Source organism: Amblyomma mixtum, chromosome 5, assembly GCF_055824585.1.
Source record: "Amblyomma mixtum isolate Tamu chromosome 5, ASM5582458v1, whole genome shotgun sequence".
NCBI lineage: Eukaryota > Metazoa > Arthropoda > Arachnida > Ixodida > Ixodidae > Amblyomma > Amblyomma mixtum.
Genome location: NC_143016.1, coordinates 132,043,511 through 132,104,458, shown reverse-complemented (window position 1 = coordinate 132,104,458; position 60,948 = coordinate 132,043,511). Strand labels below are relative to the sequence as shown.

General features: G+C 44.7%; 1 protein-coding gene across 1 annotated transcript; it reads right to left on the bottom strand.

Annotated features, from left to right (window-relative positions):
* Positions 1–1,330: 1,330 nt before the first annotated feature.
* On the bottom strand, positions 1,331–27,582 carry LOC149343727 (uncharacterized). Its single transcript, XM_089546041.1, has 11 exons — positions 27,382–27,582; positions 23,493–23,546; positions 23,378–23,396; positions 21,639–21,661; positions 19,553–19,709; positions 17,942–17,964; positions 13,654–13,813; positions 12,356–12,375; positions 11,103–11,262; positions 9,676–9,698; positions 1,331–1,686 (listed from the first exon to the last, which is right to left on the bottom strand). Exons 2-11 carry the CDS (start codon positions 23,539–23,541, stop codon positions 1,541–1,543), a joined length of 780 nt encoding a protein of 259 aa, XP_089402167.1. The 5' UTR covers positions 23,542–23,546; positions 27,382–27,582; the 3' UTR covers positions 1,331–1,540.
* Positions 27,583–60,948: the final 33,366 nt, after the last annotated feature.

The window sequence follows — 60,948 nt, the reverse complement described above, 5'->3', positions numbered from 1 at the left end:
CTTCACTCAACACCCTAGTAAATTTCTCTTGATTCCTTAACATAATCTTAGCCTCATTAAGAAGCAGATTGCATGCTTTTTTAACCGACACTTTCGAGCACTATTGTCACTAAGATTACAGTCTCTGTAATGTAGGGCCAAATTGGGCGACGAAGCACATTTAAAAGACGTTTTATGTTAGTGCAAGCGCGTGTTTATGCACTTCCCCGTTTTTCCTATATAATTCTAGCCGCATGTAAAAGGAATATAATAGCGTGGCACAAAAGTCAACTCTTCTTTCACTTCACACCCTTTCTTGGTATTTTGCTTCTGTTTTCTCGCTATACTATCACCTATAGCCCAATTTGCTAGCTTATTTGGAGTGCACGAATACTATTAGGTTCAGCCGCCGCGGTGGCTCAGCGGTTATGGCACTCGGCTGCTGACCCGAAAGACGCGGGTTCGATCCCGGCCGCGGCGGTCGAATTTCTTTGGAGGCGAAATTCTAGAGACCCGTGTGTTGTGCGATGTCAGTGCACGTTAAAGAACCCCGGGTGGTCGAAATTTCCGGAGTCCTTCACTACGGCGTCTCTCATAGCCTGAGTCGCTTTGGGACGTTAAAACCCATAAACCAACCAGTATTAGGTTCAGTCTCCTTCGTACGATGCCCGCTGATGTAATCAAAATGTTGTGTGGCGCATATTAAACAATCCCCATTTATCCGTCAAGCTCATTGACAGCTACCGCTTTTAGTTCAGCTGAAACAGCTGCCGACCAGCATGAGTATGTACACTTAAACTCATTCGCCTATACAAGGAATGTTTCGTGTTGCTTGACGCGGTTTTTCTATCCTGAACCCTCCGGGTCAGAGCAGTTCCATATGTTCCGTGCGCGCCTTGCGTCATGGCGTCGCAGCACACACTGTAAACCTTACCACCGTCTAGCCATGCCCGATGCTGCTTTCGATACACTTCTCTCACAAATAGCGTACCACAGCTTCTCCTGTGCATTCCAGTGCTTGGAGTTTACAACCAGGAAACATGTAATTCCATTCAATTTGCCTGGTTAGCTGCTTTGCAATTTAAAAATGTCACATCGTTTCGTTTAGTCTTGAGCCAATATCAAAACACCCGTCGTTTCTTTTCAAAGCATTTTTACGCACTGCCTCTACGCACATCATCACTGCAGCATAATGGCATGGGTAATGTGGTTTCGTGGAGAATAACACTGGTCGGAAGAACGCGGCTCACCGCAAACAACTCTTGGCGAAACAGAGATACTCCACTCTTTGATTACGCACAGTTAATGGATGGGAAAAATTGGTATGCTAGTGTGATGAATCAGACTGACGCAAGATTCACATGTTTTATTTGCCAGCCAGTAATTGTCGTGATGGTAAATTAATGTTATGCATCGCTTGATATTAAAACGAAGGTGACAGCTTCCAGTGCGCAGTGCTCAATTGTAGACAATTTGTTTGCTTTGGTAAAATAATTTTCTGCCTGGTTACGTCCTGAGGCGTCTCTTTGTAGCGGAGTTGATGGCAGCCGACCAGGGCGCGTTAAGCATCTCCAGGATAGGGATCTGGCAGGAAAGGGGGAGGGTTCCATGGTTTCTCCCAGGGCTTGGAATTCCGGAGTGACCGGGCGACCCTGGTGGGCTTGCTGTCCTTAAACGCAGCCAGAATCTCCTCGGCTATGCTCCCATCTAGTAGACAAAAAAGCACGAGAATGCTTAAATCTGCGAAAAGCTACAAAATTGGGCGTGTTTTATGCTGCTTAGGCTGTATGCTTTTTTTTATTCGCATGAAGTCTCAAAGAGCATATCATGCCTTTTTTGAGCAGTTGATACACCCATATTCGCCAAACTTCCTTTTTATTCTTTTCCCCCACTTTTATATTTATTGGTTGATGTATATGTGGCAACTTTGCGCAAGGTACCCACTAAAGGCTATCGTTTATTAAAGCGGTTCTGTCGAATATACTAATGATTTATCTATCGACCATTCCAACTTCATACCATCTTACAAGCAAAAAAAGGAGCATAAAAGTGACAAATAAGTAGCAAAGACGTAAAGCAGTATATTAGTATGATAAAACTGAAGACCTCCGAGAACAGACTTCAGTGACAACTTTCCAGAAATGCGATAAATTTGGCTTTAAAGTAGAAACCGGTTTTCTTGGAACCACTATATCAGCAAATGAGGACGGTCTACAACATGCGCTCGGAAATCATTTGTCAGGTGATTTACTAAAATTAGTTAAAAAGCAATTAGTTCATTAAAGCGCTTAATCTACGAAATTTAGGGAAACACTACCAGCCCCAACGAGGCAGCTATATTTGCGAAATCACTGAATTCATTCTTAGTTAACATGAGGAAAATACTTCGGTTGTCCAGACAACAAATGCCGCTCTGAAGTGTTATATCTTCGTTCCCTGGTACAAAGCAGTACTCCATGGCTAATTACTTTTTGGGTGATATTCCTCCACCACTAATTTTGTAAGCCTTATTCCATCCACGCTTAGTTGCCATGACTGCGAGACACCAGCTTAGTCATTGCTAGTAGACCGTTTAAGTCGCCTGCTTCAAAAGTGAAGGAACGACAGTCTAACAACGAGAAAGAAAATGAATAACACAACCAAATAACCATCCCTATACACGTTCTTTTGCCGCATCCGCGAAAACTCGCTATCTCAAAACTGCAGCCTCCTGAACCTTCGAAACGATGGCAGCTGTGAAGGTGATCATTTTGATATACCGCGGAAATGACTGCGCCATCCGAATTCATCATTGTTCTACAGTAAAAACGGTTCTAGCCGCGCATCCCCAGAAACATGCCAATCTAGCTCGCCTGTCTTTGAGTGCCTAGTATTCTGCCTCTAAAATACTGGGACCGTCTTTATGCTCTTTCCAAAGCGCCGCAAGGCAAATAAGATCGCGTCGAGATTGTTTTAGCCATAATACAAGACTTATCCTAAATGATGAGACCACTGCTGCTAGTACAGAATCTGCTTCGCGCAATTGCACAAAGCTGCGTTGCAATGCGCTGAATTTCCTATCGGTATTGCTGAACAGCACCGCAATAAAGTGTTATTAAAACAGATAAAATTAAACCAAAATTTTGTTTTAATTCCCTCAGTACGGAAAAGGGAGCAGGTAGAAAGAGGTGCTCGTTATGAAGTGCATCACGCAATTAAACAGTCACCGAAACCAAGGAGCTCAGCGGTTATTTTTTTCTTAATTTGTAGTTTTTCATATATGGGAGATTAATAAAAACAGAAAAAAAAATCAACATGCAGCCGGTGAGATCCCATCTCACGACCTGCGAATTTCGCCTTCGATTCTCTACCACCGGAGCTACGGCGACGGTAGAGCAGCGGACTGGAAATTCTGAGATCATATGTTCGAACCCCACCGAAATCATGTGGCTGTTAATTTTTCAGCTTTTATTATTTTCCCAATGATGAAAACTACAGCTTAAAAAAATATCAAGGTTCGGTTCCAGTGGAGATAAATACCCCGAAAGCAGAACAATAGACAGCCGTCGCCGTACCTCAGGTGGCAGAGAACGGCACGTGAGATCGGAGGTCGTGAGATCTGATGCCACGGACGGCATGTGGTTTTCTTCTGCTTTTACTAATCTGCCATTGATGCAAAACTAAAATTTAAAAAAAAAATGATATCCCCTATGCACCTTGGTTTCAGTGACTGTTGGCTTCCGTCATGTTCCCTCAGTACGGGCAAACAAGCAATAAAAGGCACAGTTTCAGATCATGACAAAAGTGAACACGGCGTTTCACTTCCTACAGGTCATCTTCATCATCATCAGACTCTTGACTACGTTCCCTGTTGCACAAAGATCCCTCCCATATCCTTCAAATTAACATTCTCCTCTATCAGCTACGGCTGTCTTGTCTTCGCAAACTTCCTAATCTCCTCCACCCACCGCCGCCGCAGCGGGTGGATGGTGCTCGGCTGCTGACCCGAAAGACGCGGGTTGGATCCCGGGCGCGGTGTTCGAACTTCGATTAAGGGGAAATTCTAGAGGTCCGTATACTGTGCGATGTCAGTGCAAGTTGAAGAACCCCAGGTGGTCGAAATTTGCGGAGCCCTTCACTACTGCGTCCCTCAAAGCCTGAGTTGCTTTTGGGGCGTTCAACCCCCATAAACCAAACCAAACCACTCATCCGCTCACCCTCCGTGCTACGCTTGCCGTCTTGGAATCTCATTCGTAACCTTAAGGCTCCATATCTTATCTCGCCTTCGCAATACATGCCCAGCCTAAGCCCATTTCTTCTCGATTTTGAATAGAGTCCTAGAGTACTTCCCGTTTATTCCCTTAACCACCCTGCTCTCTTCTTATCTCTGAACGTTGCACTTATTATTTTCCTTTCCATAGCTCAGTGCACTGCTCTCGAATGAAGTTCAACCCTTTTCTTTACTCTCAGCGTTTCTGCTATATAGGTTAGCACCAGTCACATACGGCTGTTATACAAGGCATTTTAACTAAGACTTCACACATCTTTTTTTTAAAATAGGCTTTTTAGTAAGAAGAGCGCTTTTTTCGGCATAGAACTGTTAGCAGTGTAGTACACTCTAGTACAGCTAAGCGGTACTACCTAGCGCGCTGATTATTGATTTGAATTGACTGTTTATTTCAGGTGAACAAGAAACAAACGTACATGTCTGTCTAAGAGGCTGACAAAAAGGAACAGATGCCTGACCAGTGTCAGCATCTAAATACACACAGCACCTCAGCATACGGTGGGGGAAAAAATGAATAGGTTACATGCACTGGAAAGGGCATAAAAATGCTAAACCTAATACAGGCATTGCCACTGAGTGGGATAGAAGGGTTAAACCAGTAAATGTAATGCCGGAATTCAAAGCAACCGGACATGATTTAAATGTCAAGTTTCTACTTAAGCGACTAAAAGTATGCATTCAACTTTTTTTTTTTGAAGAGTGTTAACGGAGATGGTTGCTTTAATAAGGTCAGGAAGGCAGGGTGGTGATTTAACAAACCTGCTATAGCAAATTATATCTGTTGCATGCAGTAGTTTGTTCGTATTTTACCCCTGTTGTAAGTTGTGTACGTTGTGTTGTATTCGTGTTCTTTCGAGAGGTATTTTCAAAAAATTTCACTTTAATTAAGCTTGAATGCATGGAGTGTGGTAATTGCTGTTTTCCTGTAAATGAGGTTTCCGATTGTAAATACATTGTTCTTCTTGAAGAGCGTAAAAGAATGACTCGTACAGGGTGCGTTCTGAATACTGTGTAATATGCGTTTCTTAACTTTATTATCGATAGGAATTTTGCCCACGGAAGTAATATTCACATCATTTTTCAGAATTTCGAAAAACGTGGTTACCCTCGCCGCTGTGGCACAATAAATTTTGGCTGTTTCGACGAGTTACGAGCACTGGAGAGGGTGCTTTGCCTGCAAGCTTCTCGAAAGCGCATGCATTTTGGCGCCACCAAAATTTGCTAGGCCACAGCGCCGAGGGTACCCATGTTTCCGAAGTTCTAAAAACTGATTATATATATATATATATATATATATATATATATATATATATATATATATATATATATATATATATATATATATATATATATATATATATATATATAAGCAAACAAGGGAAGGGGAAAGAGGGCCTCGTTATAAATATGAGAGAAGCCAACAGCCACACACAGCAAGGGATACAGGGGATTTTTAATTTATTTGTTTATTTTGTGCTGTTGTTCTATTTAGAAAATTACTGAATATTTTATCGCTTAAAGCTAATTAGAAAATCGATAGGAATAGCTCAGCGGTAGAGCACCGGACGCGTAATTCGGAGGTCGTGGGTTCGGATCCCACCGGCGGCATGTGGTTGTTTTTTCTTCTGCTTTTCTAATTAGCTTTTAGCGATAAAATATTCAGTAATTTTCTAAATCGAACAGCACAAAATAAATGAATTACTTAAAAATCCCCTGTATCCCTTGGTGTGTGTGCCTGTTGGCTTTTCTCTGTCTCTCTCTCACACACACACACACACAATATATATATATATATATATATATATATATATATATATATATATATATATATATATATATATATATATATATATATATATATATATATATATATATATATATATATATATACACACACACACACACACCAGTTTTGTACCCAACCTATGTACCCAAATGTCTGCTTTGATTGTCAAGGTCCTCGGCGATGTTTTGCCCTTCGTGCTCTGCATTACTTGTAGTTGGGCAATCTTATCGTCAAAGTGTAAATAACTCAGATGTTCGCCAATAAATTTTATCCCCAACTTCTCATAAACCAATTCTCTAGATACCTCCTGCAAGATCGTGTCTCCTTGCCTGACACCCTTCCTCATTTAGAGTTTATAAATTTTCTCTGGACGATTATGATCGCTGTGCCACAGCCATAGACAGTTACTTGTACTTTTACATACATCTCTTCTGTGCAGTAGTGAAACAGTACATGCCTGGCCGCTCATATTTCGACTGAGTCAAATGCTCTCTCGCAATCTCTGAACATTTCCAAAAATATTCACTTCTCTTTTCGCCTTTCCCTTTAAAACCTTTCGTCAAAGATGAGTAGCATGTGAGCGCTGTTTCGATGTCAGCTAAATTCTCTTCTTTTCATTAAAGTGCTTCCGCCTTTCATCGCAATCTAGGGAGGCTATCTAGAGAGGTTGCCTATAATCTAAGCATTTTTCTATCACCTGCTTGATGGTGTGAACATGGTTCCTTTTCGAGTTGACTTTCTGAAAGCCAGCCTGGTCCTATGACTGAATAAAGTCTAAGGCTGATTGAAATCTATTACCGATTAGCTCAGTAAATACCTCGTAAACAAAGGCCATGCAGTAAGCTGATTGGTCTATAATTATGTCATTCCTGGATATCAGCTTTGCTATGGATTTAGATTATGTTAGGGTTCTTCCAACCTTCTGGTACCATCAAGGTCTTGAGAAACCTCGTACAAAACGTAGCAAATCTTTCGAGCCAAATTTCACCACCTTTATTCAACAAATCTGCTCATTCTCACCACCTGCTTCCCCAATTTGGATTGCTTGTGAGGCTTCTTTTACTTCTCTTTCTGAGAAAAGGGATGCCCGATCCTTGCACACCACTGGCTTCACCACTCTCATCGCGATTATTTCGGCTAATGTAAAGATATTTCAGCAGCATTTGCTTTGAGGCCAGTCGGTACATCTTTTCAAGGCAGAATTCTTTTTAGCGCAACACATAAAATGGACAAGACAGGCGCCTGTCTTGTCCAGTTTATGTGCTGCGCTTAAAAAAAATTCCCCCTTCAAAAAATGTAGACATGTGTAGAAATCATTAGATATGTTAATAATCTTATCCAAGCGATAATGGCATTGGCCTCCTTGTTTCGAAGGGCACGCATCTTATTTTGTTTCCCCAGGTCGGTTTTCTCTTCAGTTTTAGGCTGCATTTCTGCATCAGAGCCTTTTTGATCCTTTCATGTTACAGTTCAATATGTAGTGTCATCAGGAGCCTAGCTACGTCCACTACGGGACGAAAGCCTCTCCCGCCTCTCACCAGTTTATTCCGTATTGTGCGAGCTGCTGTCACCTTATTTATTTATTTATTTATTTATTTATTTATTTATTTATTTATTTATTTATTTATTTATTTATTTATTTATTTATTTATTTATTTATTTATTTATTTATTTATTTATTTATTTATTTATTTATTTATTTATTTATTTATTTATTTATTTATTTATTTATTTATTTATTTATTTATTTATTTATTTATTTATTTATTTATTTATTTATTTATTTATTACAAAACCTTCAGGGCCCCAGTGGGGCGTTACAAATGGCTGATGTCATCCGCACATCTCATATTGTGTCAGCCCCTACTACGCTTTCCTTCTCGGAATCCAATCCGTTACTCCCAAAATTGGTTGTCTTGCCTTCGCATAACACACCGAGCCAGTACCAATGTCCTGCGCTTAATTTCAATTAGGATGTCTTTGACTCGCATTTGCTCCCTACTTCACCCAGCTCTCTTTCTGTCTCTTAACCTTGCACCTACCCTTTTTTCTTTCCGTAGCTCCCTGCGTTGTCCTCAATTCAAGCTCAACCCTTTTCATTGGTTTCTATGTTTCTGCTCCTAGGTTACTGCCACTAACATACAGCTGTCATATACTTTCTCCCCGGGAGATATTGGTAAACTTCTATTCATCATCTGGGAGAGCCTGACAAATGCCATCGCTCAATTTTTGTTCTGATCATTTAACTTTCGTAGTCCAGATCTGTGGTCACTGTCTGCCCTAAATAGACATAATTCCTTACTACACCGAACGCTTCGCTGCATTTCGTTTCGTAATCTGTTTTTTCCTTACGAGTCTGTTCAACATTAATTTATTATACTTACCTTAATGTCACTATCTGACACTTAAGAAGACTAACAAAAGGCAAGCGCTGATGAACTGACTGAAGCCTAAGGTTGCCCCAATTCCATTAGCTGTTACCGTTACAAATACATTGTAAGCAATGCACAGTAATCTGATTGGTCTAGAATTTTTCTTTCCACTGTATACCGAAAATAACTGCCTATTCTTGGTTAGAGTAATGTTATGTTTTTCCCACCATCTGCAGCGCCCGAGAATTAGTCATAGCTTATCTCACGTGGAAACTTTTTTAGCGCATTCTCTCTACCATCCCTTCATCAAATATCAAGTTACTTGATCGTCACCTGCCGCGTTTGCCCTTTTCGTTACTGGTATGCATTGCTCTGCCTCCTCTTTCGTTACCAGGCGGATATCGAATTCCTTACTCCCTGCTAATGTCTTTGCTGCCATTATTATTTCGTGAATGGGCCAGGTCTGTGCAGAATTTATCGGCTACCATAACTACCACAGTTGTTATTGAGACTAGCCTATATATCCTTGTTTTGACTGTCATGATGTGCGAAATGGGAGCAAATATGGTTCCCATAAAGACAACGGTGGTCTTCCAGATGGGCCTCTCACAAAGCAGTTTTCTAGATGGACACTGAGGCCAACCTGAAATTGGCCTCCATCCATAAGCCACCGCATTCTAACAGCACCGACACTACATGCACTTGAAACGGAGCTTTTAGAAACTAGGAAGTGACCGAATAAATAAAGATGTCGCTATCACCTACCGAATTCGCCAGCAAACTGTGGTTCACCAAAACTCTTTTGCGCGCTGATTCGAGAGGCTAAACTGCACATTGCCAAAAATTTCAAAACAGTGTTCACAGAGTGTTTTTGGGCGCGGAAGTCATTAGTTTGAATCAATTGGCGGGAAGATTTTGATCTGCAATTTTCACAACAATAAACCCGTCCTTATCTCTCTGATATAGCCAAAACAAAGAATAGGATCGATTCTTGAAGAAGAAAATTTAGATCGGATTTGCTGAGGCATCCTAAGTATCCAGAAGAATTCTTTATTTATTCAAGAAAACCGTATTATGTACTGCACGATCTTTATGAGACACAGAAAACTAGAGTGTATACAAATCAGCGCAATCATCCTTTTTACGTGTCCTTAAAGACGCTAACTTATGACGGATTTTTAATCCTTTGTGTCTGTTGCCACAGTTGAGCACTTTTTTTTTATTATGGGAGCCGGAAGAGAACGACGCAGTGCATAAATTATTGAACTTACCATCGCCATCCTGGCTCGAGTATCTGCAAAGGAGACAACAAGATGAATTGAACTTTTTTGCTGATTGAAACAACAAAACACCATCAACTTCCTTCAAACTTTTCAGTTAAAGCCAGTAGCTCAAAACCGATAGACTTTATGATGATCTGCACTACAAAGCCTCGACATCGCATCTGCAGTGCAGAGCGCATTTGGACGCCGACTATTTCATTATAATCAGCCGTCAATATTTCGAAACAGTTCTCCGGAAGGTCACACCACATCACTTTGTTTTTCTTTAAGGCCCCTAGTGGCGTGTTACATGAGGGGTGGGATTTAAAAGGCGCAGGCGTTGACAGCAGCCATAAACGTTGATGGGCAAGTTATGGCAGCAATATGATGGGGAAGGCTGTTCTATTCAGCTGCTACTCGGCAAAAAAGAAATGAGTTGGTAAAGATAGCAAACGTGGGCGCAAAACTTGAAGATGGTGACCGATGCGATAGGATCTGCGTGGGGGGTGGGGGCTATCTTGCATGGGAACGGTTAGCCGTAGGCTGTCCTTCAAGTTAAGCAACAGACTCCTTCTTAAGCTGTTGTGCTACGCATATTAGCGCTTGTCGCGGTACTACTGCGACGTCGTCTCTACTGTCAATCGTGTTTTTCGTGCGGTCATACTATCAACGCATACGTATCTTTACCGGTCAATCTGGGCCGGTGTCTCCTCTGCTTACAAAATCTTACGCTAGGTCTTGCGCCGCTTTCTGTGAATAAACACAGCGCACTATAGGTGATTGCGCCCTAGCAGCCTTCACTACCAATCACCCCCTCTTCTGCGAAATAAATTAGTATAGAGCTTCCGAATAGTGCCACACGGTGGCAATGAATGTCGTGTAGGCTAAAAAATAGCAGGGGGATTCACTAGGAAACTGTTTATCGGAGTGAGCTTGCGCCCACAAACACAACACGATAGCGGCTATAACAGCATGTGCATTGCATAGACGTCGCGTTTGAATCCGCGCCCTTCTAAGGCACGCCCAATTTAAAGGTCGGCATTTAATTTTCTAAATGAGGAACCGAAAACGCCTGCAACAATGTGGAACTTGGTAGAAACCTACGGGAGTCACCAATATTATCCAATAGCGCTCTTGCTGCGTCTCTTCGAGCGGCAAAACAGATGAGGGTGCTTGACTGAAAAGAGAACATAACGCTTCGCGGAAATTTCTTACCTGAATGGCGAAGATAAAAAGTGATTAAACGGAACTGTACCGCAGTCAAAGAAGAATGAATTTCGTAGCCATTCTTCGCGACATTCTTCCTACTCTGAACAACCCAACAATACAAACACAGTACTGCATTTTTCCTCGGAACATGCAATAATTTTAATCGAGCGCCTGTATCACGAAGGAAGCTGCAGTGAGTCACCGGAGAATCCCAGTCCCACACGTACCTTGCAGATCTCTCAGGCTTTCCTGCGAGGTAATCCTGGTTCCAGAAACGGCCGATCTGTGAGAGTGCCAACGTGTCACTAGGCGGCACAAAAGGTGGCGGGTTCCCTGGACGCTCCCATGGAAACTTGCCCCAGATGCGATACTCATCACTGTTGTCGCCTGCAAAAAGAAGAATATAATCATTTATCTTTTGCTTCGCGATCTGCAAGATCTTTCACGCTAGCGACATTTTACACTGTGAGAAAATGATCATGCTTTCTCGTTTCCTTTTAAAGGAATCGAAGTTTCTTTTTACTCAACTGACGATATTATCAAATCTCCTTGAAAGTTCTAAATAGGTTACTGATAAAGACAATGGCATTTACAAACTGCCATAGAGGCCAAATGAACATAAAATCACTATTACAGTGCTAATAACAGTCACCTACTGATTACAGTTATCTGCTTACAGTTATCTGTACTGCTTACAGTTATCTGTTATCATAGATTTGGCCGCTGAATACGCTCTATTTACCGCAAAACGCGCATTAATGGTGGCAGAAAAGAGCTGCGGTCAATTTTTTCTTACCTTTAGGTTCAACACTTAAATGTACTTACCATAATATCCATGGTGACTATCTGACCCTTAAGTTGATTATCAAAACGCAAGCGCTGATGAACTGACTGTAACGGAGCTTTTATTAACTAGAAAGTCAGCGATTAAACAAAGATGTCACTATCACCTAACCAATTCGCGAGATAACTGTGGTTGGTCAAGACTGTCTTTTGCGCGCTAATTCGAGATGCTAAACTGTACATTGCCAATGATTTCAAACAGAGTTCGCGGAGCCTTTTTGGGCGCGGACTTCTAGAGTTTGAATCGAGCGGCGGGAAGATACTGAAATGCTGTTTTCACAGCAGTAAACCCGTCCTTCACTCCCAGATATAGCCATAAGAATGAATAGGATCGATTCTTGAAGACGAAAATTTCGATCGGTTTTTCTCAGTGTCCCTTTAAGGCATCCGAAGTATCTAGAAGAATTCTTTATTCAAGAAAACCTTGTTATGTACTGCACGATCCTTATGAGACATACAAAAGTAGTGCTTATATGTATAAGCGCAATCGTCCTTTTTACACATCCTTACATGCGCTAACTTCTGCAGGTTTTTAATCCGTTGTGTCTGTTGGCACTTTTTAATATCTACAATTGAGCACTTTTTTTATCATGGGAGCAGGAAGAGCACTATGTAGTACATAAGTTATTCAACTTACCATCATCATGGCCCGAGTACCTGCAAAGAAGAAAACAAAGTGAATTGGACTTTTTTCCTGATTGAAACAACAAAAAACCATCAACTTCCTATAAGGCTTTATGACGATGAGCTCTATAAAGCCTCGACATCGCATCTGCAGCACAGAGCGCACCTGATCGCCGCCTATTTTATTATAATCCGCCCTCAATTTTTGGAAACAGTTCGCCAAAAGGTCACACCACATCACTTTGTTTTCCTTAAGTGCCCCTAGTGGGGTGTTACATAAGGAGTGGGATTTACAAGGTGCAGGCGTTGACAGCAGCCATAACCGTTTCATTCAGCTGCTGTTCGGCAAAAAAAAATGAGTTCTTAAAGACAGTAAACGTGGGCGCAAAACTTGAAGAGGGTGACCGATGCGATAGGATCGGCGTGGGGGGCGCTATCTTGCATGGGAACGATTAGCCGTAGGCTGTCCTTCAAGTTAAGCAACAGTCTCCTTCTTAAGCTGTCGTGCTACACATTAGCGCTTCTCCTGCGACGTCGTCTCTACTGTCAATCGTGTTTTTTACCGGTCAATCTCGTCCGGTGTCTCCTGTGCTTGCACAATCTGACGCTAGGACTTCCGCCGCTTCCTGTGAATAAACACAGCGCACTATATGTGAGTGAGCCCTAGCAGAGTTCACAATCAATCCCGCCCTCCCTTCCGCGACATAAATTAGTATTGAACTTCAGAATAGCGCCACACGGTGGCAATGAATGTCGTGTAGGCTAAAAAATAGCAGGGGGATTCACTAGGAAACTGTTTATCGGAGTGAGCTTGCGCCCACAAACACAACTACTCGACAGCGGCTGTAGCAGCATGTGCATTGGATAGACGTCGGGTTTGAATCCGTGCCCTTCTAAGGCGCGCCCACTTTAAAGGTCGGCCCCTATTTTTCTAAATGAGGAGCCGAAAACGCCGGCAACGACGCGGAACTTTGTGGAAACCTACGGGAGTCACCAATACCATTCAAGAGCGCTCTTGCTGCGTCTCTTCTAGCGGCAAAACAGATGAGGCTGCTTGACTGAAAAAAGAACATAACGCTACGTTTCTCACCTGCAGGGCAACGATAAAAAGTGATTAAAGGAAACGGTACCGCAGTCAAAGAAGAATGAATTTCGTTGGCATTCTTCGCGACATTCTTCCTACTCTGAACAACCCAACAATACAAATACAGTACTGCATTTTTCCTCGGAACATGCAATAATTTTAATCGAGTGCCAGTATCCCGAAGGAAGCAGCAGTGAGTCACCGGAGAATCCCAGTCCCACACGCACCTTGCAGATCTCTCAGGTTTTCCTGCGAGGTAATCCTGGTTCCAGAAACGGCCGATCTGTGAGAGTGCCAACGTGTCACTAGGCGGCACAAAAGGTGGCGGGTTCCCCGGACGCTCCCATGGAAACTTGCCCCAGATGCGATACTCATCACTGTTGTCGGCTGCAAAAGGAGAACATAATAATTGATCTTTTGCTCAGAGATTTGCGAGGAACTTGCACTCTACAGACATTTTACACTGCGTAAAAATGATCACGCTTTGCTGTTTCTTTTTAAAGCAATCGAAGTTTATTTTTACTCAATTGACAATATTAGGAAATCTCTTTGAATGTTCTAAATAGGCTGTTTAATAAAGACAGTGGCATTTACAAACTGGCATAGGGGCCTGATGACCAGGAAATCACCATTACAGTGCTAACAGCAGTCGCCTACTACTTACAGTTATCTGTTACAGCAACGGACAATTTATTCCTTTAACACGGAGCGATGGTAATTCACGACATTCGAAATTACTCCAGCTGTCTTACTTGCTCGTGCAGCTTAAACAAACTTTTTTGGAATTGTGTGCATAAACGCCTTTTAATAAATCATGCCTTTTGATCACTCAATGCCACTGAGATCTCATTATGCACCCCTTTGAAACACAAGCGCTTGGTTGATATTTTTTCAATAAAATGGAGGGTTGAGCTAGTTCGTACATACTGCCGGAAAAAAAAACAGCGCTAAGACGAGGGACACAGAAAGAAGACAACGGGACCGGCGCTGACTATCACCTGAAAGCTCTGTTAGAAACACGCAGTATATACTCCATCGACACCCAAGAGCGCATGGCAACACCAATATATTTTTTTACCCGCTAAAACGACACTATTCGATTGGATGAATTGGATTGAGGGATTTGTACATGATAAAAAAACTATAGAGTCAGGCTTGCCGAAATCGGGGACTCTGAATTATTTTCCACCACATCTGGCTCTTTAAAGTGGCTCAATATATAAGCATATCTGCACTTTTTCGAATTGCTTCCATTGAACACTTGGTCGGTCGCGACACTCTGGTCGCGACCGACCAGAGTGTCAACCAAACACCTTTTGCACAAATGTTTGTTTTCTTTTTTTTGTATTGTCGAATAGACATTTATAAAAATGTAACCACATAGTTTTTCGATCGATATCCAATAAATTTGTTCCTTGCCGAAACTTCACGGCAATCAGTATTTCTTTCGCTTTCATTCACGATCTGTCACTTTCAGCTTCATTCAGTTGCTTGCTCAGGAAATGTAGTTGCTGATACGCCACTGTAAGACTACTCCCGCATGTGCATAAACACCCCCACCGCCTCTACCTGGAACACTTTTCAGTTTTTATTTGCGGATAATGCACAACTGAAGTTTATACGCACTTACTTTCCTCACGACACAGATCTCGGCTGAAATTGATTCAATGAGCTACCTTGTTTTTACGATAATAATGAGACAGCATTATAAGCCTCATCAATAAAAAAAAAAGAACGGCGTTATGTTTTGTCATAAAACTCGCCGATTCGTCAAGACAAGTATGACGCCATCAGATCACGTGATGTGCCACCTTCCCCGCGCGAGCTTTTTTAAAATCAGTTGCTGGGCGAGTTGGTATTTCATGCTTTCATTCACACAGCGCAAAGACGAACACGAACAAGAGGGGAGACACCACAAACCGCCGACTTGGAAATTTCGAACTATACTATTCAGTTTTTTTGTTGTTTGCATCCTGCCTTTTAGGTTTTAGCTTTGTTTTCTTTTTTATACCGACGTTAGTGTGTTCCTTTGCGATTTGGCGCTGCTACCAGTCTTAGCGCAACTTTCCTTTTCGTTGCTGCGCATGCCCGCTGTACTCTACACGTATTCGCGGCGCGCAGCAATAAACTTTGTTGAAGTTGGCGCTTAGTGGCGTCCCCCCTCTTGTACGTGTTCGTCTTTGCGCTGCGTGAATGAAAGCCAGCTCTCTGCCCTCATCGCCCCTGTCAACCTCCCACACATTGCCAGTCGCCGTCCTCACCTCCCCCTCCTCTCTTTCCCCCTATCCGCTCCACCTCGCATTAGAAGCCTCATCATGGAACATACAGGGTGTGATGGTCTGTCAAACATTCGCTGAATAATCCAGTCAGTTATGACGTCATCATCTTATGTTACGTGCAACCTGACACCTCTACCTCATCTCTCTCTCCACCTGTCAACCGTCCATCTCTTCACCTGTCGCCACTCTCTCCCCTCGCCACATTAGAACCGTAAGGGAGGAAATAAAGGCGATCTTTGGGTGTCATAAAATTCGCTGATATGCCGCATTGTTCCGCGTCACAAATCCGTGGATTGGTCGAGACAGTTATGACGTCACCAGGTAAAATAAGGTGTCACCTGCCACCACTTCCACCTGTCAACCATGCTGAGCATTAATAGAAGAATAGGCACACTAGCGCCAGCAAACAGCGTGCAGATGCCATCGCACAACCTCGTGCAATCGACAATTAGGTGTCTCACTTGTTCTTTATGAACGCATTCCTGCTTCAGGAAGGGCTAATATTTTACAGTGTAGAGTAAGCAGCTGCACTAAAGCGGAATAAAGTGACGTAAACTACCAATTTCAGTTTATATTTGCAACCGTAATAAAGTGCATGTCGAGTTAGTGACAAAAAGCGCTATTTTGAGTTTGGGATTGCTAATCGTAATAAAGAAGAAGAGCAGTAAAGAGAAATTATGAACTTAATAACACCCCTCTGGAAACTGTGCCTTCGATGAAATACCACGGTGGGCATATAACTTCCAATATCTCTTGAAAACTGCACGTTTAATTCATTGCTAACAATGCAAACCGGATGTTCCGTTCTCTTCGTCGAATTTTCTACCTTTCTTCTAGTTCCACAAAATTACTTCTTGATAAAAATCCTCGTTCGGCCTAAAATGGAATATGCAGCATCTGTCTGGGACCCTGGCATTGAATCACCATCATCGGTCCTTGAATCTGCTCAAAATCGAGCGTCGCGTTGTATACTTTCCAATTATCACCGTCCCTCTAGAGTTGCTGCTACGAAAACTACCTTGTCACTGACACTGCTTTAACGTCCCAGATTAATTTCTCGCATGTACAGTACCTATTTCATAACATCTGTAGTAAAAAGCCTGTCCTGAAGAGTCGGCTACAAACTCCCTCTACATATGTTTCAGATCGCATTGATCATCTCCATAAAGTAGGTGTTCTTACCTACCATACTAAACAATGTTGTCATTATTCTGTCTCCAGCACTTCTGATAGTTGAAACCACCTACCCAGATACGTAGCCGACATAACTTACTCTCATTCCTTTAGGACTACCGTATGTAATCTCTCTTTATGAATTCTGTTAACTTCCCCTGAATTTTTTTGTCGCTGTCATTTTTTTCCTCAAAAGCGGCCGTTTTTTGCTTCGTTAATCGATACTGGCTTTCTCTTTCTTGCCCCTTACGCCACTTATTTCTCTTCTTGCTGCACCGTATGTTACAAAATGCATGTCATCTCACTCCCCTCTGCAATGCCTTCGGTCCCTGAGAATATATAAATAATTAAATAAACTTTTTTTTCAAACATCTCACTCTCAAATTGGCAGAACGCAGCCAAACGAACTCCAACCGCCAATGTACTTCAGGACTTAAAAAAATTCCACACTTCTGTTTAAGCGAGAGTAGCAGTTGCTGGCACAATTTTTATGAAGAAGACTCTACTACAAGAAGATCATTATAACTTTTGCTTATTCCACAAATTGTGTCCAACGTCGCGAAAGAGCAACGTACCGATTTTTAAAATACTGCGGCAGTAGCAAATTTGTTGCTTGCTTTTTTCATCTTCTACGCACCTGTAAGCGTTGAATTCACCTCATGATTATCATATTTTTTGAAAAGATATACGCAAAGTTTATCGATATCATACTTCGCGGGAAGTCCCGCTCTGATCTAATTTGAAATCTTGTTTTGAATTTAAGCAGCTTTTCTTCTTTAACTGTTCTCGTGAAGAAGTTTCTTTTTAGCACTGAAGTGTCCTAGATTTCTGTCAAGAGTAGCTTTGTGCATGCCCCAAACAAAGCCCATATTAAAGATCGGAGCTACATCGAACGGATATTTTTCAGGGTAAGTTTACATTAAAAACAATATTTTTGTGCTCAAGGTAACACATTACGAGATCAATGAGATCCTTGATAATGGTCTAAATGGGGCTGTTCAGAGCCGGTTCGCTTTCCTTGATTTTTTTTTTTGCGCCTCTTGAAAAAAAATCTGTTACTTACCTTCGTATTCTTTCAAGATGTCTCTGAAATCATAAAATAAGCGGAACATAAGGGTCTTGCTGAGAAAAACTACATTTTACTCACCAAGGGTGCGAAAAATATTATATTTAAATTCATAAATTACTAGTAACAGGACATTTTTGGCACCCCCGGAGTTAATAACGCTTTTATAACAGCAACGATCAGAGAAATAATTACGATCTTACGTCCTATAAATTGAAGCAAAGTATTTGTGCAAAAGCAATGGGCTGCTTTATCAGCCATTTTCCAAGAAAATGCTCAGTAAATTTGTCCTGCTACGAGCGGATAAAGAATAATCATGCATCTTAAAGATACTTCACTTGAAACAGCAAAGGACTGCTTTGTAAAAGCAGCCTTGCCGAGTTTACTGGCGGCGTTCTTTTGAAGGCAGCCAAAAGAAACCCATTATGTTCTTATTATGAAACACATGTGTACAATGTTAAAATAATTTAAAGAAAATATCACTAAAACACCACTGTTGCTTTTGAAAAAGCACCCTGAAACAACCTAATGTGTGTCGCAGATTTATTTGAACCACTGTATCCTTGAAATATTCCCAGAAGTGCAAGAATTGCTTGTTGGGTGAGTTCATGTGCGCCCACCATGAAGGAAAAACACCACACAGAACCGAGGCAATGGGTAGATTGGCATTTACGATGAAAAAGCTTAAGCGCGCTAACTAGCTCCCTGGATCATGGCAGACCTCTATCGCGCTTTCAGGTACATAGCGGTGGTGCCCACAAACCACAAACTTTGCTTTCGCACCTCATTTTCTGCTTATATATAGCAATGCTAAACCGCAAGTTAATTTTTTCCTTCACAATGAGCTCTGCTAAAGCGCAGATAATTGTGCGATTTCATTGTTTTGCTCTTATTTATCAAAGATGGCTGCCTAGCTTATGGCAAAATTGTTGCACCTTGGCCGCGATACTCGGTATATAAGTATCGTCTCAGTTAACGGAACTTGCATATCTCCTCATGCTGCGTGGCTTTTCAGTAAGCTCTTTGCTTAACTGAGGAAGTAATTTTATTTTTCTTATCAGCACATCAAAAACATTTACCAAGAGGTTTACAAACTTACATAAGCTTTGAATTCCTTCCAGGAAACTGTCTCGTTTTCTTCAGATTGTCTCGTTTTCTTCACCGTGCTGCTGATTTGCTAATGTATGATTGACAACACGTAGCACGAAATGAGCGATAACTCCGCCTCTACATAGCTTGCGTTCTTTCCGTAATCAAGGTAATGGAATAGACACAAAAATGTACTGTAATGCGGGCCAGGGCGCAAATTACAGAATAATTCAGACCACGTAAGCCTTTTAACGTGTCCCTCAACCTTGGTATTTCGTCTTCACAGGAAAGGCTCATCGCGCTCAGTATTTTACCCGCATGCCCATGTTCAGCGTATAAATGCCTTAACACTGAGCTAAAGCAGCGGCTTCAAATAATGTCAAAATATGTAAAAAAATTGTCAGGTTCAAAAACATTCTCTCGTGTCTTTGAACGCTATTCAACTACAGCTGTTCCTGTAACGTCTGCTTGAGAAGCCAAAGCGTTAACTCAACCGTCGCCGACATCTTTAGTCCTTACCTCCAAGGTATCGAGGGGTCGTCCGACGGCCTCTTTAGGCTGCTCCACCGGCCGGTCCGGGGCATTAGGAAATCATCCGGCGGGAAGATAGGCGGCGGGTTTCCTGGCTGTTCCCAGGGGAACTGGCCCCACTGGCGGTATTCGCTCGTCTTCTCGTCTGGACAGGACGCCACATGCCGGAAAAGACCAAGCTTAATGTCACCTAATGCACGCAGCTCGGGTTTCTAGGGCTCCATTGCTGGACAAACAGCAGATTTCCTGGGTACCCTCTCGGGGACTAGCATGATTGTTGCACTTCCCGTGCTTTTCACTGCGTAGAAAGCGGCACTACAATGCGAGTAACGTTAATGCCCTCTAATGCAGCCGGCGGGATGTGCGTAGCCTCTGGGGCGTCAACGTAAATACAAACAGCCTCCGAGATCAGCGGCCCTCGGGCTCAGGCAGTAACATATTCTAGACAAATGGTTTTGCAGTTCAACATGTCTAAAGAGGAGAACGTGTGCCACTTAGCTCAGTAATTAAGTCAAAGACGGCGTATACGCCCGTATTCCCGTGTCGTAAATTCTGAAGATATACGGAAGCGTTAATTACGACTAGCGGCATGCAGGATAATTGTGTACTGCAGTTAGCGCAAATTCAACTACGGACGAGCATAACCTGACGCAAGGATACACTGCCGGCAAGAACACTGCGTTGATTTCAATTAAAATGTAAACCTCTTTTGTCATTTCCCAAATTGCACTACTACGTAAAGGTGGCTAGATCTGAACGCAGTCGGTCATAACAGAAGGCTTCCCGAAAATGTCTGGCAATGCCTGTAATGCCCTGCGCATCACTTGCGATACATAGTGAAAATGTCTGAATAATTTTACTTCCTCCTCGCAAAACTACATGAAATGCTAACTTCCGAAGCCACTTTTTTCCTATGTACCTGCATTTATCAAAGCAAGGTAAAAGTGTCAGTCTCCAGAGATGCGAAACACTTGCCGACCGATGCAAAAGCTTTGTAGTAAGCTGTCGCTTCGGTAGCCAGGAAAATCACGGCAAATCATCTTAATATTTCTCTGGTCCTAATGCTGAACTGCACATATAAAATCGTTTTTGAATTTTGAATTCGACTTACTGTTTGCGCCTCTGTATTGGAGCTTGGTTTTGCCACACACTGTCATTCAGAACTAAGAAAGCTAACAAGTTTTTGATTGCTTTCTGATTTGAAGATCTCCCCAATACTGCCTCAGAATTACTCTAAACTGAAAGGCAATTGAAAACGAACTAAAGAAAATGAATTGATTAAACGGCGCACATTTCACCAGTATGTTGTCCGCCCCAAGTGTTAAAAATATTTTCGCTGCGCACCACTATACAAAAAACCTCTATTCGTATCTAAAATAGCCAAATTTTGCTATATTCTATATTTATAAGCCCGCCGATCAAATACAATTCAGCAAACACACATTAAGAGATCATTTGATAGTAGATACACATCCATTATAGTATATGCAGGCCAAACGAAACTATCATAATTAGTTTCTACAGAGATGTTCTCTGAGTAGGCCATGTCAACGAAATTACCGAATTCATCATCTACAATACCACCCCTTATGAAACTGATAATGTAGCTACACTACAGCGTGTGCATCAGTTGACCGAGTGACATCAATTGAATGATGGCTACATTGGTCTCTTTGATATAGAACAATGGACAGAATTCTGGGGCGAACCCAGCGCGAAATGGAACATTACCGCTGCCTGAAAGGAACCCCCGCCTTAATGGGTTCAGCCCGAATGAAAAGAAATTCGTCGAACACGTGCATCAATCCAAAGCATTGGCGCAAATACTTCTTTTGACACCGTTTAGAGTACACAACAGCGAGTTGACTGGACTCATACGGGCATAGCGAGAGACAATAAATGCATGCACTACGCTCCAGCCGCATCCAGCGAAAACAGACGATTTCTTCAGGGCACTCCTTAGTAAATATAAGCAGAGCAACGCCTGGGCTTCACTATTTAGAGACGTGCGAAGTTTTCCCGACATTTCTTCACGAAAGAATAAAGTTAGCTGAAGGAAGAGGATTTTTCTCACCTTCATTATCGTTGTCCAGGTGCCTGAAATGTAGTGAAATGAAACATACCGAAAGTGTTAAGCATTTTTAGGCATCATCACGACTTTATTTGAGGCCAATACAATTTATTTGCCATTGTTTTAATCTCATTCGAACAGCAATAGTAGATAAGCTGCCCGCTTTTCATGAGAAATGCTAGTTGCTTAAATTTAACCCTACTTAAACAGCCAAAGAAGCCATACATGTCAGATTACAAACCCCTCGCTTCTTCATCGTAGCTGTATCCAGAATTAGAACACTTGCGGCGGCTCATTTACTCATTTTTTTTTCTTCAACTTCGAAGTGCTATTTGTATAATTTTTATGGTGGTCTGGATTTCCATCACGTCATCGTTTTCAAAAACACTGACCGGCACATACTCAACAATTTTGAACAAAAGAGTTTTTCTGTTCGAACTACTCTAGGCACGCAATTTTTTCTTATAATGTAAGATTTCACTATAACAATCAATATACCGTCAAAGCACTCGACGGCAGTCTTGAATTTTTTTCTGTTAATGTTTTTTCTGCTGTCAATATCGTTCCCCATTGGTTTTAATGGAAGTCTTAAGTGTTCGATGCAAGAGATCGGAAAATTTTTAAGAAAGATTTTACTACATACCAGAAGAATGAACCACTGACTTCAATATTCCCATAAGAGCATCTTACTATTTTCCGATTTTCAAAATGTTTATCTAAGAATGTTCCACATGACTGCTTCCGTTGATATTAATGGTGAAAAGTGAACTACTAAACTTCATTTAAAAATTCGCTACTTAGCGACGGAAAATAGAGCCACGTTCCAACCTTTATTTATTGATTAATTTTGATGTCAAAAATTTATCGTTTTTTTTAAACGCTTCTCGATCAACAGAAGCTCGAATGCAAATCTAGAAAAATATCACCGTTGTTTTGGCGCTTCTCTGGTCCTTTGCTAACTTTTCTCCAGCGTACCTCAGGGAACACACGCAAAGCTAAAACACGTCAATCAAACATGCAACATGTTGCAATATGCACGCAGGTTACGACACCATCCTTGTTTGAATGGCGGTGTTTAGTGGCGCGGTCGTCTATTCATCTACGCTACAGCTAACGTTAACAAAATTCTCTAGGAAACGGCCGGAATTCCTAAATGTTTTTTCAAACTGCATATGTATTCTGTTTGGGTGCCTACTGTTTAGCACGTCCTTCAAAAAAGCGAACCTGAGTTTGTTTTTAGGCGCAGCCGCTGTTCCTTAGAAACAAAAGGATTCAACGGCAGAAAGAAACGTAAATTTAAGGATTTGCCATCTTTTTATTTTTCCTTTGTGAGGACAACTTTGCTATAAATCTACTGTGTAGACGGCGTGCGCAGCGAAGCAACACAATCCCCTTCGCGACGTGTGTGTATTTTAAACTGAACTGTTTCTACTTGGCAGAAATTTTAAAATGATAGTGGGTTATGAATTTTAGACTTCCTTAAAATTGTGCTAAATGCTATGACACATTGCACCACGTGCCCTGATTAGCTGTATATAAAATGCTTCTAATAATAAACTATGGCCTTAATTATTACAACTGCCTCCAGTTGTTGTCGTTGGGAACAGGAAATAAGTTTTTTTTAGTGCTCAAAGCATCATCCTCCACTATGAACCTAGTATAGTTATCGATCGCATTAAGAACGTGTATAAATCTGAAGAAAACCTTCATGCAAAGGTTCTCTTGTAAAGGAATATACTCACGTTCGGAAAGCGGCTCCACCTGAAAAGAATGCATTTTGTAAGCGTTATACATCCGATACGTAAAACCACGAATTGCCACCTTTGTTACTATTGGACGCATGAAAATGCAACTCACAGGAGACCGCAAGAAGACAGGAAAACACGAGCGGCCCGGCAAGCTTCATCGCACCTGAAATAACCCGGTGAAAAAAAAAATTTATTCCCACCTATAAGGTATATCTACAGTGAAAACATTGCTTTCTATTTCGCAAGCTTTGCAACAGACAAATTTCTAGAATCAAGTAAAATCATGGCTGCACTGAAAAAAAAAATTAATCATGTCATGATCAACACAAGGTGAAAGTGTGCATGTCGAAGGTTGTCAAAGTGGACCGTGTACCTCCACATACTTTCACTGACATATTTTCGCGTGGCGACAATAAGTAAGATAGAGAATGGCGGTGACCTACTAGACAGTGAGTCTATCTGGTGATAATCTCTACGGAAAACGAATGTAGCCAGGCTGCACCAGTTCAGAGTCTCGCACAATAGTCAGCTGTTTATCGTATGGCCTTGGCTCCCATGCGAACTCTACTTAGTGCCGACACCAATACTTTAGGATAGCTTACATGCGTGGCTATTAGCTACCCAAACAATTAAAACTTACGCATGACCTCGATACTTAACGAAATAACCAGTGGCATCGTGAGCACATTGATTAGATAATTTGCCCAATCTCATAGGAACGTGTGTCTGTAGGAGTATCAGAATTCCTCTGCCTCAAAAATATATGCAGAATTATCTTTGAGACAACTATTATTTACGTATAAGCATAAGCAACGTGCAACGCGGAAATGATGTTCGGATCATCTTGTTGCACCAATAAGCGGAATCGCGCCGCTATACTATAGCCAAAATCACCGCCGCACATCCGCAATGAATTAACTCCAGTGGGCCACGTTTAAGAGACGGCCAGAGGCTCAAAACGCAGTACCTTGAAGGCGCTCATGTGGACAGAACAAGGACAAAAGGAAAGAGATAACACACGTCCGAAGCGCAGTACCAGCTAGTGCTGTAATTCAGCACTAACTATAGCCTCTCTTCTCGCTTTGCTGGCCGTAGTTAAGTCTACGTATTATCCCTACTACACATGCAATAAATTTCACCTTGGTGTTCAACCTTGATTAAAGTGTGTCATCGCAATTTCTCACGTCAATGCTCGACACTAAAATGCATCTCATTTTCTCAAGCAGTGCGAAATATTATACCAACTACACATGCATAACAAACCATGCAAAAAAAAATAACCCTTTAAAATCCAGCGTATCGCATACGTTAAGGACGATTAAAATGACCGTAGTGTTGATTATTATCGCCCAAAAGTTAGATTGTTAGCAGTACTGAAAAACCACATATCTCGGCGTGTTTACGAAAGCAGACTGAAAATTACAGCTGCCGGGAATCAAGAAGGCATGCTCAAACGTCATTCATTACAAACTGTAGACATACAAGTAAAACTACCTGAAATTCCAAAAAACTTACGCCTATGTCATCATTATGGTATGATATTTAATGTTGCTTTTCATTTCCTCTATTGCACCTGCCTTAACGGCGGCACGTTTATCCTTCACAGACGTACTGCAAATCACGAAATTAGCCAACATTAATGCCATTCGCATTAATATGCCCTCAATAAATGTAGCTGGTTCTTTTTTCTAACTTGCTGCAATGCAACGGCCAATACTAACAAAATAATTCATGTTTGAACTTTTGTTCTACTTTTTCATTCCTTGGACATTCCACGAATCAAGTGTCCATTGATACTGCTTGTTGCTAAATCCAGTGGGCAGCTCCTGTTGCCTGTTCGTTTCCTGTTGCCCCGATAACTCCCAGATAAAGCACAGCCATCTCAGTGCTTTCCTGCTGGAAAAACACCACTCGTTCGATCCTCACGCTTTCTTGGCCCTTCACCGCCGGCGACGTTTCTAATCTTGTGTGTACCTTTAGTCGAGAGGGGTAGTCAAGCTGCAGTATGGGGAGCCTGCGCTGCCCAGGTGGCACTGCAGTTATTCCACTATTCGACTAAAACCTGCTGCCGTCAGTCGCTTGGGCCGCTACAGACGCGAGGGCACATTCTGAACGATTAGAAGCCCGCGTTTGGTTGATAGCACTGTTTGCCTCGCTTCTGAGGACATAGCCCAGATAGCTGACAGGCACCACGTGTGGCTTCGACAGAGCGCAGAAGCTCAAGCCAATAAGCTCAGGAAGGTGGCGTGAAATAGCACCACGAGTGCACCAAAAACTGCTTGCTCCTCACGCTATGCTGTGTATTACAGCGCTGCAATCGACACGGCAAACTTCAGCGCAGGTTCCCCATAGCTTCTATCTTTTTCCGCCTGAAGTTCCTACCTTTCTCGCACTTTCATCTTCTTTGCTTTTTTTTTTGACCATCGGTAGCGGTACATTGCAACATTACTTCAAGTAAAAAAACAGATGCTTGGTCTTTAGCGCAGAGGTGTAACCAAAGTGCAAACTTAATGTCACACCCTTTTTTCTGACTTGAAGATAAAGAGTTTCAAAGGTTTGCATCGCATGCCACCAAAGAACTAAAGGCTTCATTTTCTTCATCACTATTTTTGTAGCATCCCGCGTACCCGTTAATCATGCGCGCAAACACTCGTAAAAGGATAAAAAAAAAGATGAACACTTGTTTATATGATGAGGTGAGGTCTCTAGTACTATTGCCGCGCCTAGCTCTGATCTATTCCATTTTCCGAACGTCTGTTCATTGCGACTGTTCGTTCGGATGAAGCTTGTCGTAAGCTAGCTACGCAGACTTCCTGCAGCCAATCTTCGAATGATTGGCTCAACTCTAAGATCGCAGGCGAATCCGAAAATAGCGGGATTGTATTGCTTCCGCATAAAATAAATGTAATAAGCAAAAAAGGGTAATTTGTTACCAATTCTTTCCACGCCATTTCTAGTGCCCAAGCAATAACTTAAAGGCAATTGGAGTAGCCCACAGGTTTTACTTATTAGCTACGGCGTTTGGCTTCCACAGATAAAGCCCCAGTATTCGATCCCTGTCGCGGCGCTTTCATATTGATAAACTATAAATCCAGAACTCTCGGCTGCCGGAGGTTTTGGCCTACGTTAGATAATAAGGCCGAAGCCCTCCACTACACAGCATTGTTTTCTATCCGACAGTGTTCCCTCGGAACATTGTACTTCATCAGCCAATGAAATCTGCTATTAATAAATAAGAAGTCTGAAGGCTCACAATCCTTCCAAGCGATGAATTAATGCCTAAGATGTTGCGTGCTTTTGCGGAACAATCGGGTTGATTTGAGATTTAACAATTTACTTAGCGCTTTGCCCTGAGCTATTGCCATGCAGTGCTTACAGAAAAAGACGCCCATACGAGGAGCTTTTAAATGATAGCGACATTCACACTCTCTCAGGGAACTATACTGCCAACATTTGCACTTGCATGGTTCAAGGAAAAAAAAAGGCAGACATATTGCCAGCTTGCCCGCGACATTCTAACATCTATATTAAGCCGTTCATACCAGGAGTAAGGCAACCATAAGTGATTCCAGACTTCGTTGGCGTCGCTCCCGAACCCTAGCTGCTAGAGGCGCTCACATGCGAAACCAGAGCTTCGCAAATAGCGCCAGTGAAGGAATGCTGTAATCAAAACTCAGAATATGCGAAACTAATTCATAATTATTGCAACAGCGCTACACAACGAGCAAAGAGTGTAAGTTATAAGTTCAGAGTTGTAGGTTCAGCACCGTATTTGTGTCACTCTTTGCTCATTGTCCTCGTTGTGTAGCGATGTTGCAAAAATTATGAATCTGTACGAACTGGCCCAGACTTCCATTCTAATGGGAAACTAGGACACCACACACCTGAATTCATACGGTGCTGGCTGAGCATGATAGCCATAAGCATTATATACATATACTTTTTCTGCAGAATGGGGATATATAAAAACCAGCACTGGTAAAAAGCTCGTTACTTACTCGCTTACTCCGGTGTGAATCTCAGCCACGAAAGATGAACGTCCTACTGCTCACAGCGTCTCCCACCGCATTTATACCAAAGGTCAGAAAGCTAAGCGACTGGTGGGCAGCCATTGTTAGCCCTTATCAGCGCCGCTCTGCTAAGATAGAACTGTCTGACGGGAAGTTTCCGCAACCGCTGCAACTTGCGGCGTTTCGCTGCGTACGGTTTTGCATTTGTTCGTCTCATTTTTTCCTCGACAAGTGTCCCAGGACAACATCAGCGGCCCAAACGACTATTATCGGCGACCTCGAGCACTAGGTATACAGGAGCAAAACTCGCTGAATGTTCACTAGCCGCAGTTATCAAGTGGCGCAGATTGCAAATTCTAGAGCGTGCGGATTCGACGTATCGGTTGCGAGCGATTAACACACACGCATGCGGCAACTACGGTTCCGCGTGACCTACATCCTTGGAGGGGCTGCTAGTGCGCCTTAGCCGTTCTTTGTGAGCAAACAGCGATAAAGTGAGCACGTGTGTCGATGACGAAACCGGAACCGAAGCCAAGGTGTTTAAAGTGGTTCTCTGGGGAGTTATTGGGGTTTCGCCAAACGTGGAGTTCCCATCCGCTAAAGGCCTTTCTACCGTCAATACTTTTTCATATGCCAAATTTGAAAGCTAAAACGGATTTCTTGACGAAAATTCCTCTGAACTACAAACGTTCTGTCTCCCCTTTCATTCCCTGCTCTGGCTTTGCGTTTGAGACAGCTATAGACACGAATCGTAGGGGCCCAAACGCACAAAGAAAGGAAGTGACGCAGTAACTGTCTGAGATTTATCGGTGGACACTTGAACTGTGCTGTAAGGGAAGGGATAAAGGAGGGAATGAAAGAAGAGAGAGGTTCCGCATTGCAGGTCTCCGGAATAATTTCGACCACCTGCGGATCTTTAACGTGCATGATATTGCAGAGCACACTGGCGTCTTTTGCGTTCCGCCTGCATTAAAATGTGGCCGCCCCGGTTGGATTCGAACACGGTTGTTCTGGCTCAGTAGACGAGCGCCTTAACCACTGAGCCACCGCTGCGGGTGAACGACGAGCAGAGGTAAAGACGTATTTTGGTATTTTACTGTTTTACCATTTGCACTTTTCAAGTTTAACTTTGTTTTTTTCTTTTACCTTTATTTATCTGTCCTCTTCCTCTCGGCTTTAAAGAAAATTAAACGACCAGCAGGGCGTTTTCCATTGACAATCTCTTGTGTTCATTCGCGCTCTTTGTTTCCATGCGGTGAGTGGGTGTACGTGACAGGAAATATAAGAGACAGAAAAACAACAATGGACAAATCTGAGCCTGTAATTCTTTATCTATACGGCGCTGGTATCACATATGAACAAATCTGAGCGTCTAATTCTTTATCTCCGTGGCGCTGGTATCAACTCTAATTAGTCGAGACAATATGTCCGCCCCTTGCACTGCAAGTGCAATAACAAGGCACCAATGGCGGAGGAAAGGTTAAAAAGGTGCGATATGAAGCAATGTGGCGAATAGCTCTGTGAAATTTTTTTCACACTATGGGTGTCTTCAACAGAGCGTGCCATGACAATGAAAAGGTGATTCGCTGTCTACACCTTAAAAGATTATGCCCACACCGAAGGCCTTATCAATATCCCATCAATTTTCAGATGACCGACTATTCTAAATATCACTAAAATTTCCTTCAGTGAACAGTACCAGCACACAATGACGTAATAAAAGGGGACATCATAAACTCACATCCTGCAATGATAATGCATGCAAGCTTAGGCCTTACCCCAACTGTACAGCAGCTTCTCTTAATCGTACATTCTTAGGCGCTGTAGTAAGGCAGCTCTGCGTCTCGTCTGCTTACAGTGTGAGCCAACTATACATACCTAACATCTCGGGATGGGAGGACCGCCTATTTCTCAGTGGGTACACACAAAAGGACCGATATATGCCTGAAAGCCTTGTAGTTTATTTTAGTTCTGTTAGTATAACCCTATTCTTGTCTGACAAAGAACAATCAAACATGTTTTTCCCAGTCACATCCTTAAAAAAATTTCAGGAAGGCATGGCCAAAAGTGATATAGCAGTAAAAAACAGTAGAAGAAAAAATACATTTCGCACGCAAGGGAATTTGGCTTAGAAGCATCACCTTTAATTAACAGACTTTTTGGGTTGTTTATTCTCGATAGCATAATAAAAAGGGGTATTTATTACGATGAACTGTGCTTTCTTATACACATCAGACCATAAAGGCTTATCGAGGGAGCACTTTTCGTCAAAAGAATTAAATACTTAAGGTTCAATATTTATAGCGCTCACATAAATTCTCCAAGGAATGTACTCGTCTTCAGAACCATAGTTTTTCTTTATAAGGCAAGCAAAAGTACTACAAAACTTCTTAATTGAATATATAGATGATCTGACGTCATATGACCTCTTTTGTATTAGTGCTTTCTGGGACAGTCGTTTAGACATTCTCTAATTTTAACCACCGCGAGAAAGGGCTAGGGTACCCTCGCCAAAAGAAAGGATTGATATAGGCTTTCCTGAACACCCATTTCCGAGGGGTAGCGACGAGTATTTTTGCAGTCGTCTTTTATTGGTGGGTAGTTAATTTTTCTGCACCAGCTTAAGAACCTCACATGAATAATAAAGGGATGCTGAAGCAAATTCTCAAAAATAGCAGAAAACGCTGGGAATGCACTTTCATTAGGCAGCAATACCAAGATTTGCGCTTCAGTTCGCGTACTCTTTAGCGGATGGCTTTATTTTTCGCATTTTGTGACGGCGCGCCAAGTCACCTCGCGAAACGCGAGCGGAAGAGTGTGACGTCATAGCAGCGTTGTCAGACAGGTAGCCGGCTGCAGTATTTGTAAGAAAGCCGTCGCACAGCTGTTTAACACAAAACCTGGCTCTGCTGTCCTCGGAATTCTGTAAGAGATTGCCGAATACAACTTTGTATATGAAGTAGCTTTGGATTCACAGGAATAAAAGATAGTAGTTCTGGCTGCAAGCTGTTACCGCCAAGCGACAGTGAGAGAGCGCGGACAGCGTGCTTGGCGGTAAGGCATTTGAGGCCAACATCTCGAGGTTTTCTTCCGCTTGTGCAACCTACCATGAAAGCAAAATTTAAAATAACGTGACCTCGGGTGTTATACTTTAGCGTGCACGTGCAGAGTTCAGACAGAAAGCTGTTACGGATCCACCGATGCTCCATTGTATCATCCGTCACACTGTGTTGTTCAACGCTAGTTGAAGATTCCAGTAGCGTCGGCCCTTTCACCCCACGTTAAATATGAGGAAGTTGCGGCTTCATGCCACTTTTCAAACGCGAACGCATGCAAATGTGAGCGCAAACTCAAACCCGAACACACCAATAATCATTCACTGCACTTTACTACACTAAACTAAGCTCTGCACGAAACTAAGCTCAGCACGAAACGAACCGAACGCGAATGCACGCAGTTTAGCACTGCCCTCAATTTAATGCAGCAGTAAGCTAAGGATTGCGCTATCCCACGATTATATTTTTTGCCTGCTCTATTCTTGTAAGGCCAATTTTAGAATACACAAGCACTTTGGTTGCCGCGATCAATCACTAAATCACACGGCTTGAGAGAGTGCAACGAAAAGCTGTAAGGTTCATTCATAAGAGATACAAAGCCTCTGACTCCCCTACCGATCTTACCGCATCATCTGACCTGCAGTCACTATTATCTAGGGCAATAGAATCCCGCCCAAAGTTTTTATATCAATTATTACACAACAGTTACAGTATAGATGTGTCTAAATATGCATCCTTCTCACAATCACGGCAATGCCGGCACAAGTAGGCGCACACGCTGACTGAATACACATGCCGAACGAACACACTCAAGCATTCTTTCTTTCCTTTAGCCATCAGCGAATGGAATCAGCTCGATCCATCGATTACCATGTCGGACTCACTATCTTCCTTCGCCTCAAAATTAGTAGAATGGAACATGAATCAATAAAGTGCCACTCATCCAATAGGATGATTGCTTGCATATTGTCACGCGTTACCTTCTTTTTCGCTTTTTTCTAGTTCCTATAGTTAAATACCTCAAGCACTAGCATGCTTGCTGGCATGAACGACTGCTGCTGTACTTGTTTTCTTTTGCCACAGTTCTGAATCTGCAAAGTATTCTTTGGTAACCGGCCTACTAGTAGTTATCTAACACTTATTGTAAGACGTCTCATTTTTGTTGATCTGCTTGTAATTTGTTTTTATTGTATTGAAGTCTATACTGTTCTGATTGCCCACCTCCTACAGTCTCGCACTGAGACTGGCAATTTTGTAAATAAATAAATAAAGAAATATTGCATCATTTCAGATATAAGTTCTGAACATGAATTTCTTCATATGTAAGGTAGGGGCAGCGACCTAAATTTTCCGTTGTGTTACGCACCGGTACCTAATTGCCAACAATGAAAAATCACAGTAATAAATCGAAATTTATTAACTATTGTAAGCGATATCCTCAGCACATGCACACTGCTCCTCCTTTGCACATCCTGACTACGAAAACAGCGCTAAAATTCCTCCTTCCCTCCCCCCCCCCCCCCCCCCTTCAAACCCACCTGGTTCCTTCTTTGCTTTGTTTTCCAGAGAAAACAAACCAGACAGCTTCAGACTTTCTGGTTTATTTTTTCAGCTCTCCGCACAGCTTTCCCAATGCGATGGCCCTTTTTGCGTAATCAACGCTAAGACAAAAGCTTACAAAAAAAGTCGACAGTGAATAGTGTTCAGCTTCATCGTGATGGTTTCGCAGCCCGGTGGCACAGTTCGTGGGGTTGATCATTTGTCTTAAGCGTATCGGAACGTTTGTTTGAACCATCGATGCTGTTCTGAAGGTGTTGGGCACCACTTCTTCATCTTGTTTCGCTGTTCTGAGAGCTTTGCCAAACGAAGCGTGAACCAAAGTGGGTGCACAGATATATCTGCCCCATCGACAACGCTCGTGTAGAGATTTGAATTGCGCGATAGCAGTGGTAATGCTCTGACGTCACATATCTGGCTTTTAGATGAGGCCCCCAATTGTGGTATTACTGTACAAAATTACTATACAAAATTAAAGAAAATCGTGTTTTGAGCCTTGTTTTGCGCAACAGGTAGTCCTATTCATGAAATATAGTATTTTAACTCTTACTGTCATCAAAAAGCGCGGCTCCAATATTTTTCTGCAGTACCCCTCCAAACCCGGCGTTTTAGCAGAGAAAGTTCGATCCATTAACAAGCCGTTGATAGCGCTCTACAACTGTCTTTACAGAAGGCATTCTTCTTTATTTATTTCATCAATTTTTAAATGTGCTCAGGAGGACCACGCATTCCAGTAATTCATATAATGCATCTGAGCTCCACAAAGTTTATTTTACATTCAATTCTGTCTCCCACTTAATCCTTCCTTTCTTCCTGCTGTTTACTACGTTTTCTGTTGAAATGGAGAGACGCAGTGAGCTATCTAAAAAGTTTGTTGCACTTCTACTTGATGTGTTTTCTTTGTGTCTTGTGATCATCATCAGACTGACTGCGCCCACTGCAGGGCAAAGGCCTCTTCCTTATCTCTCCAATTAACCCTGTCCTTTGTCCGCTGCAGCCACCGTATCCCTTCAAACTTCTTAATCTTATCCATCCACCTAACTTTTTGTTGCGAAAGCAGCACTCCGACAACCAAAGCGAGACCTAGGGTGGCCGCCGTCGCGCCGTAGCTACGCTTATCTTGTTTCAATTGGTCGAAATGGTTGTGACGTCACATGTGCGAATTTCAAACGAATTTCAAAACTTTGGCTAGTAACCATGCAACCAATTAAAGGGATCGTATAGTGATACTCCAAGTAAGTGGGACTGAGTTTATTTAATTCCTTAATAAACCAATTAGCCCAATTAACCTTTATAGTCACACCAGATAAATAAATAAAACCGAGTAGGAAATTGGTCGAGTTGGGGAATCGAACGAGGGTCTCCGGAGTGCGAGACGAGCACGCTAACTACTCCGCCATGCAAGCTGAATTTTTTGGAATGAACAAAGGTGCGTGGAAACGGCTGGATGTGGACCAGCGGGCAGCCACCCACAGATCTGCGGGACTCCCGAACAGCTCGCAAATCAGCCCCACGCACGCCGAGCTACAAGTCTGGCCGGTCTCGCTGCGCGCGGAGCGCACTCCACTGAACCACGTCGAACGCATCCACTGCGCACCTTGCAGTGCCCAGCTCATTGCTGATCTGAGCGCGTCGACGCACTCACGCATCGGACAGGCGCAGCGCGACTTCGTCGTTCGCGCTGAGCTAGGCCCGGCACCACCTCACCAGCCGCCGCATCGAGTGCTGACTCTACAGATCGAGACGGGCATTCCCGGGGTGCAGTCTAAGAGGAACACACTACTGTGTTCAATCCTGAAGGAAACCGCTCAGCGCTTAGATTTGGACTACGCCGCGCGCGTCCATCTCTACACGGACGGAAATTCCGCCACAGCTGAGTGCACCGTGTCCGCCATATTGGTGGAAAGACAGTGCCGCCTTCGCGACTTTGCCAGCTCCACCACAGCGGAAATTTTGGCGCTCCACCTGGCTGCCGACATTATCGCGGAAAGGCCCCATCTGGCGCCGGTCACAACCCTGTGCGACTCACGTGCTGCGCTCGCGCAACTGCAACAACTCGTGCGAGGTGCGAGATGTGTGCAGTGGCTGCACCACAAATTATGTGCACTCAGTGAGCGCGACTGTGACATTGTGCTTCAGTGGGTGCCGTCACACGTGTGCCTACCTGGCAGTGAGGCAGCGGACCGACTGGCCAAGGCTGCACACGGGAATCCAGCTGTCCCACTGTGCCAAAACATTAGTGTGTTCGGTGTGGCTCGCCGCATAATTCGCTACAAAGTGACGCTGTGCCACCCAGACCCACGCGTCGCATCGAGAAGGATGCCTCGGCCGCTCCCATTCCACGCGTTCGGGAACGCAGCCCTTTCGGTCCTCCTGCGGCTGGGAATCGGGTGTATGTGGACGGCGGAACGCCGCCATCGCATCAGTGGACATGGAGAGTCTCGGTGCGCAGACTGCGGCAGCATTGAAACTGCCGAACACCTTCAGTGCCTGTGCCCCTCTCACACGAACGCGCGCGGGACATGTGCTCTAAATGCCGGGAGCTTGGACTCCCATCAGACACTCTCGGGGCGCCCTGACCTTCCCTCAATGGCCCTCGCGAAAACCCCAAAGAGCACTGCCCTCTCTTGCTAGCTTCATCGACAAAGCGTGCCTGAGACTCTTCTAATAGAAGCCAGCCTCCCCTCCTGCTCGCTGGCTTCGGTCCTTCTCGCCCGGCTCACCCAACAGCCATGCACCCGCCTTTTTGTTGGCGCTCTCGCTGTTCGTGCCTTCCTGGTGCCCCTTCTGCCTCGTCCTGACCCTTCTCTATCTCTTTTCCTCCCACAACCCCAACCAAAACCCCGTTGTGTAGTGTAGCGAAGGTGATCTCAAGCAAGAGAGACTGTTGCACGCGCTGCACAAAATTATTTCCCCATCAATAATAACCATATAACAACAATCAAGCCATGTAAAAACCCTCATAGACCACATAGACCAAAGTCTTTCCCACTCGTGCATAATTCCCCAATCAAACGGCAACGTCGAACTCCTTTGACTCAAAGAACTGCAATATGACCAAGAAATTTCTGTGGAAAGTGAGTTGAGTATAACTCGACTTATAAGAAGCTTTCCAAAAGTGACGCCAAGCGCCCATTCGGCTCTGTTAATTGGAAGCATGCTCAAGTAACAAAATGACTTTTACTTGCCGGAAAACACTTTCGGGCTTCATTAGGGTTTAACAAGGCTAACCATCAGGACAGAATAAAAGAAGGGACCCACGAAATTTATTTATTTATTTGAAGATACTGTTGGCCGTGAGGCCGTTACAGTGGTGGGGCGTGACACTTGGAAAGCAAAAAGGTTTCGACGATTATACAAAAATGCAAAGTGAATCTTCATCTATATAATCATTTCTTACCGCGTAATGTTTCACTTTTTATACAGAAGCAGTGTTAATAAATATTAACTTCAAAAAAAAGTTATTTCACACAGAAAAGGAAAAAAATAACAACAAAAATTTCTACATTCCCGGCCTTCACCTTAGGTGTGTTGATTAGGCGTATGACACACACACACAAAAAAAAGAAGAAAAAAAACTTTTTAGTGCGAAGTTCAGATAGCTTTTTCGAAAGTTGTTAATGTACTGGACTGTAAGAGAGATGCTGGTAAATTATTCCATTCTGCTATCGTCTTCGGAAAATAAGAATTAGCATACACATTAATCGTGGGTTCGTGGTTTGGTAACAGTATTCATTGCTTGCTCTGAGATGTGTAAGTTGTTTTGGGACCAAGTAATGGGAGCTATTGATATTGAAGGAATTTCTTGAGAGCTGAAATAAAAATTTTAGTCTGGTTACTCGGCGACGTTCGGATAGAGGTGGTAAATTGAGAACACACGACATCTCTGTTACAGAATCAGTACGTGCATATCTGGACAGTATGAATCGAGCTGCTCTTCTTTGCACACTTTCAAGTTTTTTTATCAAGCCACTTTCTACAGGATCCCATATAATGCAAGCATATTCTAATGTTGGTCGTACATAAGTTAAATAGGCAGCTAGCTGGGCAGACTGTGAGGCCAGTTTCAATCTTCGGCGCAAAAACCAGAGTTTCTTTTCAGCGGCTGAAGAGATTTTTAGTACATGATTTTTCCAGCTTAGATCTCTAGAAATGAGGACTCCCAGGTATTTAAGTGTTTCCACTGTGGTAAGTGCGGTAGATCCTAGCGTATAACAGTACTCATGGACATGTTTTGTCCTGTTCGTGACGCGTAAAACTACTGTTTTCTCTTCGTTGATTTTCATTTTCCAGCATTGGCACCATTTTTCGACAGCTACGAGAGCATCATTAAGCGCTTTTTGATTATCTGTATTATTTATACAACAGTAGAGCAGGCAGTCGTCAGCGAAAAGTCTCACTGTTACATCTTTATCAATATGGGAAGCAATGTCGTTAATATAGATTAAAAATAAAACGGGACCCAAGACGGACCCCTGAGGTACAACGGAGGTTACGTTTAATAATTCCGATTTACTACCATTGATTTCGACAAATTGAGTTCTTCCGCTTAGATAAGCTGATATCCAGTGCACGATTTTATGATTAATACCCATTAATAGTAATTTGTTAATTAAATCACTATGTTGGACACTGTAAAAATCCTTCGAAAGGTCAAGGCATATTGCATCGATTTGTTTCTTGTCGTTCAGAGCCTTCGCGAAGTAATTAACGGTCTCTACTAGGTGCTTAAACCGGGAAGGATTTTTTCTGAGACTCCTGAAGTTCCTCTGTACCGCTTTGGTGTCGGAGCCGGAGTGAGCCGACGCCGTCGCTAGCAGCGTTAGTTCGAAGGGGAACCTTAATCAGTATGGTTCCTTGGTCAACTATCTTCCGTATATTCGCTTGCGAGCAATAAATACTGATAAAGCACCATTTTTTTGTTGTACCTTCTGAAGAGCAGTCTGCTGAGACGGCAGGTGCAGCGGGGCTGAAGAACTTCAGGAGTGTCCGAAGAAATCCTGCCCGGTTCACCGCCGTTTTGTGTGACCCTTCTCTTACTATGTCCTGTTTGTTTGCGCTGTTCAACCATCATGAATTGCTACCTACTCACCCAATGTGCCGTTCTTTTACACTCTCGCGCAGCTGCTGCCTAGGAGAGTTGGTAATAAATCGCGACTTGACTGGAAAAGAAGGATATTTTGGGGTGATCAATTGGATCAGTTGTCAATGCCAATCCGCCGCTTTAGGTAGGCGCCATTGACTCATTCAGGATCAAAACAACAACCATTTGAGAGCATTCCATCTTTCACTCTCCAATCTATGCAGTTCTGCTTCTGTTTCAATTATGATTCTATTCGAATTCTTAGCCCATTTTCCTCCCCTCTCCAATGCACTCGAATTTTGATTTCATTCTAATTTCGACCACGCAACTGCGAAAAATGTTCCACAGTGTTAGGTCGCGGCGAGTCCTCATACCACTGCCAACGCAGTGGCGGAAACGTTAAGCGATGCGCACTGCACTGGCAGGTGGATGATTCAAACGCAGCCACCGGTGGGGGACGCTCTTGAGGGAGCGCTCAAGCCCTACCTTAAGGTTAGCGTGGCACGAACGCGTTACTGGGTCACATCAGCGCCCTGGGGTCCTCTCTGCGTATCGTTTCGCAGGCACCGTCACTTTTCATCTTCACATTTCTTTAACGGGTAATCTACCCACAAGGGTACAATGCGATAGCAATAGAGGTATCTCCCACACAAGCACTCCTTCTTTTCCGCCTGGCTTCTGCCAACGTACCCATAGAAGCAAAACTTGTCATTTTATAATTTCAATGCATATATTTTGGGGAGTCTTCTCACCTCTATTGGCGTAGTGGTGCAGCTCTTGAACGATGTGCCATTGCCCCGACAGGAGGCTGTTTCAAGCTCTGCCACTGGTGGGGCTTTTGAGACTCAGGATGCTATTTCCGAGCTTTCCGCTCATGCGCGAGGCAGGAGTAAATTTCACCGCATTCGTTTGAATTACTTCCACTACCACGTGTCACGCTGGAGGACAGGCAGCTCACAACCAGTTCGGCAGGTTCTGGCCACCTCCCATGGTGGCCAAACTGTGATGACATCATAAGGTCATGTGATCTCGATCGACCAATAATCCATTTAACTGCCACCTGCTACAGTGTGCAGCTTGCTCACAATCCGGTGTGCATGTGATGACGTCACAAGGTCACGTTAACATAGTGGGAAGTGAGCCACCTGCATTTCTCGACACGCCATCGCCGACGACGCCATTCTTTCCGCTGAACGAGCCCCTAATGCGGTAGCTTAAAACCGTACTATTTGAAACTCTACTTTTTAAATGCAGCAAAGCTGACCCTCGCCTCCGCTGCACGGTTGGACCGATGGCATACACAGCTCGCGAACCGGCTTCTTTCAAGGTCAGTGTCTGTATTTGTGAAGAGCAACGAGCCTTCACGCAACTGAGGACAAACCCAACCGCCCTAAAAAAATGTCAGCAGTTTACTCAGTAACCTTTCTTTAGTCCTTGCACCTGCCATCTGTTCTCAATAAGCTGCTTTCGTCGCGTGGTGAAACTATCCTTTCTCCTAAGCCCCTCCTTCTCTCCAACCAGCCCCCTGTCCAAGGTCATGAGCACAGGTGGGGCTACAGGTTCACTGCACGAAATGCTTGGCGGGAAACTGCTTTCTTTGCATGCATGCGTTCGTACTACGGTAAGTATCGTAAAGGGCACGCCGGAAAGTCGTCATCGCGCTCATGCTGCGCGTAGACTTTCGTGCACATATTACTGAAGCTGAAAACAACAAAAAATTACAGCCACTAAAGTTAATAACATTCGTACTTAGAACGACCTAGCAAATCTCCACAGGCAAGCAGCCGGCAAATTCGCAAAGACGGGAATGCACTGAAGAGTATACATGAAACCCGCGAATTCTTGCGATGCCCGCCCGGGGAAATACAGGAGGCCCGTCGTATGCACTATTAGTTATAATTTGCGGTAGGGATTGCGATTGGGCCTGCCCTACCCTGCCTGCTCTGCGTTATACTGCCTGGGGCTTTCTTTTTATTTTTTATTGCCCAATCTAGCGTATGTCCATCGGTCTGTTTTTTTTTTTTAGGGTGTATGTAGCTGAGCCCTTCGCGGAACTGGGGAAATCCGTGACATTTAAGAGTAATACAAACGACTAGTAGAAACTGCAGTAGGAATTAGAGCAGACTGAAAATACCGAGACCCTTCATATAGAAATCAAAATAGGCTATCTCGTGCATGGCAAAGATACCGCAGGCTTTCTGATGCACAATGCTGCTCTGCGCCTTTAATATTGATTAGTGATTGACATGCCTTTGCGTTTTGCTTCTTCGTTTTGTTTTTGTTTTGCTTGTGTGCTTAATACATTAATGCGTAGTTAACTGAAGCTCAGGCAGATACACTCGTCCAGTTTTCGCAATTGCCACCTCATTCCACGAGGCGCTCAGTACTCGAAATCACCGCGAGAATTTCCGATATTCGCCACATGGCATTGACCTTCTATGGCCGCCGAAAAGAGTTGGTACGAGCACATGAAGCATTTCATAGCTCAGTCTCTCCTGGGAGGAGGAAGAGTCAACCTTGATAATAACCATATTGGCGCAGAACCTCTCGACTCTCGATACTCTATAGTTTCCCGAAAATAGCAAGCTTAATATATTCCTTCTGAGTTATGGGTTGGTCGTAGCTGGCAGCCATCAGCTAACGCCAATTGCCAATGTCCAGGTATGCTGAACATGCGCGCTAACGCACAAATTGCAAGCAGTTAGTAGTAAACGCTTTTTTGTGTCTTTCCCTTCCGCTTGGTGCCGATTTTTGGACGATTTTGGTTTTTTATGTTCAGTCACCAACGTCGCAGCGACGTACTCTGATGCAGTTGTTTGAGAAGCAGCCTATATTCCTAAATGATCCGGCGGGCCACTAGGTGAGGCTAGATGGGAACACATAGCGCTTCGACAACCCTTTGAAACGAAGACAAAATGTGCTCCTGTGAAGAATTATCAGAGATAATAGCTCTTTATCGACAGTTTCTCTGAATTCCAATATTAGCGGCCCTGTGACATACCTAGAAAAGAGCAAGCCTTAAATTTCCTTTGATATCTAGAAACTTCGGGATGGCGATGACTGTTTTCGCTTGTGACAAATTCAAAGGTCTGACTTCTCTCGCGCCAAGTGGAGAGGGCAGGGAAATTGTTTCTAACTTAATGTCTTTTGGTACCCTGGTCTTTCTTGATACGTAGCTGGAGTCTGGAAAAGCTGGGCATGCTAAATGAGGGAGTGTTTATTGCGCAAAGAAAGAGAGAAAACTTTAATAATAAAAAGTAATTACACCGGTGGTTAACCCAGGTACGGGAAACCATTGGCGAATACGGCCCTCCAGGCCTGACCGATCAGCTGGCGCTGAGGAGGGATCTCTGTTTGAGCCAGCTTCGCCTCCGACTGCTCATGGCTGAGTTCCTGTAAACTGCACGCTTTATGTTTGCTCGGGGCAGTTCCAAACCATGTGGAGGATCTCGGAAATCTCTCCGCAAGCCGGGCACGCTTTTGTTGGGTATTGCGTGGGCCAAATCTTATTGTGTTGGGCTAAGTGTGGTATAGTGTGCGAGTTTACTTGTTTCCCTATATAGTGGACTCCTGACGACTGAGGTCATTTTGGGGGGCTTCCTATTTCCTGCGACTAATTCGCTGGTAATTTATTATTTCGCCGTGTTTTAGTGGAAACAAAAGTTCGGAGATGAACGGTGACGGGGCTAGAAATATATGACTTCGAGCTATCCTTTCAGCTGCCTCTATGCCTTCGTGGGCTGGAATCAACCGCACCCATCATGTCGACGCTTATCAGACAATTCATGCTACTGCGAGCTTTTTGCCACATCTTATTTCAAGACCTATATTGCTTCTACGCACAAATCTCAAACGAATCTCCGTACAAATGAATCCATCTGTAAGCACTGCGCGTAGGGCACTTTTCTTTTTCTTTCTTTTTAAAGCCCTTTCTATAATGCGTAAGCACTGCGCTCGTCATGTGTGCTTCTTTTCTAAGTCCCGCCCTTTGCGCAGTTTTTATGTTTAAAAATGTTTCTATTCATCGCAAAATATGAAGGTGTAAAAAGCTGTGTCTATAATTTCTGGCACATGCAGTAGAATGGTAGAATAAGGCCCCATTTGTTTTTTCAGTGTAACTTAGAGAAACAGGGCATAGAACACGGGCCTAGAACGTTACGTCACGGCCGACCATATGCTGGCACTGCCATGAGAGGATGGTAATGCCATTTTTCGCAGTGTGCTTGCTAAAACACATATGAGCTTTCTTTAACATATCCACTCGCTTACCTACGGGTCGGGGTGTCAGAACAGATTCCTGTGTTGCTTACGGAGTACAGTAGTGCCGGTACACTATATATTGAAAATTCCCACTAAGTTATGATCCGTATCCTGGTTCGAGAAAAGTTTTATTCTTGGTTCTTATATGGTGAATTAATCCCGAAATGCGAAATGAGGCTCTTGCAAACGGCGTCTGCATCGGACGCGTTGCTTGGATGCCCTATTAGTTTCCGTGACGTATCTCAATAAGACGCAAACCCAGAATAAGGCCCAGAGAAGAAACCGGGTTGGGCAAGGCATGTAATCTGAAGGCAAGATAACCGCTTGTCCTTAATGGTAACGCAGTGGATTCCAAGTGACGGCAAGTTATGTGGGCGGATGAGGTTAAGAAGTTTGCGGGGATACGGTGGCCGCAACTGGCAAAGGACAGGGTTAATTGGAGAGACATGGGAAAGGCCTTTGCCCTGCAGTGGGCACAGTAAGGTTGTTAATGATGATGATGATGTCAATAAGAAAGGGTTCTATTGTGCTCAGCCCCTCAAAATAAACCTCTAATGAGGAGAGGTAACTAAGCTATTAAACGGCTCTTTTTGTTTGCGCGGAATAAGAAGTGCCTATGAAGAGAGATCTTTGTTCAATGAAAGGTCGTCGATTCAGTGAAGACTGCAAAAAAGTAGACTGTCAGTTTTGCGCAAACATTAATGCTTCTGGCACCCATGAGACGGGGGCTGAATAACCTAATGTATTTCTTGTCTGGAGATGTTCGTCTTCATATATGCATTCCTAGAATAGCAAACATCAGTTTCTTAGCCAATAAAAGACATTTAGAGGTGCAGACGTCCAACACAATCCTCCTTTCTTTGCTTTCAATTTCTTTTCCGGGATACAAAAGTTACAATATATATTCGTTCTTTTTCCATTACGATTTGCTGCCAGCGTTCTATGGCTAGTCACCATGGCGGCTGGCTGATTAGCCCAAAGCTACAACATCGAATCCAGGCGTCTAAAGCCTCATTGCAGCGATGCTAAGCTCCAATGATGGCCATGTGCTGCGTGACATCCATCCAAGTTAAGGAACTCCAGGCAGTCGGTATTATTCTGCGGCCCTTTCTCGCTACGGGACGCTTTGAGCCGAGTTTCTGCAGTATACATAAATCTTTAGGACGTTAAACAAGCACTCCGCATCACTACAGAATTTTTTCACTTTAAGCGGGAGTGTTTAAGCCAGCTATGGGGTAACGTTCAAACCTGCGACGGCCTGAGTATGAAGGAGATTAAAAAAAATGCCGACGATTACGTTATTTCCTAATGCGAATTTGGAGCGCAGCTCATCAACTGTTTCAGCTTTTCAATCGATTGAGGCAAGCAATGCGAGCAAGGCATGTATGTCCAATTACAGTCAGCTTTTTATTTTTCAGACATATTTTATTATCAAAAAACACTCCATTAGCAGTATAGTTACACTCGAGATAGATTACAATACAAAAAATTATTGCACTTAAAGTGCACTACCACAAGAGAGAGAGGCAAACAAACGAAACAAAATTTGTTCACTGAAGCTTAAACGGCGGCTCGGACGGTCAACGCCCTACTTATATAGGCTCGCTCCACGTCTGTCTGTTCTTCGCGCCAAGGCAAGCGTGCACATACACACAGTGCCGGCTGTGCAGTCTCCTTCTCCTCCTTCCTGGGTAGGCTGTGCAGTCTCTTCGTTCTCCTTCTCGCGCTGGGCGCGCGTGCTCATTGGTCAAAGGTCGGGAGTGGCTTGGAGGAGCAACTGGAAATTTCTGTCGTGGCGCCGCCGTCGTCGCGCGACGATTACGTGGAGGGAATCTCTTAGCGCACGCAAGGCTACGCCCTTACGTCAACATCACGTAGAAACGACTCGGACAGTCTAGAACAATCGACGACAATCCCCCTGCGCACCGCGTAGGCGAGCGGTGGGAGAGGGGGCAGCCAAACACAAAAGGCTACTCGCTCTCCTGAGGTTCCTTCTGCCCCGTTTTACGACGCTCGCCGCCGAGAGCCGTCCGCGCGGCTTTTTTTTTTGTTGTTTCTTGCTAAGGAGAGAACGAGGTAGCCCTATTAACCTCTCCTAGTTAGAACGGACAACGACGACGGCGACGCCGCGAAACGACGAAACGGGCGTATAAGAGCTGAGCTCTAAAATTAGCTGTCATTTAACTACTGTTGAACCTGGTTAAAGAGCGCAAGCTGTGGTGTATCAGGCAACTAGACGCGGCTTGGAGTCTGTAACTTTGAGTGCGTTCCGGACAACTTCGCCACTCGCTTAATTGAAGCATCTGTCCTTTACACGCTAATAATTAAATTATTCATGAACACCTCAATAATGATTAGTTTCTGAGACATCCGTAAATGGATGGATGGATGGATGGATGGATGGATGGATGGATGGATGGATGGATGGATGGATGGATGGATGGATGGATGGATGGATGGATGGATGGATGGATGGATGGATGGATGGATGGATGGATGGATGGATGGATGGATGGATGGATGGACGGACGGACGGACGGACGGACGGACGGACGGACGGACGGACGGACGGACGGACGGACGGACGGACGGACGGACGGACGGACGGACGGACGGACGGACGGACGGACGGACGGACGGACGGACGGACGGACAGACGGATAGAAAAATGAGGACGTCCCCTTTGAAATCGGGTGGTGGAAGTTTCCGCCATGCTCGGCTTTTTTTTCCTTATTTTTGAACAATGTTACAAATAGTTACTAAAATTCGCTATTTTCTTTAAATACGTTTTCCTACACTTCTAACTTTATGACATCTCCATTCTTTTGAGGTGCCATTCTTCCAATCACTTTTTGCTAACTTCCACCGCAGATTTGTTACACGACTACTATTATCTCTAAACCCAAGAGCCTCGGGAACAGTGACTGCACCTGCATCGACATCCCGATGGATGCAATCACATATGAGTATGACATTTTCAATTGTTTCTACCGATTTGGCACATAGAGCAGATGCGTCACCTTCGCTAAATTTCTTTTTGTAGCTGCCGTTTCCAAGACACCCTGACCTAGCTTCAAAGAGTAGTGCACTGCCTGTTGAGTTATTATAGTGCGATTCCTTCATGATGTGCCTTTTCTAGTATCGATAGAGTTTTACGCCATGCTTCTTTTCGTTGAAATAACCCAGTTGTGACCTTGCAGTTTTTTACCTGCCGTTTGATGCTCTTTCTTTCTCTCTCCTCGGGTCCGGCATACTTACTGGTTTACTTCCTAGTTCTTTTCCACCACTGTGAGTCAAGGCTTTTTTTGTATAAGTATTTAAATACTTTAGCTGCCCACCTTTTATTGTCCAATTTCCTCAGGCGTTCTTCAATAGTATCTTACTCTGAGCTTCCGTACTTCGAACGATGTCCCGCCCATATCCCCCTGTAATGCCTCGCTTGTGGTTTTGCCGTAGGCAGCTAGTGCTAATCTACCAAAAGCTTTCTGATTTACGGCTAATCTCGACTGAACTTCTGCCCCAAAGCACAAAATCGCGATCTCGAAAGTAAGCCCCGGAAGCATTACTCCTTTCAAATACCTTCCAGTACTTAATATGTATTTGTTGTACTCCCATAATGTTCTGTGTTTCATTATCCCGGCATCTCTTCGCCCTTTTGTCCTAAGAGACTTTTTGTGTTTTTCCGTGTATATCTACCTTTCGATCGTTGATTTTCCTTCACTAGACGGCCGCCATCTGCAGGACTATCGCCGTACATTGCGTGTTGGGTTTTCAGTGGGTGTCGCATGGTGGCGCTACAACTGCACGCCATGCCAAGTTCAGTCGAGATTAGACGGAAATCAGAGAGCTGTTGGAAGATTAGCACTAGGTGCCCACGGCAAAAGCACTAACGAGACAGTACAAGGGGATATGGGCTTGGCATCGTTCGAAGCACGGGACGCTAAGAGTAAAATACTATATGAAGAACGCCTGAGGAAATGACACGATAACAGGTGGGCAGCTAAGGTGTTTAAATATTTATACAGAAAGAGCGTTGACTCAGAGTGGCGAAAAAGAACTAGAAAACTGACCAGATTCAGCTAATTTTTTAGGGTTTTGAAGTAGTGTCATTGCTGATCACGTCTATGAAATTATTTTTTTTTATTTTGGCTAAAACAGTGGCGCAATCACCAATTAAAACGCGATGTTTAAATCTCCCGCGCTCCGCGCGAGAACACGAGAGGAGAACAGCGGAGAGGGAAACCTCGTCCATGTCGGCCAGCGTGACGTCACGTTGAGGAGCCGGGGATTCTTCGGCGCACCCGAGCGAGCTTTCAGCGCGCGTTGTTTCTCGTGCTGCATGCGTTGTTCCTTGTACTGCGTGCGTTGTGGCGTATACAAAGCGTGTCAGCCGACCTTGAGAATCAGATTCAACACGAGGTACTACTCTGCGTTCGTGTCCACGAACAACTACGCCTGCGACTGTGTCGTCGTCCACTGTTTTCCGCAAGATCATAAGCTCGCAGTGCAAGCGCTCGCTGCTGTGACGAAGAATTCAAGCCGACCAAAGCAAGCCTACTCTGCTCGAAGCACTTTCGCAAGAGCGGCTACATGCAAAGCTTGTCTCTAATGTTGATCTCTGGAGATTTCTGTCGCGGCTGAACAATGGCGCAGTTCCTTCGATTTCCTCGCGCATGAGAGGCGTGTCACCATTCCGAAGAAGCGCCTCTTGAAACATGCTCACTTAGCCCCTGCAGAAACCTAATAGAGGCTCAAGCATGTGTTGCTCTCCTCACAGATCACCTGAGGCGTGCTCAGCAAGGCTCGGTTAGTGATTTTATACTCGGTTCGACGTGTCCCAGCAAGCAAGCAAGCAAGCAAGCAGGCACGCAGGCACGCAGGCACGCAGGCACGCAGGCACGCAGGCACGCAGGCACGCAGGCACGCAGGCACGCAGGCACGCAGGCACGCAGGCACGCAGGCACGCAGGCACGCAGGCACGCAGGCACGCAGGCACGCAGGCACGCAGGCACGCAGGCACGCAGGCACGCAGGCACGCAGGCACGCAGGCACGCAGGCACGCAGGCACGCAGGCACGCAGGCACGCAGGCACGCAGGCACGCAGGCACGCAGGCACGCAGGCACGCAGGCACGCAGGCACGCAGGCACGCAGGCACGCAGGCACGCAGGCACGCAGGCACGCAGGCACGCAGGCACGCAGGCACGCAGGCACGCAGGCACGCAGGCACGCAGGCACGCAGGCACGCAGGCACGCAGGCACGCAGGCACGCAGGCACGCAGGCACGCAGGCACGCAGGCACGCAGGCACGCAGGCACGCAGGCACGCAGGCACGCAGGCACGCAGGCACGCAGGCACGCAGGCACGCAGGCACGCAGGCACGCAGGCACGCAGGCACGCAGGCACGCAGGCGAGCAGGCGAGCAGGCGAGCAGGCGAGCGAGCGAGCGAGCAAAGCAAAGCACAATAAAGCAAAGCAAGCAAATTTAAGAGAGAAATGAATGCCAAACAAGTTTTTGCAAAAAAAAACAGGATGTTTCGCAACCTTACTCGGTTTCTTCATCAAGTTGTGGCAGCGGGCAAGGTGCAGCTAGCTTGGCTTTTAAACACACATATAGTTGGCCACTACTTCACTGAACCTCAATTGCAAATCTAGTAAGGGCGAACGTTTCCGATGCAGCGATTAATATTTTCTGGCATCTGCTGAACTCGCCACGAGTGAAGCAGCAGCCTTGTGCGCGTATTTGGCTTGGTTTCCAGCGCACAATGATTCCGTCACTATCCTGTGGTCACATGCCTCGCAGTGCTTGGCCACAGCGCTTCGCTAATTTTGACATCAACTTTGTGCTGCTTCATAGTTGCCTTGAAATACTTTCTTGCCCGAACCTACGCCGGGTACTGAGAACAGGAATTTTTGTACACAGCGCTTTGGGCCTTTTCTTCAGGATGACGCTCTTTCAGGTGAGCCAGGAGGCGTCCGGTGGTGGTAATTGACATCAGTATTGTTCGCACCCCTTCCTTTCCGAGAATAGGAGCCGAGGTTGTGCTAGCACCTTTTACGCATGGTCTGCACATGAGTCTTTCACGCTGGCGTATGCTTGTGCTAGGCGCAGAATTTTTTGCTCGTGTCTTTTTTGCTTTCAGATGATACGTGGAATGAACAAACTGTAGTATCCTTTTCATTGGAGGTCAGTAAAAATATAGTCGCCATATTCGCTTTTACAACACCACGGAAAGCTGCGATCTGCACTCAACGCAGCGCCGGATCCGCATCGGCAGCTTCTCCATTCCTCAAAGTGTCGTCACGACCTCTCTTGACCAATCACGGCGCGCCGCACGGCATGCCCTGTGGCACAGGCCGCATATTTCTGCTAAAAAAAGCAATTCGTGCTTGTTTTTGCCTTATTTGGATGCGATATTCGAGCATACAGCATGAAAAACTATACGACGCCGCTGCCAGCCTTATTTTCAAAAAAAGTGCTTCAGTCTCCCTTTAATTGTGATATCTGTAATTTACGTGCTCATAATAAAGTATTCATGAACGCAGACGTGCATATCTCGAAGATACGCTTCTTAGAGATCTGTGCATTTACAAGACGCGCCTTCATTCACTTCCAAGTGTCCAACAGTCACGGCGGAGTTCGAACAATCGTGGCGGAGTCCGTCAAGCTGGTGGAGTGCAGCCACATGGTAAATAATCTCTATATAGACCCTTGTGCATATGTGTAACATCGTATAGTAAATACCATGTTGGTAAAGAAGCAGTCGTTGCGGAGTGTAAGCGCCCCCGTCTCGTATGCCGAAGGCTCGTATTCGATTCTCAACTACACTACAATTTTCTTCGTTTTTTTATTAAATGCGGCCGCTTCGAGGTCATGTACCTGCGCCGTAACATTATCTTGCAAAGTTTGTACTCGAGAAGTGAAGTTCTTGCTGCAATACACCTAGAGAAAAATACAAAGAACAAGCGAGGATTGAGAGTAATTAGTACGACGCTCATGGCTTTGAAGTTGCTGTAGAATCGTGAATGAAATTACTGTAGCTTTCGTGATATGTTTCAACTTTACCTTTACTATCTCCTCAATCCCCCTCGCTATGAAAGCTCCGCCTTGAGTGCTTCGTAATAAGAAATGGCGCGAAAAAAAAAACTGAGTTTTGAAAGAATTTCAACCTAATTTTAAGAGCGTCAAATATGTAACGTTTATTGCCCCATTTTCTCTTGAGAAACTATGCACCCCAAGCCCAAGTAGCCTCTATTCTTAAATTCATTGCCGACGGGGGCCAGGGTCATCTGGGGCACGCAGCCACATACGAAATACTCTTGATTCGGTTCTCTTGAGTCCTCGGGCGTTCTCGTCAGTAAGCACAGCAACGAGAGCTTCTGTCAACCTCGTCATCTCTGATCGCGTGATCAGCTTTCGAGCCCCACGACTGTTCCACGAAAGCGGCAGAGACCGCTGTAAAAAGCAGCCGCCACGTTTCAGTTTCTGTAGTCGTTCTTATTTCGCCGTTAATCGTTTATTTTTCCTCATCAATGCACACCCTGCACTAAAATACGAGAAAGAAAGAAATGTCAACTAAGCAGACAGAGTAACTAATTTCACACCCTTACAATCATAATGCGCCGAAATTGTCTCTTGGGTGCTGAACTTCAAACAGTAATATTAGAAGGCCAGCGCAGTGACATTAAGACGCACACGTGTTTATGTACAGCCCGTATTGATACCCGGCATCCAGTCGTAATAGCACTGCCCCAATTCTCATCCAATGACATTAATGTTTGGGCGAGGGCGTGGTCGAGGGCGACGCGGAGGTTGAGGAAGGATGCTTCCTGGGCGCCACGGTATTGCGAAGCACGGCCCTCCTAAGCCGCAAGGCAGGCCACCTTTCAGTCCTGTTATTGGATTTTCGAGATCTCCTAGGTCGTAGTTTTCCAGGAAGGAATCCTCATCTGTAAAAACAATTGTGCATATTTTTTTTTAATAAACCCACTGAACCTTCTTAGCACCAAATATGGGGTTTGTACACAAGAGAAAGCTCTTCTAACAAAAAAGCAATTATGCAAGGTTGCGCCTCTATATGGCAAGTAAAATGCAACTGTTCTATGAGATAAAATTTGACTACGTCCGATATAGTTTGATTCGTTCACCTGGTTCTTGTTCTTCTCATTTCGTTCTAGGAATTTGTTCACCTTCTTCTGTTCTGTTATCATTATACCCACGCCTATGTATTTTTTTTATTCTTAAACTTCTTATTACACTTAAATTGTGCTAGAAAAACCAACTACATATACCGCATTCCTCTCTTTGTAGCGACGTTCATAATAATTGTTGTTTATTTTGTCTGTATAATGCTGTTTTCTGTATAAGCAGCATTGTTTTGCACATCTTGTTGTTCTTTGCATAATGTTACCGACAGTACCCTCATTTCATATATTATTTCGTTGTTTACGTGAGTGCTTTTTATTTGCGTTTAACCATTTCTCGTTTTTTTAACATGCGGACCACTTGAATAATGTCGATTTTAGATTTTTCTCTTCCTAACCTAACTATGCGCTACTACAAAAATCCCAATTGGTATTAGCACTGTGTATAAATAAATAAAAGAAATATGCCTTCGATTTATCACTTAAGGCAAAATTGAGTAGGACTGCAGTGGCACTATAACAACAGTTTTGGCCATGGTAGTGATGCAGCTTCAAGTGCGCAAACATAATTATGTATGCGGATATGCAGAAACCAGTACGAGGTAGCCGCTCTTGGTACTCAAATAATTTGCATTCTACAACCCGCTGCAATGTCACTCCATTACTTCCGCAGGCATAGTGGACTAAGCGAAGGGAGAAAAAATTTGATTGGAGGAGTTAAGACCAATCCGAGTTTAATATTGTTCTGTGCTTGAAAAATAAATATGTTCGGACTTTAAAAGCTCAGCACGAGCAACATTCATGTGTCCTAATTTTTTCACGCGTCTTAATTAACACCCATTGGATTCAAAAAATATATGGAGAACAACAGCTCGTCCTTACCTTACAGCGCGGTTTTTCTGCTCAGTTCCCCTGCTGAGTATGCAAGCGGAGAAATGTGCCCTCGCTTGTTTGCTGGCCTAACTAAAGGTGCTCTTATTTTTGGTATTTCACAAAAAACAAGCAAAGTCATAGGAATTCTTCCCCTAAAATTGCATCCTGAATTCCTCAAAAGATATTAGGAGCGAATAACCTGGTCGGAAAGCTATGTTCGCAAACACTGCAAAAGTGTTCTTCCGACAACATTGCTTCTGTCTATTGATTGTAACAAAAATGTACACTGAATTTATACCCCTTAAAACACAGTGTAACGCTAATTTCAAGGCTGAAAGATGGCCTCTAACGCTTGAAAGAGTGCCGAAATCCTGTATACTTGCACCTATTTGCACATTCGCGCTGTTTAAAAGAAAACAAAAGAAGGCGCACCTTTCCTGACTTCATCTTGGCCCCTGTAGATTGAAGAGAAGGAAACCGGGTATGTGTTATTGCGTTTTTGGCAAGTCGGAGCACACTCATCAACAGTGGCTAGATTTTTGTACATTCCACCTCTAAACTCCCGCACCTGAAACAGGTTTATAGTGCGCCAGACATCGATTTTGCTCGCGCACATACTACTTTCAATGAAGGGAAGGGAAAAAGATGAATTCAAGATGGCCGTAGGTCCTATCTCTGTAATATGGCACTTATCAGCATCCACAAAAGCTCTCACAAAAGAGCCCACATCCACCACACTTCATTATATATTTGGCGTTTCTTAATGAGATTACCAAAGCATAACCAGCTGGCAATTACGCTTATACGTGGCATTCGCACTTTTGAATGCCTTTTCTCGCTTTTTTTTCTGCTTTACTGCTGTTTTTTTGTACTTGTGCATTATATTGGCCCCCTTTTTTGTGTAATGCTTAGTGCTTCAGCCTCCTTATTTAATAATTCACTATTTTTTATTGGCGTGAGCTTTCTCAGTAACTCCACATTGTCGGTGTCCCAACCTCCCAGCATGTGATATTCTTGTAATTCTGGCCTTTGGGACTATTTCGAAGAAGAAAAGACATAAGCAAAATCAAACTGAGACAAATGTTGACAACTGTTACGTATCATAAGTGCATCGTGCTCCTCTAGCAAATGATGGGAATTACACGAACCGACCGAATTGCAGGCTCCGTAGATAAGCTGTACCGGAAAAAAATAATAACAACCATGGGGTTTCTGCAGGTGCAGAGGTCATCATGCACTTACGTATTAATGGGGGCTCCATCTGGAAAAATAAATGAGACATAATTTACTACTGAGTGTGAGGACAATAAAAAAAGTCAAAGGGAGGAAAAAATTTGTGAACACGTTTCTTGCGGCAGAAGCTAATTTACTTACCAACGGTTAGACCGACCACAAAAGATAAAAGTAAAAGGACCACAAACTTCATGTTCACTCTTCTTTTTAACTTGCACTTTGCGCTTCTTCTGGACGCGCTCGTCTGAAATAAAATGCACTAATATTTTAGTGCTGCGAATCGCCATTACATAGAACATTATTACAACGCAGCAGTAACTTCCTGTGAAGTCGCCAGATAGGTATAAAGAGGATTTGAGTTATACATGTTGCTGTCTTTACTAGAGAATATTTTATAGCAGGGACAGACAACGCGAACAAAAACGATGATAAAAAGAAAAAGTGAGTCATGCGCGCATATTTTTCTTCTCTCTTCATTTATTGCTAATATTTGGTTTGGTTTTATGGGGTTAATTTAACGTCCATAACGACTCAGGCTATGAGAGGCGCCGTTATGAAGGGCTCCTATGTATTGTTTAACGTGCACTGGCATGTACTATCGGCGTCAAGTGAAACGCGAGCAGTGCCAAATGAAACGCGAACAACAGAATTGAAACGCAAACGGCAAAACTGGAAGACATTACACTAGGGAGGCAGAATACCAGACCAGTTAATTTTCGTATCGAAGAAGTAAAGACCGCTGTCTGAAAGTGTCAGTAGGCGACGTGGGTATTTCCGCTCCATCCACTGATATTTTTATTCTTTGTGCTCGCGTTGCAATTGTTTTGTTCGCGTTTCATTTCGCACTGATAGTACAATACACGGGCATCCAGAACTTCGCCACGATGAAAATTCGACCGCCGCGGCCGGAATCGAACCCGCGTCTTTCGGTCCTCAGGCGAGTGCTATAACAAATGAGTCGTCGTGTCTTTTTTTCTTTATTGCATGAATAAATACATCCGTAAAATGTCGTAGTTGTCGTGCCCCTTGGCAGACAACCGTGTCTAATGGACTTCCATTACCATAACTTGGTCCATCAGACTCAATACATCATCCACATAATCTTGTTGCTTCAAGATTTCTCTTAATTTATACACATGTTCCACAAAATAATCACATACTGATCGTGCATCCAAGTCACAAGGCCTAACAGCCATTCTACTCCTCCAAATACTGCGACGGCTCAATAACATAATCTGGCACTGAGCCGTCGCGTCGGCTCTCGATATATATTTGGTTCGCGCTACAACTCTACCACTAAATTCACAAAAAAAAAAACTTCCAGAACTGTAACGCTCGGCTTTACTGCTACGTAAATTGCGCTGTTCACTACGGTTTTGACAAATCTAAGAACACCCGAGCCATACTGCTCGCTCTAACGTCAGCAACATGCGCCGCTATTCTCGTTCCCTTGGAGAAATGTAATTTATAAGAAAGTAGTAATGAAGAACATTCGAAATATTATTAAAATGCAAAGAACGCACTTACCGCTCGTCGTCTGGTAGCTGAGTTGAGCTGGTCACCTATGGTCAGCGCATGAGCGGAATCTCCCGCTAACACGATGCAGGCAATTCCAAATCAACGAGCTGCTGGAGTGCAGGGGCTCACAGTCCGACTGCACTTATATGCTTAATTTAGTGGCCACATGGACGGCTCCGATATTGTTTCCAGAAGTTCCTCATTGAAGAACAATAGTTTGTTGCCCTCACATATCTTATCGCTCGATTGGGCTTCTCCCTGCCTATGTTTACCGAACAAAAACAATACGAGAATAGCGGCTGGCACTGCTGCAGGTCTCCTCTCCTTTGTTTTGACAAAAGAAACCAGCTGATTTGGTGGGAAAATACCAAGGCAAACAGTTCTTGGCAATAGTAACCGATAAGGTATTATTGTCATTGCGGCCAAAAAAGCACGCAACGGAAATAACAAAATGCAAGCGCGACAGGACCTTTTCATTTAAAGGACCGTCATGAAACTGTGCGCTGACCATGAAAGGCACAAGTTGGATTTCCATGAATTCTTTCTTGCCTTCTGTTCTCTTCTGGATCAAGGTGAGTGAAAGTAAGGAGAATAGCACTACACGTCATAAAAAGCTAAACAGCCTTGCTACCAATTTAGAATATGCGCTACGTGCAATAAAGAACAGCGCTAATTTCACCATTAAAGCAGTGTGATGTTTCCATCCCTAGAATTTCCATTTGTTGGGAGTACCTAGATGCTTATTCCTCGCGAACGAAGGCCACAATGATAGCCTGCCGCAATGCAATATTACGAAATCCGGCAGTACTTTCTCGTCGTGCTTTGCCCATGTATCCATGTATGCTGCTCTGCAGCGTGTGATGACTCACAACCAACTTGAAGGCTGTAATAATAGCTCATTGCAGTTATTTATGATACAGAGAAGCATTCCTAATCCACAAATTTAAAACACTGCAACCAACAGGGATTAACATGTCCAGAGGAAACCTGGAATCTCTCAGGTACATTCCAGGTTTAGCATAATTTTAAACTAACAAATGTCTTGCACGTGGCCAGACCATTTCCTAGAACCTTGCATAAGTATATTTGCACTCTTCGCACGTCATATCTTCCACCACATTTCCGACCTTCTCACCCTCTCCCTTTGTTCACCTTTTTTTTTCTCTCTCTTTTTTCTCCTAATCCCCTACTATCAGTTCTCGGAAACCATGACATTCCTGTTACCCCCTCCGCCCCCACCTTTTGGCTTTCTCTGAATTCGAGCCATCCCCCCCCCCCCCCCCCCGTGCTTTGTCCTTCCTTGGAAATGCCCCCCCCCCCCCCTTTCTTTCTCCTTCCAGTGCCAGCCTATTTTGTTTGCCTTGTTCTCATTTCCCTGTACCACGCTGACTAATCCTCTTATCTGAGTCTTACAGGTCCATCCAGCGCCTCCCCCCCTCCCCCCCCGTCTCAGCCCCTTCAAAGCCTTTGCTCAATACACACCCCCCGGATATAAGTTTTTCCACTATTGCAGCGTAACGAATCAAGATTCACCTCCCTCCCCTTCCTGACACGCATCCCCTCTCACACCTCTTTCCTTCCCCACCCCCGGGGGCCTTCCTCCTCGGAGCGAAGGCCCTATTTAATCCCTGCCAATGATGAACAATTTGACCAGATGAAGGCAAGTCCCCTTGTCGAAACGTTGGCTCAGGCAACCTGAGGTTTTCCCCTCCCTTGTTCATTTTGTGATCGCCAAGGAACATCTACCACAGCCTCTCTCTACCATTATTTATGATAGGTAATTCATAATCAAAAAAGAAACAGCTAATGGATGCATATTTTAGTTCTCCTTTCATGCATTACATAAGTTTGCACCCACTATTCCAACAACAAGATTTATTGGCATGCTTTTGACTGAGGTGGAGTTAACTCTTTCTCCCCGGTGTTTTCATCAGCTGTTCTGGAGGTTGGTTGTTTGGTTGGTTGATTGGTTTATGGGGTTTAACGTCCCAAAGCGACTAAGGCTATGAGAGACGCCGTAGTGGAGGACTCCGGAAATTTCGACCACCTGGGGTTCTTTAACGTGCACTGACATCGCATAGAATTTCTCCTCCAAAGAAATTCAACCGCCGCGGCCGGGATCGATTGAATTTCTTTGGAGGAGAAATTCTAGAGGCCCGTGTACTGTGTTATGTCAGTGCACGTTAAAGAACCCCAGGTGGTCGAAATTTCCGGAGCCCTCCACTACGGCGTTTCTCATAGCCTTAGTCGCTTTGGGACGTTAAACCCATAAACCAACAAACCAACCTCTAGAACAGCTGACGAAAACACCGGGGAGAAAGAGTAAACTCCGCCTCAGATAAAAGCATGCCAATAAATCTTGTTGTTGGAATAGTGGGTGTAAACTTATGTAATGCATGAAAGGAGAACTAAAATATGCATCCATTAGCTGTTTCTTTTTTGGTCATGAGTTGATGCTGCAAAGAAACAATGTGTGTCTGTGTTTAATAACCTCGTAGTCTATTATTTGCATTTGTTCGGTGAAGGATGAACTACTACAGCAGTTAAACGAATGCCGACGGCACATTTGTTTTTTTTTTATAATTTTTAATTCTGCACCATCCGCATGGGTTCTGCTGATAGAGCTGGCTCCTCATCCGAGTCTCCGCATTTGCATGAGGCAACAAGCTTCCTCGGTCCTGAATAAAGCACTCACGATTCGATCCATCCTGCGACCATTATCTACCTTTGCAACGCACCACAACTGTTCAAGCTGGAATTATTGCACTCGTCCACATATTATTTCTGCGGAAACCACTACGCTCTACCAAAACTTTCCTATATCATCTAGCCAAACTTCATATATTTGTAAGTTTACAGGGACAGCTTGCGTTTTCAGCAGATGATGCAACCGCACTCAGGTGGTAGGTAATTCCCTCGGGAGCAGACAGCGCCATTTGTTAATTCTAATTGACAGACAAACAGCGAAGTCCCAACGAAAAAAATTGGCTGTGGCTTAGCTAAGGTTAAGCCTGGGTATCTCGAAGCGAAAAGTTGCGGCAAGGCGGAGGAGGAGCCGCGCGTGTAGTGAATACGGTGCTGTCTTAGAAGGTTGCTTTAGAGACATGTACAGTACGGTCCATTGTTAAAGGGAACATGGATCGTGTGCCCTCTGCGCTTCACGAAGCCCTGGCGCCTAGACGCTGCGAGAATAGGCGGCATCAGGCACATCCGCGGAATGACCAGCTGTGATGCTTACTGCGCACGCGTCTTGTTCTCGGCGGCAGCGCCCCGCGGATCGCATGTTCCCTTTAACAGTGGACCGTACTGTACTTTTGCGTGCATCCTCTCGGGTGTACACCAAGATATGAAGAAAAGCATTTGCTCTCCTTAAAAGAAATTTTCATTTCATTTCATTTTCCTTAAGGCCCCTACGGCAAGGTTCGTGTATCCACCGAGTTATGAGAGAGGCAGGAGTCGTTTCCTTTCCTTAAAACCAATTCTCTTTTCATTTTCCTTTCCTTACGGCGCGGTTCGAGTGTCCACCGAGATACGAGAGGTTTCTCACGCACTGCTTGCCTTTATTTATTTTTTTTATTTGTGCAGCGTGTGATGTCAATCGTTTCGGGTGTACACCGAGATATGAGAGACAGGCATTTCCTTTCCTTAAAACCCATTTTCATTTCATTTTCCTTAAGGCCCTTACGGCGCGGTTCAAGGTATCCACCGAGATATGAGAGAGACAGGCGTCGTTTCCGTTCCTTATACCCAATTTTGTTTTCATTTTCCTTCCCTTACGGCGCGGTTCGGGTGTCCACCGTGGCGTCACGCCATTCGCGCATGCGCACCTGTGGCTTTTTCTGACGACGGGGCCCACGCTAGCCTCGGTGTTAAGTAGCCTAGTGAAGCTTTTCGCTTCAATAATACTTGTGTTACAAAACCAGCTGCTTGATGCCACTCTTCTGCAGAATATGACTTCCCTTGAGTCAATCGACTACTTTTGTAGCTTTTCCTTTTTGCCAACTGCGTTTAAACATTTCTTCTCTACAGGAAATAGCATAATCGCACGGAGCTCAACCAGCCGATGTAAGTGCACCCTCCTGGTAAACAGCGACTTCGCTTCGCACAAGGGAAAAGGGCGAGCCTGCATTGCAACCTACCCACCCTACAACTTAAAAATTGCATGGTACAGGCAGTAAGAGCTCCTCTATCAGGTAAGTTGCCTGCTTGACAGGGTGTTTGGTTTGGTTTGGTTTATGGGGTTTAACGTCCCAAAGCGACTAAGGCTATGAGAGACGCCGTAGTGGAGGGCTCCGGAAATTTCGACCACCTGGGGTTTTTTAACGTGCACTCCCTCCTAAGCACCCCCGCCCCCTCCATGCCCCCTCAACTCGCACCCCCTGTCATTAATTCGAGCTCATCATCCACAGACACTTCGCGCACACCTCCTGCAAACAAACAGCGCACCACAGACGCCACAACCCCTCCCGTGCCCCCAAAAATAGACGCTAAATTACCAGCACTCGAAGCAAAATTTGACCATAAACTAAGAGAGCTAGACTCCCGCCTCGAGGCCAGATTCAATCACCTTGCCGCCACCCTCACCGAAAAACTTGAGCAGCGCATGGACGCTATGCTTACCAAGATGATGGAGCTCTTGGAACATACCCTTACCCATCGCTTCACCCAACTTCAAACCCCCTCCTCTCCCCCCATCCTACCTCCGCAAGCACAAAACACCTTTTCTGAGCCGCACATACCAATTGACACCCGTCTCACTACCCTCCTCAATCCCCCCACCATCCAATATGGCAGGGGGGAACACTAATTATCTCCCCATTATAACTTGCAACTGCCGCGGCTTCCGGGCAAAGCGCGCACCTCTGCAACTTCTCCTTCCTACCATCACACCCACGCCCCACATACTTCTTCTCCAGGAGACTGCACACCGGGAAACCCTCCCCAGCTACACATCTACACACTCGGATACCACTAACACACCCAGGGCGTCCACATTCATCCACCGCAGCCTCACCTACAAAACTCATCACATTACGTCTGAGACGCCCTGCATGATCACGTAACTTATACATCACACACATTCACTTCCTTCTATATTTATAGCAAACATATACCACCCCCCGTCCCTGCCGATGGCCCCGCTAGAATCACTTCTGCGAAAGCTACACCATCCAGCAGGGAAACATCCTCTACTCATCGGTGGGGACTTCAACAGTCAGCATACTGACTGGGGATACACAACCACGACACATCGAGGTCGCAGGCTCCGGCTGCTCCTGCAGAACCTCCAACTCACTGTGCACAACACGTTTCAGACACCTACGCGGATCGGCAACAGTGTCAGCATGGACACCAGTCCGGACCTGACGCTGAGCCGCTGTATCCGCGGCGTTACCTGGAATATAACACAACATACACTGGGCAGTGATCATTACATTATACAAATCACTCTCCCATACAAACCACCCCGTCACGCAAATACAACACACACACTCATTAACTGGGATGCCTTTCGCGCTGCACGCACCGCCCTCCCAGACAGTCCTATCGCAGACATCGATGCATGGGTGCAGTCACTCAAGCATGACGTTCACCGCAACACGCGACACTTTGAAACTACAACCGAAACACCTACCCTTGACACACGCCTAGCCCACCTCTGGGAGGCTTATCACAGCATCCTGGAATGCTGGAAAGGAAACAAACACAACAGAACGCTTAAAAAGCGGCTGGCCGCACTGCAGACACAAATCCAACAGCACTCTGAGGAGCTCTGTCGTTCCAACTGGGGACAGATATGTGACGGCATCGCCGGAAACCTGTCCAGCAGACATGCATGGCAACTCCTCCGACACCTCATTGACCCCACACGCACCAAATCAGCAGCACAGCACCACGTGACACGCCTCACACATGAACACGTTGACGATCCCGACACCCTTTTAGACACACTTCAAACCATGTACGCATCTCCAGGCGGCCACACACCTCTACCCCACTACACAGGACAAGCAAATCCCCCACTCGACACCGACATCACGGAGACGGAAGTCAGAGCGGCCCTCCTGATTCTCCGCGCCAACTCCGCACCTGGTGCAGACCAAATCACAAACTCCATGCTCCGTAATCTGGATTACCAATCGATCACCCGCATTACAAAATACTTCAACCAGTGCTGGAGGCAAGGTAACCTCCCGCAGTCCTGGCGCCACGCGAAATGTAATATTTATACCAAAACCCAACAAACCACTCACCATTCAAAACCTTCGCCCGATTTCGCTAACCTCATGCCTCGGGAAGCTCCTCGAGCATGTTGGGTTAGCGAGACTCACAAGTTACATGGCGGACAACAATCTCTACCCGCATAGCATGGTGGGATTCCGCCCTCATCTATCCGCACAGGACGCCATGCTGCAACTCACACACGAGCTCTTTGACCCGCTTCTTTCAGGTCACACCAAGGCAGTCTTAGCTTTGGATCGCATTGAACATCAGGCGATCATGACTGCTCTTTCCCCATTGAATGTGGGTGTGCGCATGTACGCCTACATTCAAGCATTCCTGACTGACCGCACGGCTGTGATACACTTCGGCCCTCTGTCTTCCCCCTCCTACACACTTCAGAGTATCGGCACCCCTCAAGGGTCCGTCCTTTCCCCCTTTCTCTTTAACATTACCCTCATACCCCTCGCCCGGATTTTGGCAACTATTCCCCACCTCAAGCACAATCTTTATGCCGACAATATCACCCTACGGCAGTGACGGCGACATAGAGAACACCTTAAAGGAAGCAGCCACCCTCACCCAAAATTACGCACGGACCATTGGACTGTCTTGCTCCCCAGAGAAGTCCGAACTGCTCCACATCCGGTCTAAGAACCACCGCTGTCCCCGCTCCCCCATTGCCATTGAATTGAATGGTTACCCGGTACCTGAGGTTGGCACCCTCCGTGTATTGGGCCTGCACATCCAGAACGAAGGCAAAAACACCACTACCCTCAAGAAACTCAAGCAGGTTGCAGGCGCGATATCGCACCTCATCCGCAGGGTTTCGGGACATCATAGAGGCATGAAGGAGCGCGACCTATGTCGCCTCATTCATGCCTTTGCCCTCAGCCGTGTGCTGTACACTACCCCATACTTACAACTATCCAAACATGACATAAACGCTTTCGATGCTTTGATTCACAAGGCATTCAAGGTAGCACTTCATCTTTCCCTCAACACACCCACAGACAGATTACTAGGCCTGGGCCTCCACAACACGATCGGCGAACTGGTGGAGGCCCACCGACAGGCCCAATACATCAGGCTCACAAAAACTTCCACAGGCCGGTATATCCTGGACTCCATGGGAATCAGAATACCGGCCAACGACCCAAGCCTCCTCGCCATCCCACGATCCCTTCACCGAGAGCTTCTCATCAGGCCGCTCCCGAGGAATATGCGCCCGTCCCACCATGAGCAGCGCCGCAAAGCCCGTGCGAAGGCACTCCATCGAGCGTACGGCCCTGAGCCGGACGCTGTACGGGTGGACGCTGCCTCCACGGGTGATGAAGCGACAGCAGCTGCGGTGGACTCCTCTTGATCCACCCTCCTCACATTACCTCTCCCTCCAGACACGTCCCCAGAGGCTGCAGAGGAAGCCGCCATTGCGCTTGCTATCACCCGCACAGCAGCCAGGTATATTTTAAGTGACTCTAAAACTGCGATTGTAAATTTTGCTCGAGGCCGAGTTCATGTCCCTGCTTTTGACATACTGGACTTGCCCGATTCACCCCCACGCCGCCAAGTGGAGGTGATATGGGTGCCTGCGCACTCCGGGAATCCCG

What these genes read in the sequence shown, in the direction of transcription:
- LOC149343727 (XM_089546041.1), bottom strand. Translation starts at nt 23,541, where the DNA reads ATGAAGCTTGCCGGGCCGCTCGTGTTTTCCTGTCTTCTTGCGGTCTCC. An exon ending in GTACTCGGGCCATGATGATG is followed by an intron (nt 11,263 to 12,355) that starts GTAAGTTGAATA and finishes TTCTTTTTGCAG; the next exon opens with GCGACAACAGTGATGAGTAT. An exon ending in CTCGAGCCAGGATGGCGATG is followed by an intron (nt 1,687 to 9,675) that starts GTAAGTTCAATA and finishes TTTGTCTACTAG; the next exon opens with ATGGGAGCATAGCCGAGGAG.